We start from the raw sequence: 72,089 nt of genomic DNA on the forward strand, positions 1-72,089 counted from the left end.
AAGATCCCGAGCCTGGATTTGAACCCAGGACTGCAGGACCTTCGTATTGTGAGGCAGACGCACTAACCCCTCTGCTACCATGAAGCCCTTCCTTGCTCCTTAATATTCCAAAGTCAACTGTTGACTTTATTATAAAAAATGGATGAATTTGGGAACAACAGCAACTCAGTCACAGAGTGGTAGGCCACGTAAACTGATAGTGGTCGGCGGATGCAGTGGTGTAAAGCACTTCTCTGGAGTGATGAATCATGCTTTTCCATCTGGCAATCTGATGGACAAGTCTTGGTTTGGAGGTTGCCAGGAGAACGGTACATTTGGTGGAAATTTGGTGGAGTAGGAATTATGGTGTGGGGTTGGTTTCAGGAATTAGGCTTGGACCCTTTAGTTCCAGTGAAATGAACTTTGACTGCTTCAGGATACCAAAACGTTTTTGACAATTCAATGCTCCCAACATTGTGGGAACAGTTTGGAGCGGGCCCCTTCCTCTTGCAACATGACTGGCATGCACAGAGTTCTGACCTTAACCCAAACCTTTCGGATGAATTAGAACGGAGACTGAGAGCCAGGCCTTCTCGACCATCATCAGTGTGTGACCTCACCAATGCGCTTTTGGAAGAATGGCGGAAAATTCCTATAAACACACTCCACAACCTTTGTGAACAGCCTTCCCAGAAGAGTTGAAACTGTAATAGCTGCAAAAGGTAGACCAACATCATATTGAACCCTATTGGTTAGGAATAGGATGGGACTTCAAGTTCACATATGAGTCAAAGCAAGTGGCCAAATACGTTTGGCAATATAGTGTATATAGCTATAAAATAAACCTGTTCTTAATGTATGGTCCCGAAAGGAATGTTGACGGCTGTCTTTCTTGATAAAGAACAACAGAAGGACTGAGATTAATCCATCAAGTCAAAAACTGTTCATTCTTGCACGGAACAAAGACAGGCGAAAAGAGAAGTCAAATAGATTAATGCAGTTGCTCCTCAAGCAAGCTGATGAATGATAAGCGTAGTCAGCAGATTAAACCAGGGCAGCAGAGCCAACTCGCCCTGACACTCGAGATTCACTGATGGACGGGGAAAGCCGCAAAGGTGATCTGGAGTAAAATGTTCAGTTTGTGATGCAGTTACTTAAAGGGTCCCCCTAATGCTGAAAAAAAAAGCCCCTTTTTAGCAGTTATGGACCAAAAATTATGTCTTGAGGTAAAATTCCACTGAAATAGAAATTGTGGGGATGTCAGACTTGTTTTTAACAAGTTTCAGCACATTTTGGAACGCCCACTCTGAGTTAATCAGCATTCTGATGTCACCCACAGAAAATTGGAGGCAATGTCATATTGCGTAGTATGTGTTTTGGGAGCATCTAAATCCTAAATCACAAAATTTTTGCGCAAGATTTGAAATAATTGTCAGATATGTCTGCCAGGTTCATTGTTGCAGTTTGTTGTAATACAACTAAAGAAGTTGTCAACCTGCATTTCCAAATGAGAGCTATAGCAAAAACGGTGGTACAGTACTTTTGTGGTTTGATGATAAAGTGTTTTTCAATTTAACCCAGCTAATTTTTACAGTGCCTGGTAATGAGACCTTTATTGTCTCAAATGTGCATTCACCAATTTTGTAAAGAGACACACGTTTAAGTCCAATATTTTTGCTGGTACTGTTAGGTTGAGCAACTCATCTAGACTTGGTCCACTGTGGTCGTCTTACAATAAAAAGTCCCTGCTTAAGTTGACATCGATATGCATGGTTGTTTAAATACAATTTTTAGATCCATTGTGTTAAACTCTTTGAAAAACTGGCCTGTTTATGTCAACAGATGTAATATTGTCACACTTGACACCATTGCAGCGTTGGTGTTACAAACTTACCTCCGTTTAAAAAATCGGATATCAGTCTTATCCCTGCCCTATAATAATACTAATAATAATAATAATAATAATAATACATTTTATTTGGTATAGCACTTTTCTGAGCACTCAAAGACGCTTTACAGGATTAAAAAAAATTTAAATATAAAACAGTTTGAAGCAATAATTTAAAATACAGGAAATATAAAAGAAGTACATTGTAAAAACATATCCATCCATCCATTTCCTACCGCTTATTCCCTTTTGGGGTCGCGGGGGGCATTACAAGACACAGAACACTAATCACAGGCTAAAAGCAGATCTGAAGAGGTGTGTTTTGAGAAGGCTTTTGAAGGTGGGAAGGTCTGAGCAGTCACAGATGGGTTTGGGAAGAGAGTTCCAGAGGGTGGGAGCAGCGATGGAGAAGGCTCTATCACGCCAGGTCCGGAGCTTGGTTCTGAGTGGTGGGAAGAGGAGGTTGGCATCAGAGGAGCGGAGACTGCGTGAAGGGGCATGGCGGTGAAGCAGGTTGGTGAGGTAGCAGGGGGCCTGGTCGTGGAGGGCTTTGTGGGTGAGGAGGAGGATTTTAAAGTGGATGCGGTGAGGAACGGGGAGCCAGTGGAGTGTCTGGAGGACTGGGGTGATGTGCTCACGGGAGCGGGTGTGGGTGAGCAGGCGGGCGGCAGAGTTTTGAATGTATTGGAGTTTATTGAGAATGTTGCAAGATGAGCCATAGAGGATGCTGTTACAGTTAGTATTTGTCTTATTTTGTATATTCCAAAGAACCAGCGTTATCTACAGTGTATTAGTGTTGTCCCAATACTAATATGATGGTACCAGTACCAAAATGTATTTCGATAGTTTTCGGTAATTTTCTAAATAAAGGGGACCTCAAAAAATTGCATTGGCTTTATTTTAACAAAAAATCCTACGGTACATTAAACATCCATCCACCCATCCATTTCCTACCGCTTATTCCCTTTTGGGGTCGCGGGGAGGCGCTGGCGCCTATCTCAGCTACAATCGGGCGAAGGCGGGGTACACCCTGGACAAGTCGTTACCTCATCGCAGGGCCAACACAGATAGACAGACAACATTCACACTCACATTCACACACTAGGGCCAATTTAGTGTTACCAATCAACCTATCCCCAGGTGCATATCTTTGGAAGTGGGAGGAAGCTGGAGTACCCGGAAGGAACCCACGCATTCACGGGGAGAACATGCAAACTCCACACAGAAAGATTCCGACCCTGGGATTGGACCCAAGACTGCAGGACCTTCGTATTGTGAGGCAGACGCACTAACCCAGCGTTTCTCAAAGTGTGGGGCGGGCCCCACTGGTGGGGAATAGAGACATGACAGGTGGGGCGTGAGGAACGGGAGGACATTTCACTTAAATATATATATATTTTTTTTTTATTATATTCTTAGATTTTTTTTTTACTATGCTTTCATTTTCTATACACACTGTAAATCACTTTGTGATTCTGTCTGTGAAATCCGTTACATAAATAAATGTAAATTACTTATTTTTCCTATAGGCTTTAAATTTGTAGGTAGGAGCGAAAGTTTGACAGACATAGCAACAGTAACTAATGGGGGCGGGGCTAAGCGGAACAATCTTTCACGCGGATGGGTAGCAGGCTAATGTGTAGACCACAGTTACACAAATTTGATAAATTTGTGACTCGCACCTCAAAGGCTGTCGAGCCAGAGCCAGCGCCTGCAGAGAAACAAAAATCTGACAGGCTTAATCAACCAAAAAGCCAACTGAAAAAATATGATGAAGGGTATCTTGCTCTTGGATTCACGGCAACGGTGGTGTGGGCAGAGGAGAGACCCCTGTGTGTTATGTGTCTAAAACCGCTAGCAGCAGACAGCATGAGACCCAACAAATTAAAGAGACACCTTGAGACCACACACCCCAATCATGTCAATAAGCCACTTGATTTCTTTCAAAGAAAACTGGCAGAGTAGTTATTTTATTTATTATTGAACTTGATGCAAGTTATTTTATTTATTATTGAACTTGATGCAAGTTATTTTATTTATTATTGAACTTGATGCAAGTTATACCACAGCTGCACAGTTATTTTATTTATTATTGAACTTGATGTTATATCATGTTATTGAGTTTGAATGTATACAATTTGAATGTTACTTGATGTTCAATAAATGTGAAAATGTTAAGCTTGGCATTAGCGTTCTGTTGGGGCGATGGGGGCAGGTGGGGCTTGAACACTCCCCCTTGTCCAAAGTGGGGGATGACAAAAAAAGTTTGAGAACCACTGCACTAACCCCTCTGCCACCGTGAAGCCTACATTAAACATATGTTTCTTATTTCAAGTTTGTCCTTTAATAAAATAGTGAACATACAAGACAACGAATATTTTAGTAGTAATCAAACATAAAAAGGCTACTAATTTAGATGGTGACATATGCAGTAAAATGTTGTCATTTCTCCTTCTATGATTTTGTCAACATTATGAGGGACAAGTGGTACAAAAATTAATTATTCATTTACTTGTACATTTACTGTTAATATCTACCTACTTTCTCTTTAACGCGTTCTATTTACACTTCTGTTAAAATGTAATAATCACTTGTTCTTCTGTTTGATATTTTACATTAGTCTTGGATGATACCACAAATTGGGGTATCAATGCGATACCAAGTAGTTACAGGTTCATACATTGGTCATAATTTAAGTCGTCATGTGTCTAGTGACATACATACTGAGTTCATAAACATAATATACATTAAAAAAAAAAAAAATCGATGTTTTTGTTAAAAAAAATATTGATGTAAATATAGTATCGGCTAGATACGCTCCTGTACTTTGTATGATTACAGTGGATGTTAGGTGTAGATCCACCAATGGCATTTGTTTTACATTCAGTAACGGCGTCATTAGCGGTGATGATGGTAAACTACGGTGTGTAGTGAAGCATGTTTAGCTACTCATCATTCTGCAGGGATGATACTTGTAAGAAACTTGCTTGTTTGTCGCCATGGAGACAAGGATTAGTGGTTTAGAAGTAGCTACAACACTGCCGACTGCGGGAGATCTTTAGCCACTAGCTAGTTATGTCTTAAAGCACCTCTTCCTGAGGGCGTTTCAGTTTTATAGTTTCACCTTTATCTTTAGTTTTGAAGCCAAAACCTTTTCTGTCTACACACTGTCTGCTTGTAAGTACTGTGATCGTGCACTATGGAACATGCGCCTCTTACCATATACCTTTTTTTTATACCTTTATTTTATTCTATTATTTTATTTTTTTTTTGTATTTTTGGGTTAACTTGTATTTAAACTGCTAAACTGTACACGTTTGTATTTTTATTTTAACTAAGTACCATGTGACTTGTTGAAGAGTGGACTTAATTGCAAAGTAAGATTTTCATTATACGGCAAACTGTCTAACTGCATATGACAATAAACAATCTTGAATCTTGAATTTTGAATCCTCTGCTCGTAAAACCAACAATGTCACAACATGACGACTACGACGGGGGGCCCAGGATGGTCTCCAAAGTTTCTCATTGTATCCCATTGGGTTGAGTTTTTTCTTGCCCTGATGTGGGACCAGAGTCGAGGAGGTCAATGTGGCTTGTCCAACCCTTTGAGACACTTGGGAATAAGGGCTATATAAATGAACTTTGATTGACGACTTATCCAGGGTGTACCCCGCCTTCCACCCGATTGTAGCTGAGATAGGCACCAGGGCCCTCCGCGACCCTAAAGGGAATAAGCGGTAGGAAATGGATGGATGAATGATTGATGAATACTTTTTAGAGGCGGTATAGTACCGAATATGATTCATTGGTATCGTGGTACTATACCATTACCAGTATACCGTACAACCCTACATTGTACAGTTTTTTTTTTTTTATATGGGCATTTCAAAATTGGTCTCTTCAATCCTAATAAGCAAAATACTATTGACTACTTCATAGACTGAATGAATAGCATGAGTTAAATCTCAAAATCATAAGGCCAAGCAGAATTAGAGGACACTGCACTGCACTTACTGAGAATATTTTCACCAATGATTTTGATAATACCACTAGTTGTCTGCTGAAAAGAGTGTTCAGCTACCATTTTTCATAATCTATGATGGAAACTACAGAAAGAGGAACTTGAGTGACAGAAATACATTTTAAAAACTATTTTCACGAAGAAAGGTATGATTGCTTTCAATAATGATCTGAGAAATCAAAGTTGGGAGAATGTATACAGGGAAAATGATGTAGATGCATATGAGTTTTTTTTTAATGCTATCGTGATACTGTATGACAAACATTGTCCATAGAAACTACTTAGTAAGAAGCAAAATTTGAACAATCAACCATGGATTGACCAAGGGATTGAAAAATACTTTTAACAAAAACACATAGTATACAATATTTTTAACACATAGATCCATAGATACATTTAACAAAATTTAAGTACAAAATGAAAATAAAGTTTAACCAGTTTAGTCATCATTTTTGCGCTGAATAAACTTCTCCATAGCGTTAGACCCAGACTTCTTTTGTTTGTTTGATTTTGTCCCTACTGTCACAAGTGGTTGAAAAGTGTATTGCCACTGAGTTTTGGTTTTGGGTCCATGTGACCCAAAACCAAGATACAAACAACTATGGTTAAGAAACACTTGTCTAGTGCATACAACTCATGGACAACATAATAATCAAAGTTGCATTTCCAGTTTGCACAGCAACATTTAGCAAACATAAACCGTTCGCAACTTTTGAAATCCTCCAGACCTGACTGGAAACCACGAACAGGTGAGCTCAGATTGCCAATCAGTGACAGGTGAGGGAAACAACGCTCAGGCCAGAGTGGTGTAACCAGACAACAATATAACAGAAATAAGAAAATAAAGAAACACAAGAATATGTCAGACCTGAAACCACAGGTCATGACAGTACATATTTACAGTATTAGATCTTAATTGTTTATTTTAACTCCCAGCATTTAGTGGATTTTGATTATGAAACATTATGACCAAGAAAGTAATGCACCTGAATGTCAAATAAAAGGGTCAAACGTATGTGTTTTGCTGGTACAGCATTTTATTCTTATTTCACTCGAATGGTTATGAAAAAAAAGAACAATGCAGAAGTGTGACATGAATTGTCGACCTCTTTCTCAAATGATTTCTCGCTTGAACACGATTGACAATGCCATCTATTTTGTGAGGGGGCAATTTTGACTTGGGGGAAGAAATGAGTCATTTTGGAAAATGATCAACGGCCGGTGGAATGACTGTTTTACCATCATCGACGGGGACACTGGTCATAAAGTCTGGATGATGAAAGGGTTTGCTCAGGCAGTCGGCAACGCACTTTCTCTCCTTTCAACTTATGACAGACGCAGTGGTGAGTGACTCGGACTCATACGACAACTCGATGGGAATTGAACTTTGACAAGTTTCTCACCAGAAGGACAATAGTGTCGACAAGACAAAGAGGTAGTTCGAAGGGCACTGAGCCTTCAAAAGGAATTCTTAGTTATCTTCTACACTAAGCCGGCTAAGGTTATCCAGGGTAAATCCAGCCTAACTTTATCCTTGTTCTCATATCCGTCCGCCAGCGCAAGGCAACCTAGTACACATCCGCGGAAAATGCGCACGTCATAGTCTCCTCCAGTGTTGCTTTATGTGCAAGTTCTTACCTTAAATTTAACTTATCTGAACAATATCCGGTGGTGTGGTGTTTACATAAAATGGAATCCAGCCCAATTGTAATGAATCACACCTGAGACATCATAAATTAACCAAATAGTTATAAACATGTGAAAGTAAACAATATGATAAAGAACATTTTACATCAATCAATCTAGGGATCTGGATATCTGGTCAGGACACTCCTCACTCTTTTGCATTCACCATCATTGTCCATTGGTTTTTGGGGAATTTATATACTCTGGACCTAGACATTGAGTCCGCGACATACATGGCGTACAATAACTGATTGTCTGCTTTGCCAGTCCAAATGCATTTGATGTTTCCCGTAGTTTTCACTCGACGGCCGGGTAATACGAAAAACCCCCTTCATTTTTTTCTATCATATCCATGTGAGCCCACATTCCCGTTGTCTTCCCTTCGACAAATGGCCAAAGTTTTTCGGTAAGTAAAATCACAGCTGACCCGAACATTCGAAGGTTCTCTTGCCGTCTGAGAAGTGTTGTATCCGAAATTGCTGCAATCGCGCGTATCCTTCACTTAAGATATTGATGTGTGATTTCCACAAGCGTCTGTAAATGTGGAAGAATGAGAAACACGGGCGTGTCTGGATGACTTGCCTTCATCAATCCAGTGGTTAGCTCCAGTTGTTATGAAGCTGGCTTTGGCGTGTTCTTTCTGACGTGACTTCCTGTGTAAGGCGCGGTCTTTCTGACTTTACTTTCTCTCCGAACTCAGTTTGTAAACGATCAATGAGTCCATACAAAGCTAAGAGCCGGAAATTGAAGAAATACACGGCGCACTTACCCATGCAAAAAATGATCCAAGGAGGGTTACCTTAAATTATGGTTTAGTGTGGCTGACACGATGCTTAGGATAAATAATTATTCATTTAAAGGCCTACTGAAACCCACTACTACCCACCACGCAGTCGGATAGTTTATATATGAATGATGAAATATTAACATTGCAACACATGCCAATACAGCCTTTTTAGTTTACTAAATTGCAATTTTAAATATCCGGGGAGTTTCTTCTTGAAAACGATGCCTAATGATGACGTGTACGCGTGACGTCACAGACTGTTAGGAAATATGAGCGCTGCACACACACCTTAAAGTCGTCTGCTTTAACGGCATAATTACACAGTATTTTGGAGCTCTGTGTTGCTGAATCTTTTGCAATTTGTTCGATTATTATTGGAGAAGTCAAAGTAGAAAGATGGAGTTGGGAAGCTTTAGGCTTTAGCCACACAAACACACGGTGATTCCTTTATTATGGATCACAGCGGACAAGCGAACATGGATCCCGACCGAATGTCAACCAGCAGGTTTTTGTGAGAAAATTGTGGTAAAAAGTCGCTTCTTACCTGAGATCAGCTGAGCTTGCGTCGTCCATAAAGCTGCCGTCGACTTCCCTGAGACACTGGCGTCAAGACACCCGTGGACACACATGTCCGACTATCAGGTACTGTTAAACTCACTAAAACACTAGCGACACAATAGAAAGATAAGAGATTTCCCAGAATTATCCTAGTAAATGTGTCTAAAAACATTATCACAATTTCAAAAGCAATCGCGTTTTTTTTTTTAACTTTTTTTTTTTTTTTTAAGTCCATCGCTATCAATATCTTCAAACACAAATCTTTCATCCTCGCTCAAATTAATGGGGGAATTGTCATTTTCTCGGTCGGAATAGCTCTTTTTGTTGGAGGCTCCCATTAAAAACAATGTGAGGAGCCATCAACGGGTGACGTCATCATCTGCGACTTCCGGTAGAGGCAGAGCTTTTCTGTTAGCGACCAAAAGTTTCAAACTTTATCGTGGATGTTTTCGACTAAACCCTTTCAGCAAAAATATGTAAATATCGCGAAATGATCAAGTATGACACATAGAATGGACCTGGTATCCTCGTTTAAATAAGAAAATATCATTTCAGTAAGCCTTTAAGGGGTTATCTGGCTTTGTGTCAACATAGCCTTAGCCTTGACTTTGGAATTTTGACTGTTAAAACGTGTTTTTTGAGCCACTGCTGTTTGTTTGTCGCTTTAATGCTAAAGAGCTGTGTTAGGCTATCAAGCTAGGTTAGTCTGTGCACTTTATCCATTATTTACATATACACTGTAATTATTTCAAGTGTACTTGAGGGCATACAGTGCATCACATACCACAATGCAATGTTAGGAAGGACAGAAAAACACAAACATTAGCAACGCTAGAACAGCTATGCCAGCTATGATATCCCATTTTATCTATACAATCCCATTTTATGTATATTAGTTTTACCTTGTGAATATGGTAAATGGTAAATGGGTTGTACTTGTACAACGCTTTTCTACCCTTTTTTAAGGAGCCCAAAGCGCTTTGACAGTATTTCCACATTCGCCCATTCACACACTGACGGCAGGAGCTGCCATGCAAGGCGCTCACCAGGAGCCATCAGGAGCAGGGGTGAAATGTCTTGCCCAAGGACACAACGGACGAGACTAGGATGGTAGAAGGTGGGGATTGAACCAGTAACCCTCAGATTGCTGGCACAGCCACTCTACCAACTTCGCTACGCCGTCCAATATATATTTGTTCATACAAGCAATTACATTGCTTGTATGAACAAACCAGTACATAATATTCATTTTTTGTTTTGTTTGACCTGCATATCAAACAAACATATATCAAGGGGCCTTACTAAGGGGGTAATGAATCAACTTTTTATGAAAAAAAAAGAAAAAACAACAACTCCCTGAAATTTCCCAAATTCATTTTTGTCATTAAGAGTCTACAGACAATATCACATAATGTATTTTTTTTTATTATTATTTTTTTTTTGTTAAAAAAAAAAAAAAAAAAAAATTACATACGTATCCACAGCATTGGCTCAATACTTGGTCGATGCATTTTTGGCAGAAATTGCAGCCTCAAGTATTTTTGAATTCAATGCCACAAGCTCGGCACACCTATCTTTGGGCAGTTTTGCATATTCCTCTTTGCAGCACCTCTCAAGCTCCATCAGACTGAATGGGAAATGTTGGTTTTCAACCAGAATGCATATTCTATACTCTGTCTGTGATTTAAGAATTGAAAAGTTTGTACAATAAAGGGTTCGTAAATCGAAGTTCCACTGAATATCTTATGGGGTGTAACAGTAAAACCGTGATGGATTGAGCCCCAAAAAACTAAACTAAACAGCAATAAAAGGTAGGGCTGGGTTAGAGATGTCCGATGTCGGGCTGCCAATATTATCGGCCGATTAATACTTTAAAATGTAAAATCGGAAATTATCGTTATTTGTTTCAAAAAGTACAATTTATTACTTTTTAAAACGCCACTGTACAGACTGGTACACGGATGTACAGAGCACCAATAAACCTTAGAGGCACTGCCTTGGCGTGCTGGCCCAAACACATAATACCTAAAGTTTTTCACACACACGTGAATGCAATGCATACTTGGTCAACAGGCATACAGGTCACACTGAGGGTGGCCGTATAAACAACTTTATCGCTGTTACAAATATGTGCCACACAGTGAACCCACACCAAACAAAAATGACAAATTCGGGAGAACATCCGCACCGTAACACAACATAAACACAACAGAACAAATACCCAGACTCCCTTGCAGCACTAACTCGTCCGGGACGCTACAATATACACCCCCCCTACCCCAACCCCGCCCACCTCAACCTCCTCATAGTTTCTCTCAGGAAGAGCATGTCCCAAATTCCAACCAACTGTTTTGAGGCATGTTAAAAAAAATAATGTTGGCCTTTTTTCCATAACTTGAGTTGATTTATTTTGGAAAACCTTGTTACATTGTTTAATGGATCCAGCGGGGCATCACAACAAAATTAGGCATCCATCCATCCATTTTTTCTACCGCTTATTCTCTTTGGGGTCGCGGGGCATCATAATGGGTTAATTCCACGACTGTATATATTCGGTATCGGTTGACACCGGAATCGGTAATTAAGAGTTGGACTATATCGGAATATTGAATATCGGCAAAAAAAGCCATTATAGGACATCTCTAGTAAAGACCATGGGGAAGGATTTTTTTCCACTGATGAAAATGAAACTTAAAAAAAAAATAAAGCTTTCCATCCTATACATTTATTGATCATTAGCTGATTTAAATACAAAGTCACAATATTTTGGGGAAGCCATAAAATGACCAAAAAAAAAAAGGAAAACTGACTTCTTGTTTACGTTTCCCACGATGTTATGTACTGTACGTGCACGTTATAAGCCGGTCCTCTTGTTTGTTGCGTCGACCGCAAAGGCGGGGCATTTGCTATCAGGGCTAAAAACTGCTCAGTTCAATACAACAAGAACAATCAGAAATAAATTGGAAGTGAGCTTTAAGGCCAGCAGTGTAAACTTGGCCTAAATTAATGTCACAACTGGGGGATTGGAGGGAAAAGTGTATCTCCTGGGAGATGCAATGGATTGGAAACCAAGAAATATGAGTCCAATGTTATGACTTGGGGCAACATGGGAGTGAAGTTGAATTGGGTCGCCACAGCAAATATACTATAGATTATTGCAGATACACTATAGATCATCGTGACCCAATGTTTGCTGCCTGGCTCTATTTGCTGGAGAGAGGAATGAACCTTAGAAAGTTCCATACCTGTAATTTTATTATTTCATGTGGCATCAGTTTCCCCTTTGCATATATTTTGTTGTCTGTCTTGTCAGCCTCTTGTACCCACAATTTCCCCCTCTTATTTTATTATTTTTTTTAATATGTCCTCTTGCTGCGGTCCTGCTGGACCAAACGTGAAATATATCCATTTTACGGAGTTAAATACAAATAAGGAAACAAGAGAAATATCCCAGATTTCTCTTTTGTAAAGCAATTTTGTACAGCATATATTGGCATCTTCATTTGCCTGGCTGGACAGGACACGTTAAAAACAAAATCAAAATGAGCACCTTAACCAGTACTTGAATTTATTGAATTGCAGGTACTAATCGTGATTTTACAATCGTTTTAATTTAAACACTCTATGCCCGCCAGTTGTACTTAAAGGGAACATTATCACAATTTCAAAAGGGTTAAAAACAATAAAAATCAGTTCCCAGTGGCTTGTTTTATTTTTCGAAGTTTTTTTAAAAATTTTACACCTCCCGGAATATCCCTAAAAAAAGCTTTAAAGTTCTTGATTTTCGCTATTTGCGATGCGACTGTCCATTTCCCTGTGACGTCATACAGTGCTGCCAATACAAACAACATGGCGGTTACAACAGCAAGATATAGCGACATTAGCTCGGATTCAGACTCGGATTTCAGCGGCTTAAGCGATTCAACAGATTACGCATGTACTGAAACAGATGGTTGGACTATGGAGGCAGATAGCGAAAACGAAATTGAAGAAGAAACTGAAGCTATTGAGCGAATAACTATTGACGCTATTCGGCCATAGCACGGGTGTACCTAATGAAGTGGCCCATAGCATGGCTGCCTTATTAGCATCGCCGGTAAAATGTGCGGACCAAACGATCAGGACTTTCGCATCTTGTGAAACTGGAGCAACTTAAATCCGTCGATTGGTAAGTGTTTGTTTTGCATTAAATGTGGGTATCTAGTTTCAAATGTACATACAGCTAGTATAAATAGCATGTTAGCATCTTTTAGCGTAGCATGTTAGCATCGATTAGCTGGCAGTCATGCTGCAACCAAATATGTCTGATTAGCACATAAGTCAACAACATCAACAAAACTCACCTTTGTGATTTCGTTGACTTAATCGTTGCAAATGCATCTGCAGGTTATCCATACATCTCTGTGCCATGTCTGTTTTAGCATCGCCGGTAAAATGTGCAGACACTCTGGCACATTCAATGGGGGTCTGGCGGCAGATTTCTTGCCAGTGGTGCAACTTGAATCCCTCCCTGTTAGTGTTGTTACACCCTCCGACAACACACCGACGAGGCATGATGTCTCCAAGGTTCCAAAAAATAGTCGGAAAAACGGAAAATAACAGAGCTGAGACCCGGTGTTTGTAATGTGAAAATGAAAATGGTGGGTGTTATACCTCGGTGACGCCACGTTCGGATGTCATCGCTACAAGACCGATAAACAGAAAGGCGTTTAATTCGCCAAAATTCACCCATTTAAAGTTCAGAAATATATTAAAAAAATACATGGTCTTTTTTCTGCAACATCAAGGTTTATATTGACGCCTACATAGGTCTGGTGATAATGTTCCCCTTTAAGGTCGGATTATCAAGAATAATGATGTCACGATGACTTGCATTAAACAGGCTGTAGATTTTACAGAGTACAAACTAAAATTCATGGTGTAAAATCGTTATTGTTGCGGCATTGTGACAAGCAGACCAGCCTTGAAGCCACGCTCTTACCCTCTTTAGCTTCCACACGAACAGGAACAGTAGCTTCATGTTACGTTTGTCTGCAAATTTAGTGATAAAGTAAATGTTATGACAATTGTAATCGTAGATAAAATATGGTACAATTATAAACCTGTTTAATGGACAAATTGTTAGGAACTGGTAAAGGGGGTGGCCCCGGGATGCAGAGACGGTAGGCAAGTTTGAATAATAAAAGGAATACATTTAATGAGTCCAAAAGGTGTAACGAAAAGCGATGGGGCAGAAAATGCACGCCGTGAAAACTAAATGAAGCCGGTTCCCCAGTGGTCGGCAGTGGACAAGCCAGGGCGCACTAGTGCGCAGGGAAAAAGTCTCTACTCCCTCAAAGAGGCTAGAAAACAAAATACAACAAGGTTAGGAAATACATCAATAAGGAAAATCAACATACCGGACTGGCGAGGCGAAACAGGTTCATGCACGTAGGAGGTGCAGGATAAAAATTAACCGACAAGACCAGCTGTGGGTGATGGGTTTAAATACTCCTTGGTAGAAAATGGTTGCAGGTGTGTCTTAGTGTCCGCCCCTCGCTGGAGGCTAACGAGCTGAGGAAACAAATCTCAACAAAAGAGAAGGCAAGGAATTAAAAACATAACACAAATAGAAATATTTGTTGTCATGTTTTTTGTTTTTTTTTCACCTGCTGACCCTGATCGCACGTCACTGTAGTACAACTGCAAAATAACCCACCGTGGACAAATAATGTTACAAGTAACAGCACTTTAATCAGGCAGGTAATAAACGTTACTGAATTCAAGAAACAAGATGTAGCAAGCTAAAAAGGTGGCATCCGAGTGTCTCTCCCTTTACCGCCGCCCTCGCAGCTCATCGTGGTGATTTGGTATTTCACGTTGTTTTCCGCATGTAAAACTTCAGTTACCGTATTCTACGGACTACCAGGTGCACTTAAAATCTTTTTTCCCCCTCAAAACTCGACAGTGCGCCTTATAACCTGGTGTGCCTAATGTACAGAATAATGCTGGTTTTACCTACCGACCTCAAAACTATTTTATTTGGTAAATGGTGAAATGATAGGTGTGACCAGTAGATGACAGTCTCACATAAGAGATATGTGTAGACTGCAATATGACTCAAGTAAACAACACCAACCTTAATATGTTCCATTGAAAATATAAGAACATAACACGCAGCACTCAAAAATCGATCAAAATGTTTTAGTACGACTTTGGTAAGCTATGAAGCCGCGTCGCTTAACTGTACTGTGCTTCAACATACGAGTATTATTATGGTGTGTGTATAAGGTAAGACATTATGTGGCGTTTTGTTTCGCAATATAATGCAAACACAACTTTTCTTACGTTCTGGTACCTTCTGATCTGTATTTGGGATCTGCATAAGTCTTAAAAATTTCCGCGCGTCCTTTGTAGTCCGTGCCGACACCATACAGTAGTCGATAAGCTTCTTCTTTTTCTCTATCTTCTTGTTATGGATAGCCACCTCCGCTGTAGCCATTTCTAATATAAAGTAGTTTAAAGTTATTACTTATATATGTCTGTAAACTCGCCATGAAAGCGCTAAAACATACCGGTGTAGTGAGTTTACTTTATTCACCCACGGAACTTTCCACGGACGTTTTTTCACAGCCATGTTGAGATGCTGCTTCGTTATTGATTTAAGTAAAGTCTGAATGTCATTAAAACAGTTAGCCCCGTCTTTTGACAAATCTTCCACATCGGCCTTGCACGCTACACCGCTACAACAAAGATGACGGGGAGAAGACGCTGTCGAAGGTGAGCCACATAAATGAGACCGCCCACAAAACAGTGCATCCTGTAGCGACTGTCAGAAAGTGGCTTGAAGATGATCTGTAAAACATAATCCATGCAACATTTTGACCAAAGAACCACCATTACATGTTATGTAGACCACAAGGAAGTGTTTTCAATTTAAAAAAAAAAAGTATAATACTATGACTCATTTAAGGCGGCCTCTAACCCAGTTAGCCTAGTATATGAAAAAAGATTGAAAATGGACCATTCATCGGCAGTAGGCGTTATAATCCGGTGCGCCCTATGGTACCGAAAATACGATATTCTCGCTAAAAATGTGTTTGAAGTTAAAATATTTGGGTTTCTGGAACAGAAACTTCGTGATATCTTTTGGCAAAAAATTATTTGTTAAGTCCTTGCAATGGAACACTAAAACAATAATATTACTGTAGTACACAAACAATGGCTGAAATTGAATTTCAACAGTGGTGCAGTCAAGCTGATAGTTGCAAACCGGAACTAAAGCTGTGCGAACCACTGTTGTATTAAATGAAAGTTGTTATCATGAATTGATTAACGTGGACCCCGGCTTAAACAAGTTGATAAACTTATTGGGGTGTTACAATTTAGTGGTCAATTGTACGGAATACAATTCTCAATCAATCAAAATCTGTTTATGTAAATAGTATGGCAAGTGGAGGTTATTGTTTTGTTTTGTTTTTACCCTTGACACATTTTTATTAGCCAAGTGTGCCATAGACTTTGTTCTGGAAAGCAGTGGCAGATGTTCTTAGTTGGTGGTCGGTATTAAAAAGGCTACAGTGTCTGACCTGAATAAGCGGCTCATGGCTGTTTATACTCTGGATGCTCCACACAGTAGGTGTGGGCCAACACACCGTGAGTTGGGGTAGCCAATGATGTGAGGCTAACATGTGAGACAGCTGCTCTGGAGCAATCCACTGAGAGCTGATCTAAAAAATCAAAAAAAATCACATAAACCACTGTGTCTACCTTCAGGCGTCCGCTATTACAAATTCATGCTCTCACACCAACATCCCACTGGCCCCATACAGAGAAAAGTCATAAACGCACAGATGTTCGATCACATTGTGTCACTGCATGAAAGATAAACTAACGATGTTGGTTGCTGCAGTGATAACAGGGAACACCAGCCAGGACTTGTTCCTTTTGAGCACTAAAAGAAATGGTTCCATTTCAGCACTCGGTGTTTGGTTACAGTGCAATTTTTTTAGTGTGGACGCAGTAGTGGACCCTTTGAATCTTCGATTTGTTTGAATTTTAGATATGTGGTTATTCAGTTTTTATCATTTAATCAGTCAAAGTTTACTTGATTTGTTTTGAGGAATTATTATTATTATTATTTTTAAACACACAATACTTCCACATATCGTAAAAAGGCTATAGTGTGATGGTAAATACAATATAATATAAATAACAAAATAAATAAGAAAAAAAATCAATTCATAATTGAATTTAAAACACAGGAAATTCACATGTATTTTTAACCGCTGTCATGATGTTAAATAAAAAATTCTAGAGCAGTGGTTCAAACTTTTTTCACCAAATATATCCTCAAAAAAACACTTGGCTCTTTAAGTATAACAATGACCAACATTAAAATACAGTAGCGCGGTAGGCCAAAGCTTTCATTAAAAACAAGGCATATGTTTTATTCAACAAGTATATTTTATATTGTAATTGTTTCCCCCACAGTTCAACCATTAACGCTGTCTTTGAATATAGAAAAATAAAACATTGTACCTTTAATCAAGTGATTATTTGGTTTTCAACTCAATGGAGCCTGTTTGTGCATTTATTTTCTTTCTTTTTTTTTTTTTTTGAGGTGGGGGGGGGGTGGGATTTTATTCAATGAATTAAATTTGCAATCTTTTCCAAAAAAAAAATATTTTTCATGCTGTCATTACGGGGTCTTGTCCGTAGAATTATTTAGAGTTATACAATTTTGGAATAAGTCATAACATAACAAAATATGAAAAACAGGGATGGATGAAGCGCTCAAGATACACTATATCAGAAGTAACATTTTATAACAATGATAAAACAATAATTGATTTTGTTTATATCTTCACATGCTCAATAGTAAACATGATTGCAATCATACGTAATTATTATTAACTATCATACAAAGACAAAAAGAAGCCAAGCAAGTTTTATTTTAAAATTAATTTTAATATGATTTTAGCTTCCTCTTTCAAACCACAACACATGTGTCGCCATTTTCTAGACCCCTAAAATTTTGGAAGAACAATGAAATTGTAGGTACTTGTTCACCTCGATTAGATTTTTTGTCCTGATTTTTTAAAAAGTTTTTAGTTTACAGAATTATGCAAAACTGCTGTTGATAATATTTTGTACCATTTAAGAGGTGGCAGCCTCTGGTCAACTCACGATTCCGTCTGATTCACGTTCTTGAGAATCGATTCTTAGTTCTTACTAATTTTTGCAAAGTATTTTTGTATAATAATTATAATAAAACTCAAACTTTCATAGTTAATATAATTGACTATAAATGTCAATAACGGCACAACTTATTTTAGTAGGTGATTATGTACACGCGTCCTTTTTTGCCCTTAAGCCATGCCGTAGTGGGAGAAACGTGGCTGCAGTTCACTACTTATTGATTAGCCGCAAGCTGGAAAATAGAAGACAGAAATGGACAAAGGAATGGTTCAGGTTCAAAGCCAAGGCAAGTTCTCTCAACAAGAAAAGACAGTTTTTTTTCGTGAGAAGAGGCGACATCACTGCAGCAAATGCCAGCTGCGCGCATCGTTCTGAGGTGGGTGGTGCTTCACTTCCGTGTTTAGATTACAGTTAATGAGCAGTGTTAACATAAAATGTCGATTGTTACTGTTACTGCTTTAGTTAGTAGGTTAACATAAAAGCTCTAGAGAAATGAAAAACGGTAGGCAGAAAGTCATAAGTTATAACATGTTCTGGTCGAGTCCCCAATCACAAGGTTAGCGCATTGAATATTACATTTGATTAATTACTAGAGAAGGTTAAAACATTGTCATTCAGCAATATGAAGACCATTAACTTGTACAACATATAATATCAGAAGCATTTATCCATGTAGAAATATCACAGATTACATTACCAGACTTCTTTGATAATCAAAGCATGATTGTAACAATCAACATATTGTGTTAGTAATATCTGTAACTGGTATCTAAACATGGTGTTGCTCCTCATCTGAATGAAAGTGCTCCTGAAGCAGGAATACAAATTATGTAATCCAACAAAATAGGTAAAACACCAACGCACCGCCGGTATTTTATTTTTTTAATTAAAATTGTATTGTCCTTTTTGTTTTGAGCTGTTTAAAAAGCACAACATTTAAAACACATTTTATTAAAGAAAAATATGTATCCGGGCATGGTGTTAAAACTTGAAAATGATCTGTCTAGGGTTATTAATGTTGAAAAATGATATCTATCTGCGAAAAATTGTTAATAATTGAGTTAACTAAGAACAAAATGCAATTCTTCATGATTATTTATTTTAATCATTTGCCAGCTCTAAATAACACCTTTTCAAAACAGGTTACAGTTTACAAAACCGCCTTTTGGTTGCTGACATACGACGTATAGGCGCAGAGATTAAGTATGAATATGGCCTAAAATGTCTTTAAAAATGTATTCATCCAAAAAATACTTTAAAATAAATATTTTTGAAAATTATGAATCGATATAGAATCATAAGAATCGCAATTTGGATGTGAATCCATTCTTTAGCTCCACTCGTACCACTCATACAATTTAAATTCAATTGTAGCAATATTCAAGGAAATGAAAAAAAAATACATGGCAATATATTTAAATATTTATTATAATCTCATAACTACCACATGTTTAATGTAAAAAATGTGAATTTCAAAATGTAAACATATATACAAATAAATTAACATCAGTCTCAACAAGCAATGATATGCAAATGCCTACATGAATTAATATTAATATCAGTACTATCATGATCTCTCCTCTTTTTAATTCCATTCCAGATTTCCCATTTCTGCTTCCAAAAAACAAAACACATTCATCTTTCAGACTGGCGACAAGATTGTGCTGATTGACAGCCTAAATGGCCAATGAGAGGAAAGCTTTTTAAAACTCTGTCGTTCAAAGTGCCAGCCATTATTTCCTGGCAAATAGAATCCAATTACGAGCCGGTGCAATGGAACTGTCACATTTTTCAAAGTGGGAGACAACCAAGTGTGACAGATCGTTACCCGCTGAGTAAAACACATGCTCTCACACGCACGGCCGTCGGCAGCAGCAGTTCGTGGAATAAGATCTCGTCGACAGCTTTCCAGATTAGTAATGTGTATTTGGCACAAAAATACATTTTCACTATTTGCCACCAAGCTTCGTCGCGCAAATGCAACAAGTGTACTGCTGTAATCATAATTGAGGAAACTTCTCTCAACTACCAAGCTAATATTGACAGTGGATTATTACTTGAAAAACTTTAAGCAACTTTTTTGCTAAAATCATTGTATGCTCAACGAAATTATACTTACCGTATTTTTCGGACTATAAGTCACAGTTTTTTTTCATATAGTTTGGCCGGGGGTGCGATTTATACTCAGGAGCGACTTATGTGTGAAATTATTAACAAATTACCGTAAAATATCAAATAATATTATTTAGCTCATTCAAGTAAGAGACTAGACGTATAAGATTTCATCAGATTTATCGATTAGGAGTGACAGATTGTTTGGTAAACTTAAAGCATGTTCTATATGTTATAGTTATTTGAATGACTCTTCCCATAATATGTTGCCTCAACATACCAGACACCTTCTCAGTTGGTTATTTATGCGTCATATAACGTACACTTATTCAGCCTGTTGTTCACTATTACTTATTTGTTTTAAATTGCCTTTCAAATGTCTATTCTTGGTGTTGAGTTTTATAAAATAAATTTCCCCAAAAAATAGGACTTATACTCCAGTGCGATTTATATGTTTTTCCCTTCTTTATTATGCATTTTTGGCAGGTGCGACTTATACTCCAGAGCGACTTATACTCCGTAAAATACGGTAATGACAATCCAAGACAGTGTGTTAATGTATCGACTTGAAATGACTACGCTACCAGAAGATTAAAAGAGATTAAAAAAAAAAGTTTGACATTTGTAGAAAATGTTGCCCTTTTTGTCAGAATCCAATGCAATGCAAATATGGACTGTAAAATAGGGTAAACATTCTAAAACACGTTAGTATGGGGAACACATGTCCACCATTAACTAGTTGCTTATTAACATGCAAATTAGAAACATATAGGCTCTTTATTAGTCATTATTAAGTACTTATTAATGCCTTATTCTGCATGGCCTTGTTGTACAACCAGTCAATGTCAAATAAAATAAAGCTTGTCAATGTCAATAAAACCAGGAAGCCATTAACTTTTTTTATTTTTTTTATTTATCTCCTTCATTGATGTGCATCTTTGATCGATACTCAATTATACCTCAATTATACAATTTCAAATGTACACACCAAATCCTGAGAAGGAGCAGGATGAAGAAAAATGTTATATTTTCCTGCCCCCTTCAACATAATGCGCAGTCTTACTTCATGGATATCATACAAACCAACAAATACATCCAAATGTAATGAAAACAAACACAACACACACAAGAAAAACACTACAAGTGCAAAACTTCATGAAGTAAAAACCCCAAAATATATATATATATATATATACAAACCCTGTTATCATATGAGTTGGGAAATTGTGTTAGATGTAAATATAAACAGAATACAATGATTTGCAAATCATTTTCAACCCATATTCAGTTGAATATGCTACAAAGACAACATTTGATGTTCAAACTCATAATTTTTTTTTTTGTGCAAATAATCATTAACTTTAGAATTTAATGCCAGCAACATGTGACAAAGAAGTTGGGAAAGTTTGCAATAAATACTGATAAAGTTGAGGACTGCTCATCACTTACTTATCCTACAGGTGTGCAGGCTAATTGGGAACAGGTGGGTGCCAATATTGGGTAGAAAAACAGCTTTCCAAAAAATGCTGAGTCTTTCACAAGCAAGGGTGGGGCGAGGTACACCCCTTTGTCCACAACTGCGTGAGCAAATAGTCAAACAGTTTGAGAACAACATTTCTCAACGGTTTATTGCAAGGAATTTAGGAATTTCACCATCTACGGTCCGTAATACCATCAAAAGGATCAGAGAATCTGGAGAACCCACTGAACATAGGCGATGATATAACAGACTTTCGTTCCCTCAGGCGGTACTGCATCAAAAAGCGACATCAGTGTGTAAAGGATATCACCACATGGGCTCAGGAAACCACTGTCAGTAAATACAGTGTGTCGCTACATCTGTAAGTGCAAATTAAAGCTCTACTATGCAAAGCCAAACCCATTTATCAACAACACCCAGAAACGCCGCCGGCTTCTCTGGGCCCAAGCTCAGCTAAGATGGACTACTGCAAAGTGGAAAAGTTTTCTGTGGTCTGACGAGTCTACATTTAATATTTTTTTGGGAAATGCTGAATGTTGTGTCCTCCGGACCAAAGAGGAAAAGAACCATCAGGACTGTTCTAGGTGCAAACTTGAAAAGCCAGCATCTGTGATGGTATGGGTGTATATTAGTGGCCAAGGCATGGGTAACTTACACATCGGTGAAGGCACCGTTAATGCTGAAAGGTACATACAGGTTTTGGAGCAACATATGCTGCCACCCAAGCAACGTTATCATGGACGCCCCTGTTTATTTCAGCAAGACAATACCAAGTCACTTGTTACAACAGCGTGGCTTCATAGTAAAAGAGTGCGGGTACTACACTGGCCTGCCTGTAGTCCAGACCTGTCTCCCATTGAAAATATGTGGCGCATTATGAAGCCTAAAATACCACAACGGAGACCCCGGACTGTTGAAAAATTGAGTGATACATAAAACAAGAATGGGAAGGAATTCCAACTGAAAAGCTTCAAAAATGTGTCTCCTCAGTTTCCAAAGGTTTATTGAGTGTTGTTAAAAGAAAAGGTGATGTAACAGTGATGAACATGCCCTTTCCCAACTACTTTGGCACGTGTTGCAGCCATGAAATTCTAAGTTAATTATTTTTTTTTTTTTTAAATAAAGTGTATGAGCTTGAACATCTAATATCTTGTCTTTGTAGCATATTCAACTTAATATGGGTTGAAAAGGATTTGCAAATCATTGTATTCCGTTTATATTTACATCTAACACAATTTCCCAACTCATATGAAAACGGGGTTTGTATATAAAACTAAGAGTCTTCCCTCAATAACCTTTGAATTATTGCTTATTAGTAACCCTAACCCTTATATGTTCCCATAGTTTCCAAATAACTTTAAATTAAGTCGTCTTTATTACTTTAGTAAGCAACTAATTAATGGTGAATGTGTTCCCCATAATAAAGTGTTACCAAAATGTTATATGGTCCCTTTTCTGGGTGGATCTTGAGTGAGAGAAAGGTGTTGGTTGATGGTTTGCAATGCAGTCTGCTGAAAATGATGGAAAGTGCCACTCTTGACAGCAACTGACGCTGGGGTCAAACTTTGAATTATCACAAAACACATTTTAAAATATTCAACCATCTACCGTTGTCTGGCAGCTAAAGTGAATAGTGCACTCCTAGAATGTTGTCATGTTCATGTGTCAGGTAAACCGCGACTAATGGGGCTATTTAAACCCCCTTCCCACTGTAAGAATAGATACAAAAATAGTACAATGTACAGTCATCCATCAATCACCACATCATCTTTCAAAGTTTGGGCTTCATTTTAGATTTTTTATAAAGCATAGTATAGGTATTTTGGGGCACATTTTGAAGCGTAAAAATTGCTAAATGAAGTAAAAATAACAATATACGTAGTATTGGCCACTAAATGAGACTAAACCAATTTGAATGCACTTATCAGTATCGTGGCCACTGATTGGTTCAGTTTCAGACAGCATTACTATAAGGGATTAAAAGAGTGTAAAGGTGATTTTATGACTGTTATTTCTGTCTCATGCTCTTATAATGTAATTTTTTTTTTAAAGTATCAGGAAGGTTGTAAAATAATTAAATGCTGTAGCTATGAAAAGATTTGATTTATCATTTCTACCTCACAGAAATTTTAAAAATGGGGGTATGACACAGGGGCCATTAGTTGAGTTGAGTTGAGTTGAGTTTGAGTTTATTTCGAACATGCAAGCATACAACATGATACATCACAATTTCCAGTTTCTCTTTTCAACATGTTCGAAAAGGAGTAGGAAGAAGTAGAGCTTATTTAATCCCACCCCTTTTCTTTTACATAACAGTTGCTAAAACATTTGTTCACTTCCTGTTCTCAATGTATTCACAATATACTCCATATGTAATCACAATAAAAAATAAATAAATACATAAATAATTGGTGAAGTAAGTTTTATTCCATACGATGAGATAAGTAAGATTATTTTGAGAATGAATGGGTGAATAAAATCATAATGTTTATCATGGTTCTTCTTTTATGTACTTTGTAAACACTTCCATTTGTGTCCCGCAGATCATTTTTACTGTCGCCTGGCATATTTGAAAATAACATTTTAACTCATTATCTATTAAATGTATTATTAGATATTACACTATTTTGCTTCGTCACCTAAAACAGTGGTCCCCAACCTTTTTGTATTTGCGGACCGGTCAACGCTTAATAATTTGTCCCGCGGCCCGGGGGGAGATCCATTTTTTTTTTTTTTAATATACATATATTTTTTTTCTTTGTCATAAAAAAGGGACGTTTTTGTCATGAAAAGGGGAGGTTTTTGTGGTTGGTGCACTAATTGTAAGTGTATATTGTGTTTTTTATGTTGATTTAATTAAAAATGAATATAAAATTCTTCTGCGGCCCGGTACCAATCGGGCCACGGCCCGGTACCAAGCCACGGCCCGGTGGTTGGGGACCACTGACCTAAGACACAAACACTAAGATGTTGTATTCCAGTATTTTACCATAATCTGATCCATAATCGATTGGTTTTAATGCATCAAAGGAAGAATGCTGCATTCTTCAGATTTTTTTTGTACGTACTGAAAGAGCAAGATTTTCTGTTAATCTCTACCATTACAAATCTAATACAATTAAAACAGAAAGTTTCAGATGACCCAGCACATTAAGATTCAACTAAACACTAACATTGTGCCCCACAATGATAATACCAAGGTAAAATTGCAACTTTATGCTCTTATTCACACACAACTGGGCCCCTCATGGATCACGGGGACCACAACATCTAAATATGCTACATTTAGAAGTATTCAGACCAGCAAAATAATTGTAAACTGTCAGTTACTGCAGTTTCTGTGGCCATAGGCAAACTACTCATGTAGTTTTGATGGCAATAGCTGCATTTGAAACATACTCAGTGGTCAGCATCGGGCAGCTTTATGGACATATATGTTGCAGCACTCAGCTGTCATCACAGCTTCATCTGCTGTGTGTGGTACGTAAAGCTGATGATGCACTTTTAATCGCAGTATTAACTAGCGCAAATATGCGCATTAAACACATTCAACAGGGGGCTGCTAACCCTGAGCTGACACAGCTAACGCCATTCCCACTCGCTTTATCAAGGCTGAAGTTGTTCTGCGGGTGTTATTCTACGTCTTCATTTAGCATGTCTGAAAAGTACCTGCAAACCGACACGGTTACGCGCACGGCTGTGAGAAAAGAGACGGTCACGCTGCAAAGACAGATAAAGAATAGATAATCTGTCCTACATATGTGCATCAACACATACGGTCGTGGTCATAAATTTACATACACTTGTGAAGAACATAATGTCATTGCTGTCTTAAGTTTCCAATCATTTCTACAACTCTTATTTTTGTGTGATAGCACATACTTGTTGGTCACAAAAGCATTCATGAAGTTTCTTTTATGAATTTATTATCCACGTATATATATACATATGTGGTCCTCTCCAAGGTTCTCATAGTCATCATTGTCACCGACGTCCCACTGGGTGTGAGTTCTCCTTGCCCACTGGGTGTGAGTTTTCCTTGCCCTTATGTGGGTTCTTCCGAGGATGTCGTAGTGGTTTGTGCAGCCCTTTGAGACACTTATGATTTAGGGCTATATAAATAAACATTGATTGATTGATTGATATTATGGGTCTACTGAAAATGTGACCAAATCTGCTGGGTGAAAAGTATACATACAGCAACGTTAATATTTGCTTACTTGTCCCTTGGCAAGTTTCACTGCAATAAGGCGCTTTAGCCATCCAAAAGCTTCTGGCAAGCTTCTGGTTAAGTTTTTGACCACTCCTCTTGTCAAAATTGGTGCAGTTTGGTTTTCTGACATGGACTTGTTTCTTTAGCATTGTCCACACGTTTAAATCAGGACTTTGGGAAGGCCATTCTAAAACCTTAATTCTAGCCTGATTTAGCCATTCCTTTACCGCTTTTGACGTGTTTGGGGTCATTTTCCTGTTGGAACACCCAACTGCGCCCAAGACCCAATCTCTGGACTGATGATTTTAGGTTGTCCTGAAGAATTTGGAGGTAACCCTCATTTTTCATTGTACCATTTACTGTCTGTAAAGCACCAGTTCGATTGGCAGCAAAACAGGCCCAGAGCATAATACTACCACCACCATGCTTGACTGTAGGTGTAATCTTCCTGGGATTAAAGGCCTCACCTTTTTCTCCTCCAAACATACTGCTGGGTATTGTGGCCAAACAGCTCAATTTTTTTTTTTCATCCAGAAGGTCTGATCTTTTGACCGAGCAGATTTGGTCACATTTTCAGTAGACCCATAATCAATTCAAAAAAGAACCAAACTCCATGAATGTTTTTTGTGACAAACAATTATCAATCAATCAAGCATCAATCAATGATTATTCATATAGCCCTAAATCACCAGTGTCTCAAAGGGCTGCACAAACCACAATGTATGTTCTCCAATCACTGTATCACAAAAAAGTAAGAGTTGTAGAACTTATTGGAAACTCGAGACAGCCATGACATTATGTCCTTCACAAGTGTAAAACTTTTGACCACCACTATACATGCTAGACGTATAGTCTAGTCTATTCAGCAATATCATTTCATAAATTTGTAACAGCTGAATGACTTAAGTCAAACAGTTTCTGCTGCAGAAAAGATGTTACAGATTTTAGATGTGTCCAGTTGATTTAAACCCATCGCACACAGGTTGGAAACACAATAACATGAATGTGGAGTAAAATAGTGTTTCCAGGGGCAGATATATCCGGTAGCACACCCAAACAACCTCATTTAAATAGGGCGGTCTCCACCACTTTTCAATTCTACACACAGAGTCTTAGTAGATGACACGCAACACACACCACTAAGAGTACACACTAATTCCTAGTTTGCACACACTGTTTAGCGTGTGGTATTTGGATCTCAGTAGATCAGACCCAAAGTGTTGATAATTCAATTACCATGGTTAGATGAACCCTTTGGAACACGTCAGAAATGATTTGAGTCTAGCGTAAAGATGGCGGACTGATTCATGCTCTGATTCATCCTCATCAGATGATTCAAAGTGACGGAGTCTTCCTCCAACAACACCTTAGTCTGTGGAATAATGCATTAGGCATGTCTGGGGCTGCATGAAGGACTGCGGCGGGCTTTGCAAAGATATGGACTAAGGTCGGATGAAAGATGGAAAAAGGGGAATTTCCAAGTTCACATTAAAATGGAAAATCTTTTTTTTTTTTTTAGACTTACAGGGTTTTTTATTAGTTCGTCTTGAAATTAAAACTGGAAGGCAGGATATGAAATAATCATACACAAGTAGTGTGTCTCGACAATCAGTGTACAATACTAACAACTCTTTATTTTGGTGTGCAGAATAGAAACTAGGCCAGCTGAACTATACTGTAGTACAGTATGTATGTCATGTCTTCGTGATCATGTTTAGTTTGGCTATGTTCTGTTTGGTTTTTGGATTTTGTAATTTCCTATTTTTTCACTCCCTGCTGTTTCCATGACAACCCATTAGTTTTCACCTGTCCTCATGTCACGCACCTGATTCATTTGGACTCATGCACCTGTTGTCAATCACCACATCACTATTTAAGCCTGTAGTTGCCAGGCAGTCAGCCTGGCAACATCACCCTCTACACACCCTTGTTATTCATGCTGATGATCCATGCTGCACTTTTTCATACTATTTTCTCGTTCCAAGTAAGTTTTCTTTATTCATGCCATAGTTTGAAAGTTTTGTTTTATGTCCATAGATCTGCCTTTGTCCTAATTTTTGTTTCATTTGCCAAGATTGTTCCATGCCTTGTGAGCGTCTTTTGTTTTCACTTTTCGATGGATTAATTAAAAGATATCATTACCTTCGCGTCGCGTCCGGTTCAGTCGCTTTGCACTACAGGAAAACAAACCGCACCTAAGCCCAAGTGTTGACAATATGAGCCGTTTATGTTGAAGTCCCTTGAGCTGGATGACTGACGTTGACATAAGCGGTTGTCAACATAACCCACATTGAAACAAGCCATTGGTTGCACGTTTACTTGTGACTTTGTCCAGAGATGTTTTTTTTTTTTTTGTATATGTGCATATTTTATTTAGATTCACCTGTTTTCATAAGATATGTTTGTTCAACCTTATATTTTAACAGAGCTGCTATGGTAACTTTATTGTAGGTCTTGACTGTAATTACCAACAAGCTTTCAAACAACCTAAGAAAAAAAATTGTGTGCATTTTTTTGCTAGTTGCTGTGGTAGAATCCACTTTAATGTTCACATGCTTTCATTTTGAAGCTTTTTTTGCACTGAACTGATGAAGCCTACTCGGTTGAGCGGCGGAATGTTTTCCAAGACAAACCAAGCAAACCAGTTGTGAATGATTGACCGCCCTGAGATGACACCGACCCGGATGAATGAGAACTTCATAGGTATATGTTCACATAAACAGACCTTTTTGTTTTTTGTATGTCTACTTGGTTGACGTATGCGAGTTGTCAGACTTGCAGGACCCATTGCGTCCATATGACTAAAACGTTCTTCTTCCGTAAATTTTGAGCTGGAAAATGTATTTGACAGTCATTTCTCATTGTATAATTTTGAGCGATCGGCCGCAAATTAACTGTCGCCCCCTGTTGGTGTGACATCATCTCCACAACTTAAGCCCATTTCCCCGCATAGACAGTGTGGATAGAGGCATGTTGGAACTATTTTTTTTTTTTAACCTCGGGCTTGTAACCACAGAACTGTTTGTAGGTGGAAACGGTGAAGATATATACTGTTTCAACCGTGTATCCCCACTCAAACAGCGTTTTGGTGGTCTGAAACGAAAGTTTTTGAAAACTGGCTCCAGAGTGGGAAGGTCTGAAAACTGGGATATTGTCATGGGCGAAAGAAGCTGCCGGAGTACAATTACTTTCAAAAGAACGCGTGTTTGTTTGTCTCCTTTCCTACTGTGCACTACTGCTAAAAGCGTGTTTTAGGGTAATATACTGTACCGGTGACGTTTAATAGTGTAACTTTTGTTAAAAGTGTGGAATGACTACGAGTTTGATTGATTGATTTAAACTTTTATTAGTAGATTGCACAGTTCAGTACATATTCCGTACAATTGACCACTAAATGGTAACACCCGAATCAGTTTTTCAACTTGTTTAAGTCGGGGTCCATGTTAATCAATTCATGGTAATGTTGGATGAGACAATGTTGGTTAAAGGTGTGTGATGTAAACAATGACAACTATTTCCTTTGTTTTGTTGGACAAGATTCACATTTTAAAATAGTGCACATACAGTATCAAACAATGAAATACTACATGCATGAATTTATATGAACACAATCCAACATTCTCTTCAAGCCCCTACCGAAAATCTCCTGGGGCAACCATTCTCCCGATTTTTTCTCAATTTACAACCGGACAACAATATTGGGGGCGTGCCTTAATGGCACTGTCTTTTGCTCCTCTACAACCTGTCGTCACATCCACTTTTCCTCCATACACACAGCGTGCCGGCCCAGTCATATAACATATGCGGCTTTTTCACACACATAAGTGAATGCCACGCATACTTGGTTAACAGCTATACAGGTCACACTGAGGGTGCCCGTATAAACAACTTTAACACTGTTACAAATGTGCGCCACACTGTCAACCCATACCAAAAAAGAATAACAAACACATTTCGGGAGAACATCCGCACCGTAACACAACATAAACACAACAGAACAAATACCTATAACCCGATGCAGCACTAACTCCTCCGGGACGCTACAATATACACCCCCATTACACCAAACATCCGCCCACTGCATCTCCCAAATTCGGAGATCTCAAGGTTGGCAAGTATGAAAATCACTACTGTGTCTATTTTAGGAGGAATTATACCTGTAGGCATCATTTTTAGATCCCGAACTATGAAAGTAAGTGTCAAGCATTAGAAGGGTCCTTTAATCGAGTAGCACCAGACTATTGATTCTCAAAGTGCGATACGTGTACCATACAGTAAGTGGTATGCGGGCCTCATCTAGTGCAGGGGTGCCCATTACGTTGATCGCGAGCTACCGGTCGATCACAGAGGGTGTGTCAGTCGATCGCCAGCCAGGCATTGAAAAATATAGACCTAAAAATTTGAGATCATCAATCTTCACCTAGACATCACTTTCGTCACTTAATTAACATTCACGGCACCCAGGGATCTTTTGAAATGACGCTGGCTGCTGCTGTCGTAACGGGGGCTATGGTGTGGTTTGTTTTCCTGGAATGCAAAGGAAGGTGACGGGACATGGCGTGAAGGTAAAGACATATTTTTATTTATTTATAAAAATTAAAAAAAAAGGCAAAGTAAAGGCGCGCACAAGGCGGAGGACAAACTTGGCTAAAAAACAAAAACTACCACAGAGGCAAAACTATGGATATGAAACAAAAAACTCGCTTAACGTGATATGAATAAACAAAACTTACTTGGAAGGAAATGAGCAGAGCGATACATAACCAGAGTGACCAGAGCACGGAGCAACAACAATGACGCCAGGCCGACTGCCTGGCAACGACAGTCTTAAATAATAGTGACATGATTAACACAGGTGTGTCATGGTGACAAAACAATTGAGCGTAAACAGGAACTAAAAAGACTTTTAAAACAAAATAACATAACTTAACAAAATGTGACCACAGAACATGACAGCTGCAAGATCATTATTAAGAAAAAATTACCGACGGGAAAGCAGAAACACTTTTATTTCAACAGACTGTCGCACCGTACCTGCCGTCAAACTCTAAAGACCGACTGCACAGTTCCTGTCTTCACAATAAAAGCCAGGCTTCACCCTGCCTGCGCTAACAAAATAAGAGTCTCGGAAAGCTGGCGTTCACAAGCTCGCAAGCTACGGAGTTTGCCGCCAAAGTATTTCTTATAAAGCGTATAAAAACGAGTATGGAAGCTGGATAAACAAGATACCGAACACTGACCACTTTCATGTGGTGTTGGACAGAAAGTACTTTTTTTTCTCCTCCATTTAAAAAATACTGACTTTATCAGCACTACTGTCTGATTCCAATCAATGCAAGTCATTACAACTAGGTAATACACCAACTTATATTCTTGTCTTCATGAAATAAAGGAATCTATATGTTTTAAACACGCTTGTATTATCATTAAACACCTTTAACTTGTTAACACAAATGTATCTTTCATAAATAAATAAATATAAATTATGTAAAAATGAATGAGGTAGATCTTCTTGGCTTGATCAATTGAAAAGTAGCTCACCTGCAGAAAACATGTGATTTAGTGGAAGGCCAAAAAATCACCAGATGAAAATGGTGTGTATTGTTTTCTTATATTCAAACACAAACACGGTCTGTAAGGTTAGAGTGGCCAAAAATACTTAAATGCCTCTTTTTAATGAATGCTTGGACCTCTATGCTACTGCATTTTACTGTTGGTCATTATGGTGGTACTTGAAGAGCCAAGTTCATTCTGAGGTGGTATTTGGTGAAAAAAGGTTGAGAGCTACCACATAAACGCTCTTCCTTTATCTGTTTGCATTATGCTAGCAAATCATTGAAAATTAATCATGTTTTCCACAAACAAAAGAGGAAATTAATCCCTGGAGGAAGTCTATCCCCACTCTCCAGTGACAAGTTGGCTCAAGTGTGATTGGCAGGTGATTTATTACCAAATCTGAATCTGCATTAGTGAGGTGGTCTCTCTCATCACTTTGAGGGTATTAGAGATGATTAAACTGTGAAAGTGAGAGGCCTGTGACAAGTGTTTGGCCAAACAACTGCAATTGGCACAGGTTACAATTCAATGGAGATCTCCCAAATCCTCCCCCCAAGAACTGTTTTCCGTCCACCCGAGCATCTTCCGCCAGGCCTGATATGGAAGACAGACTGGCTAAACTAAAAATGGCTCTTGGCGCACGACCAAAAAAAACCCCAGAATATATTAGCAGTATATCAAATCCATTTAAGATGTTACCAAGTATAAAGCATCCACATATATGAAATAAACAGAACAAATGAATTAATTCAGTGATTTGTTCTGCATATTGTTGTGATAGTCCATCCACATTGCCAGCATTCGATTAGACGTGCAAATTATTTTTATGTAACTTTTAATCATCAATGTTAGTTAGTGTCGCTTTCCTGTGGAGACAATTTAATGACAGGCGTTCTTAACAAGGAGCCCATTTGACATAATGATGAATCAGGAGGGCGAAGGGAGGGGGGGGCAGTAGTGTTTGTCATCAACTAGGGGTGGGCAATACAGCAAGTTTTGGTTTCAATCCAATACCAAGTAAATTCATGTCCAGTTTTGCAGATAGTGAAACTGATACCAATACTTTTTAAAATGTCAAATTAGTTTTTAGTTTGTTGCTTATGATTATATTTGGATAAAAACACAGGAGGAAAAGCGCTATTAACAAATGTGTTTGAAAAAGTTTCAATACAAACTCAGTAATACAATTACTGTATTTTTCGGATTATAAGTCGCTCCGTAGTATATGTCGCACCGTCCGAAAATGCATAATAAAGAAGGAAAAAAACATATGGAGTATAAGTCGCATTTTGGGGGGAAATTTATTTGATAAAATCCAACACCAAGATTAGACATTTGAAAGGCAATTTAAAATAAATAAATAATAGTGAACAACAGGCTGAATAAGTGTACGTTATATGACGCATAAATAACCAACGGAGAAGGTGCCTGGTATGTTAACGTAACATATTATGGTAAGAGTCATTCAAATAACTATAACATATAGAACATGTTATACGTTTACCAAACAATCTGTCACTCCGAATTGATAAATCCAATGAAATCTTCTTCCTCGGTGTTGCTTCTAAACAACTCTGCCAACTCCAAAGGTATGCTCCGCTTCCTCTTGTCGTTTTCTGCTGCATATTTCACTACTTCCAGCTTGTAATCGGCAGTACATGATCTCCTTGTCGGTGCCATTTTTGTTCAGCCCTTCTCAGTTTTTATAAGTTACCGCCAACGATGAAATGCCATCCATCCATTTTCTACCGCTTATTCCCTTTTGGGGTTGCGGGGGGCGCTGGCGCCTATCTCAGCTACAATCAGGCAGAAGGCGGGGTACACCCTGGACAAGTCGCCACCTCATCGCAGGGCCCAACGATGAAAAGATAAATTTTAATAGCTATGGCACTAGCATATAGCAGTTAGCATTCCATGACCCACAATGCACTTCTGCCATGACCCTCCCCCGCCGAATTCTTATTGGTTGACGTGTATGTGACGATTGCTGACATTTTCTTCGTCTCTTCCGCCAATGAGATAAATAATATTGTTTGTGTTGCGATCTGCTGCTCAGATCTTCAAATGTTTGTTTTTTCCATCTTTGCTTTATTCTCAGTCCGACCCGTTTATTTCCTGTTTTGTCCATCACTATGGTTACTCATTAGTTCACCTGCTACACTCGTACCGCACACCTGCTTCAGCTAATCACCCTCCTTTATAAGCCAGCCTTTTCTGTTCAGTCTTCCTCGGATCCTAATTTGCCCACGCGCAACAAGTGACGACTCTCATCCTTCGTATGTATTTTCTCGCTAGCTCTTACGCTAAGCCACTTTATATTCCAGCTTTCATGCTGAATGTTTTTGTTTACTCTTTTGTGTCCTCGTACCAAGTTTTAGTTTTCCTTGTGTTTATCCTAGCTTTCACGCTAGCCCCTTTTGTTTACCTTTTCTCTTTACACCAGTGTTTTTGTTCCTAGCCTTTTTATTATTTTATAAAAACCTTTATATCTTACCTTTGCTGTGTTCTGCTTCAACGCATCCTCGGAAAAACAAAACCAGCATTACCATGCCGAAGAAGAGTCTTCACAGTGGGATCCGAGCATCAAAATGTTTTTCCGCGTCGAAACCACGGGAGGAACCCTTCGACTTGGGTTTGTGGTTGGAGCTCATGGCTTGGGAGCAGGAAAGACTTGACTGTGGGCCTGAAGTCCCCTCCGAAGCCGTTCGCACTGCCCTGAAGAGGCGGGGGGTCCAGTGGAGAGGTCCCCCGCACGGCAGTAATTATCCAGCACCACTTCATCCTTCCTACGAACACAGCAAACTTCACCCCGACCAGGATTCACCTTCCACTACCGGTAATCCAGCTTGTTTTTTTTCCCCTGACTCTAGCAGTGACGACATTTGGGGTATGCCCACCGGTGACGCAACACCGCCCCCTGTTGTCAATATTTTTGATGAAGATTTTTATATTGTAGACTCTCATTCTCCACCAGTTTCTATTAAAAATAACAATTTTGATAAAATACAGAATTACGAGAACATTTTTTCTTTTTATTCTAATCAGCCTTGTACGTTTGTTTATTCAACTCCATTTTCTAAACCTCATTCCCCGCCCAAGTATAGTGTTTTCTCGCCTTCTAATAATAATTTTGTACAAGTTAAAGGGGAGGAGTCTGCCCGCCTCCAGACCTCCCACCACCCTCCCTTAAGGTCAGTCCCTGACCACAGGGAACGGGTCTGGGATCCCCGTCTGGAGGGGGAGGCTATGGCCTATAGCTGTGCTACGGAGGCAGCACAAATGCGACCTATCAAACTGCAACCTCCTATGAGGCCCCCTTTACCTGTTTTTCGGCCCGCTAAACGCTTACCTCCTGCTAGTAGACCTCCTCCACCTGTGTTTCCCCCGGCCAAGTCTCAACGGCCTTGTAGACCTCCTCCACCTGTTTTTCCCCCGGCCAAGTCTCAACGGCCTTGAAGACTTCCTCCACCTGTGTTTCCCCCGGTCAAATCCCAACGACCATGTAGACCTCCTCCACCGGTGTTCAGACTCACAAGGTCATTACCTCCAGCACGTCCTCCACCACCGGTGTTCTGCACTTCTCCCATCCTGGTTCTCAAACCAGCACATGACACTAACCTGGTTTTCACGCCAGAATTCGACTCTCGCCTGGTTTACACACCAGCTTTTTCGGGCCTGGTTCTCACACCAGTTTTGAACTCTAGTCTGGTTCTTGCACCAGAAACTGATGTTAGCCTGGTTCTCAAGCCAGCACTAGACTCTTACCTGGTTCTCACACCAGCCTCCGACCCAGAACTGGTTATCATACCAGTTACAGACTTTAGCCTGGATCTCACTCCAGCAACAGCTCAAAAGCTGGAGTCCACTCCAGTAACAGCTCCAGAGCTGGAGCCCACACCAGCGTCGTCGACGACGGGGCTGGAGCCCACACCAGCGTCGTCGACGACGGGGCTGGAGCCCACACCTGCGTCGACGACGGGGCTGGAGCCTACACCTGTGTCGACAGGGCTGGAGCCCACTGCAGTACCAGCTCCACGCCGCCAAGCCCCGCCGACGACTAATACGCCTGCCTCTACGACGTCGCCGTTTGCTTCAACGCTGATGACGACTGCGGCTTCCACGCCTCCGACGACTCCTTCCGCGGCTTCCACGCGTCCGACGACACCTTCTGCGGCTTCCACGCATCAGACGACGCCTTCTTTGGCTTCCACGCCGCCAATGACGCCTTCTTCGGCTTCCACACCGCCAATGACGCCTTCTTTGGCTGCAGCACCCGCATCATCCTCGCCAGCTGCACTCAGGCCTGCTTTGGTTGCAGTCCCCGCACCCTCGTCTGCTGCTTCCAAGCCTGCCATGTCTTCGGTGCTGAAGCGTCATCCTCCACGTCTGCCACGGGTGTGGCCTCTGCGAGGTCGTCCGCCTCGCCGGGCACCTCATCCTGCAAGGCGGCCACTGATGTGGCCTTTTCGAGGTCGTCCGCCAAAACTCTTTCGGCAGCGACGTTCCATCCGCCGCCGCCACATTGCCTGTCCTCGGTGGATTCGGGGACATGCGACCTGGCGACCCTCCACCGTGGCCTCCCTACGCCCTCCCTTCGTTTGTGGACTTTCTGGTTTTGGGGAGGGGGTTCAAGTTTTTGTTTGTGTTTTTGAGACATCTGGTATCTGTCTTGGGCTTCACGGTGAAAGAGGGGTTAGTGCGTCTGCCTCACAATACGAAGTTCCTGCAGTCCTGGGTTCAAATCCAGGCTCGGGATCTTTCTGTGTGGAGTTTGCATGTCCTCCCATGAATGCGTGGGTTCCCTCTGGGTACTCCGGCTTCCTCCCACTTCCAAAGACATGCACCTGGGGATAGGTTGATTGGCAACACTAAATTGGCCCTAGCGTGTGAATGTGAGTGTGAATGTTGTCTGTCTATCTGTGTTGGCCCTGCGATGAGGTGGCGACTTGTCCAGGATGTACCCCGCCTTCCGCCCGATTGTAGCAGAGATAGGCGCCAGCGCCCCCCGCGACCGCAAAAGGGAATAAGCGGTAGAAAATGGATGGATGGATGGATGGTATTTGTCTTTTGTTGGGGGGGAATACATGTTTGTTTTTTCCATCTTTGTTTTATTCTCAGTCCGACCCGTTTATTTCCTGGTTTGTCCATCACTATGGTTACTCATTAGTTCACCTGCTACACTCGTACCGCACACCTGCTTCAGCTAATCACCATCCTTTATAAGTTGTTTTCTGTTCAGTCTTCCTCGGATCCTAATTTGCCCACGCGCAACAAGTGACGACTCTCATCCTTCGTATGTATTTTCTCGCTAGCTCTTACGCTAAGCCACTTTATATTCCAGCTTTCATGCTGAATGTTTTTGTTTACTCTTTTGTGTCCTCGTACCAAGTTTTAGTTTTCCTTGTGTTTATCCTAGCTTTCACGCTAGCGTCTTTTGTTTACCTTTTCTCTTTACACCAGTGTTTTTGTTCCTAGCCTTTTTATTATTTAATAAATACCTTATATCTTACCTTTGCTGTGTTCCACTTCGACGCATCCGCGGGAAAACAACACGGGCATTGCCATGCCGAAGAAGAGTCTTCACAATTTGATATTTTACGGTAATCTGTTAATAATTTCACACAAGTCGCTCCGGAGTATTCGTCGCACCCCCGGCCAAACTATGAAAAAAAACTGCGACTTATAGTCCGAAAAATACGGTATTCATGTTTTGTTTTTGTTTTTTATGTTGGCGCAAAATAAACTTAGTTTACTTGTGTTTCCTGAGGTTGCACTATCATTTTTCTTCTGAGGGCCACATATAGAAAAATGTATTGTTATTCCCACTTTGATATTCTTTGTATTTTAATTAATCAAACACCCTAAAATGTAGGTTTATGCAGTATGAACGGGATTCATATGTGCCCATTTGTCGCGGTTTACTTGACATGTGAAATGTGACGAATTAGGGGCTGCACTATCCACTTCAGCCGCCAGTCAGCAGTAGAGTTTTAAATGTATTAAAATGTGTTTTGTGGCGATGCCAATTTTGACAACATTGTCAGTTGCTATGCAGAGTGGCGCTTCCCATCATTTTCAGCAGGCTGCATTGCAAAAGTTGAACAACCCTCTTGAAGTGGATTGTTTAACTTCTTTGCTTAATCCTTCCATAATTTAATGCCACATACTGATATGCTAAAAAGTTTTTAGTGTCGTACGAGCATACAAATGTTTTAAATTGTTTTTTTTTCTAAGGTTATATTCCTCCTCTTTTGCTTATATTTCAGCTCTACTATGTTATAGCACTAAACTATGGTGTGGAGGTTTCCCTCCTCAGGGTTCCTCGGACCACCAAACATCTTCACACGAACCCGGCTCATGATTAGAACACTGTTTTATTTTTTCAATAATAGTGTCTCTTTTGTGTCTCTATTTCTGTCTCGTTCTCGCTCGTGATCCAACTCCTCTCTCCTCTCCGGCTGCTGCCTTTTAACAGAGCAACAGGAGATTAGATAATCAGGCCCAGGTGGGCCATCTACGCACCGGTCGCTGATCTCGAAGCCGGTCCTGGCACACCCCGTTTTGTTGCAGGTCCGCAGGCCACGTCCCCTCCACATATGGATACGGCCAAACATGCGAAAACATGTCCCCACAGTCTTATAGTTCCATCAACTAAATTACCTTATCATAAATCAAAGTTTGTAAACATTATAAAAAGAATTCTCCCCTTGTTGAAGTCAGTCCCTCTTTACAGTAAGCGCACAAATGCAGAAAATCCTTTAATGTCAGAGTTACGTCGAGGTTTTGCACAATCATGTCACGATGAGTGACGACGGTCTGAGTGTACAAGTTTTGCATGATCTTAGAAGCATGTTTTGTGGAAAGATATTTTGATGGATATGAAAATGCAACAACTAATCAATGCAATCAGCACCTTACAGAAGACACTATCAATATATCTCTCTTTTTGGAAGTCTGAGGAAGGGAAGGGATTTGGAGCAGTCCAAGTCTTGGTCTGGATGCATACTAGAATGTTCTAATTTGTGTAGAGTAAGCAGCAAATTAAAATCGATCTGTAGACCACAAACACGCACTTTGGGTGCCTCTGATCTACATAACGCACTTGCATTTCATGGTTGCCAATATGCATAGTTCGTCCGTAGAAATTGGCCAGTCTGTATGAGGTCCTACACATGTGTGGAGTGACTCTAAAGTGCGGCTGTAGAAATGAACAGTTTCCACTGTCTCGGTGCGCCCTGACTGGACAGTCATGTTATCAGAATAGATGATGTCGATTAGTCTGTTTTGATATTTTTAGGGCAGTCAACTGCTGAGCTCAGCCTGGGTTTTCCACATGTACCCAAAATAGTTTATATGGATTTTCGTTATAAAGTACAACCAGAGACGGCTGGAGGTTTAATACTCTCACAGCTTCACTTTATTGGCTACATGCTCAAAAGACTGAACACAAGAGTCTTGGAAAAAATGTGCCTTTACACCAAGGCTAGCTACTGATAACGAAAATAAGGGGGACATTTTTTGTTATTCTTAATGTGTGTTAGCTACTTCCTACTGCCATATTGAGCAACAGCTGTTAATGACCTTGTTCCAGACACTCTGAGATTGAAACGAGGCCTTAATTGGATAGTCTGCAGTAATTATGTTTCAAATGCAACTTGAGATCTCTGTAATATGTCGTAACCTGTCTTTTGTGTAGTGTAACTATTGAGTTCTGTTACATTATAGATTATGTGTCATTAAGAAACAAACCTGTTTTGCCCTAAAATTTAGGAAACTTGATTTTGACCTCTTTCATCCCTTTGCTAAATTATGGAGACATGCTTTTTATGAATGTACCCGACACTTATTTAGGGAAAAAAAGTAGATACTGCATATCACTGTGCTGTACGTTTTATTACTGGTTGTTGCAACTTTAGCCACCATTGCACTTTGTATGCATCGGTAAACTGTCCGTCTTTGTCTGTTCGCAGATTTTCTGGAAGGATGATTTTTATATCTTAACTACTTCTTGGGCTGGTTCTCCACTATTTGTCTTCTTATATGTATAGAGATTTTAGTTGTTACAGCTTGCAGTCGCAAAATATTACTAGCATGTTCATTCCTAGACCCAACTCAAAGCCTGGGGGGAAAAAAAGCCTTCGGATTTGCTGCTCCCTGGTCATGGAAGGACTTGCAAAAGAGTCTGAGGTTACCTAAACTGATTGATCTCTTTGGGGGAATTGCAGTCAATGTTAAAGGATCGAAAGACCAGTTGTATAGGCCATTTTACTTGTTTTTATTTAATTTTTTTGACTGAAACAGTTACTATTTGTTTAGACAAGCGCATGTTTTTATGTTAATCTTGTAAGTAATTTGTATTTTTAACTGGAGTTTGTGCTGTTTTTGTTGTTATATGTATTTCTGCCAATTAGTTTTGCTGTCCTTTTGGCCAGATCAATTTAAGAAAAGAGATTTTAATCTCAATAAGTCTTACCTGGTTAAATAAAGGGTATTGATTGATTGATATACTTAATATTGTGTAATTATTTAATGAATTGGTCTAGCAACTGTTGGATTATCACCATACTAGAATTTCAGCAGTTGATACCGATGCCTGCAAATTCCCACTTACTAACAATAAAAATACAATAATTGGACCCATGCACTTCTACATGCACTATTTTATAGAACCCTGTTTCAAACTGTAGCATTTAAGATCACAGAGCTTCAATTTTTTTTTTAACTTTTGCACAGAATTGAGTTTGCAGTAGCAGCTGCAAAGAGGTGATTATACATTCAAAAAAAGAAAAGCAGTTGCCTTTAGTTTCCCAGTTTTTCAAAACAAGCAATACTGTGTTTATAAATATGCACAAAATAAAAAAATTTTTAACTTTTTTTGGATTGATGTCATCTTGTAATTTTATAAGCCAATAAAAAGGCAGAAACATATTATTACAGACACATTTTTGTTTTTATTAGTGAAGTTAAAGTATCTATGATTGTCAAACACACTAGGTATGGTGAGATTATCCTCTGCATTTGGCCCCTCACCCCCTGGGAGGTGAGGAGAGCAGTGAGCAGCAGCAGTGGCCGCGTCCGGGAATCATTTTTGGTGATACAACTCCCAATTCCATGTCTTGATGCTGAGTGCCAAGCAGGGAGGTAATGGGTCCCATTTTTATAGTCTTTGGTATGACTCGGCCGGGGTTTGAACTCACAACCTACCGATCTCAGGGCGGACTCTCTTACCACTAGGCCACTGAGCGTAGTATCAACATTTCAGGTTTTTTCTCATTTCATTCCATTTTTATTTTACTAATTTCTTCATTCATTTATTGTTACAGTAATTTAGTTTTACCATTGGTTTACTTATTTCACCAAAGTGTTGGTAAATGACAAACAATCGTCTCTAAGCTGTGTCCTCTTTGCACTTATGGAATTGATAAAGGTTGTCACAAAAAGTTTGCGCAAGTTTTCTGCAGGCATTGCAAGCGGTAGTAACACTCCCTGCCGGGCTTGTGGAGGCCGACCTCCACTCTCACTTGTGCAGGGAATACTTTGCCTTTTTTGACCACTTGTACTTGATTACCAAATAAATACATGACGCAAGACACTTTTCTTTCACTTCCCCTTTTCATTTTTAATGCCTTACCCCCACGGATCCCTTCTAGTTTGTCTTTTATTTGCTGGCAAATCAGGTGCTGTGTTGTGACCCATAGTTATGATGCATAGTGCCAGAGTTCCGTTATAATTTGTTTATGAGCAAGGGAGAAACGGAAGCACCAAATCCAAGCTGAAACAAATAAATAGACATATTGAAAACACTGGGGTCAATTTTTAAGACAACAGGCTTTCTTTTCGAAAAATACTGGAAAAGTACAATGCAAAAAAGAGCTGTCAAAATACAAGATGAAAATACTACATTTTAGGATAAGATGTCCTAAATTAAGATTTGTATATCTAGAAATGACCAGAACTTTCAAGCTTAAAATACGTTTTTTTTTTCTGAAAACGATCATTATTCAATTTCTATTTCTCACATTTATCATCCTTAGGATGTTGCAGGTTGCGATGAGGTGGCGACTTGTCCAGGGTGTACGCCGCCTTCTGCCCGATTGTAGCTGTGGTAGGCGCCAGCGCCCCCCGCGACCCCAAAAGGGAATAAGCGGTAGTAAATGGATGGATGGTGTCACGATCCGCTACTCGGATCGTTTATTGTTTCACCGTTTATATGTTGTTGATCATGTTTAGTTCTAGACTCGGCCGATTCCTGTGTTTGTGCACTTCCTGTTGTATCTTGTTTCCATGGTTTCTTATTAGTCCCAGCTGCTATACCTTTGTCGCACACCTGATGGCAATTATTATTTGTGTATTTAGGCCCACCTAATTCCTTGGATCGTCCTCGGTCCATTGTTTGCTAACGGCAACAGTTACGTATGTATTCTCTGCTTATCTCTGCTTTAGTTGTGCTAAGTTCCGTCTTAGCTTCGCGTGCGTTCGGCACGTCACCGTTTTGGACCCTTTTGTATCCTGCTAAGTTTAGCGTTAGCTTCCGTGCGTAGGCACGCGCTTTATTTTGTCCTTTTGTACCAGTGTTATTTTATTTTTGTATTAAAAACCAAGTTCTTACCTGCAATCCTGCCTGTTTGGTGGAAGTGCATCCTTGAGGTGGCAACTCTGCGCATCAAGTGCACTCTAATGCGTGACAGATGGAAGGATGTTGCAGGATCTTTAAACAAGATTTTCTATGTGGGGGGGAAACCAAAATATATTATTCAAATAGTTATTTTTTCAATTCTAACATTTTTAAACTAGAGGAGGAAAAGACATGCATGATACAATTTAAATTAGTCAATGACTAAAAAAATAAGTAAAACGCTCTTAATATTAGGGACATTTCTGAAAATAAAATTATAAATCTCAACAAATGGCAAATAATTTGCAGTGTAAGTATCTGTATTTTTTTTTACTGCTGTGGTATGGACTTGGTATTGAATTATTGATACTTTTGACAACCGCAATCCACTAAATGCCAGCGACGATGGTGACAGGCAGAATAAATAAATAGTATTTCTGTGTATCGACCTGTTGCCATTTATACAACAGAAGACGTCATTTCACACATGGTGTTGTGCGGTGAGATATATCTAAAAATAAATAGAACTGCTTTGGACAATGTTTCCCCGAGCACCATCCCCACGTTGTACGCTAAATCCACCGCTCCACCATGTGTGATGACTCAGACTTTATACAGCACTTAACCATATCTCTGCTGTCACATTTTTCTTACCTTTAAAGCCCACTGAGAATCCAGACGGGTGAAAACATTGTGACAACATCAAGACATGAATAGTGTACATGTTAAAAGCGCTAAGGTCTCACAGTGTTTGGTCTGAAGGCCCCATGTAGTATGAATCTCTCCCAGCTATCACACGGAGGACGCGAAACAACTGAGAAATGTTCAATCTTCTCCTCCTGCTGTCGGATGCACTTAAAGCCGCCTCACAGGCTCTAATCTGTCATGTTGATACTCCCTTGGTGATCCTCACTGTAGACGCATGGCCAGGCCTCCCAGCCTGGAAGAAGTAAGCAAACAGTAAATGGCCACATTGCATCAGTCCCAAGTGTGCGTCTGGAAATAAACTGAAGTGTCCCGACCGTTATATGAACACTGACTGCACCACATGCACAGGGATATTCTCTTCTTGTGCAATGTACATGTGCAGGATGCTGTAGTTTTGTAAAGTGCATCTATCCTTTAGCATGGAAATGCTGTGCGGAAAAATTTTAATGACTGAATGTGTTTTTGTTTTTTTTAGTAGAAGGAAATTTGTTAGCCTGATCCAAGCTGGAAGGGTTTAACAAATGTTTTGGTGTTGGGATGGTTTGAATCAGTTGAGAAAAGTGGAAGTACTAAGGAACCAATCAATGAGAATGTATTTTAAAGGGAAACAACACCTTTTTTTGGAATGTTACCTATCATTTACAATCAATATGACGGACAAGAATTAGCACCTCCAGGTCCGAGTCCATGGTTCTCGGCCGGAAAAGGGTGGAGTGCCATCTCCAGGTTGGGGAGGAGACCCTGCCCCATGTGGGGGATTGTATCACTAAGCCTCATCATATTATTAGTAAAAACTATTTCAAACCGTTCAATGATTTAGTTGATCAATATAATGTAACCAGAAATCATTTTTTAAATTGTATCTCTTTAAAACACGCTGTAAATAAATGCCTATCCTCTGAAATAGCCATGAACTGGAAGATGCACTTTTTAATCAAAATACATTTCAGACATTAATTAAACTATTTTATGGAATAATAAATGAACACCACACTAGAAATGCAAATGATGCATGTGTTCAGAAATGGAGGATGGACTTAAACATTTTAGATGAAAGAGACATATCATGGAATGATATTTGGGAAAATGCCCATAAGCCCTTTAGAAACATTAAAGATAAGCTGACTCAATTTAAGATATTGAATAGATTGTATTTTACATCTTCTCAGCTGTTTAAAATTGGTGTAGTAGATAGCAAGTTATGTACAAAGTGTCAGGCAGCTGAGGGAACTCTTGTTCATTTATAGTGTGAATGTCAGAGAATAAAAGAGCTATGGTTGAAAACAACAAAAGAAGCAATCACATTCCTTAATATAAACATCCCAACGACACTGCAAACTTGTATTCTTGGAGATCTCCATCAATTTAGTAACGTGTCATCAAAGAATAAAAATGCATTTCTTTCAATGTGCATAATAAAAAAAAGGGTAATATTAAAAAAATTGATAAATGTTGATAGTCCAACTCATACTGACTGGTATACACAAGCTATGGAGATTATATCAGTAGAAAAAACTGCATTTAGTTTAGATAAAAATGAGGCATATATTGGAATATGGAATCCATTATTTAAATTTGTTTTAAGTATAAATGAAACAAAATATGACTTATTTCATCTTTGTGAAAATATTGGACACAGTGTGTTGTCAAGCTTATGAGATGCCATGCAAGTGTAAGCCACCGTGACACTATTGTTCAATTTTTGTATTTTTTTTCTAATGATAATATCAATGTGGGAAATGTAATCACTGCTATTTTGAAATTGTTACTAATATTGATAATATAACTTTTTGAATCACTACTTTTAGATTGTACCGTGTCATGTTTGTGTGTCCTCAATTGCTCTGTTTATTGCTATTCTGAATGTTGCTGGGTTGGGTTTGGTTTTGGAATTGATTGCATTGTTATGGTATTGTTTTGTTGGATTGATTAATAAATTAATTATTAAAAAAAGAGTCTTGTTCACGAGTGAAGGAGGAGTGGATCGTGAGATCGACATGCGGATCGGTGCAGCGTCTTCAGTAATGCGGACCTTGTATTGATCCGTTGTGGTGAAGAAAGAGCTGAGCCAGAAGGGAAAGATCTCAATTTACCGGTCTATCTACGTTCCTGTCCTCACCTATGGTCATGAGCTTTGGGTTATGACTGAAAGGACAAGATCACGAGTACAAGCGGCCGAAATGAGTTTCCTCCGTCAGGTGGCGGGGCTCTCACTTAGAGATAGGGTGAGAAGCTCTGCCATAGGGGAGGAGCTCAAAGTAAAGCCGCTGCTCCTCCACATGCAGAGGAGCCAGATGAGGTGATTCGGGCATCTGGTCAGGATGCCACCCGAATGCCTCTCTAGGGAGGTGTTAAAGGCACGTCCGACCGGTAGGAGGCCACAGGGAAGACCCAGGACACGTTGGGAAGACTATGTCTCCAGGCTGGCCTGGGAATGCCTCAGGATCCCCCAGGAGGAGCTCGATCAAGTGGCTGGGGAGAGGGAAGTCTGGGCCTCCCTGCTTAGGCTGTTGCCCCCGCGAACCGACCCTGGATAGGCAGAAGTGGATGGATGGATGAGAGACAAGAACAGCCATTTTTGTTTCTTCTGGATTCTAAAGATAAACAAAATGCTTGCAACATGCGGCATGTCCGGTTCTGTCGGTCTTGAAGTTAAAGTACCAACGATTGTCACACACAAACTAAGTGTGATGAAATGAGTCCTCTGCATTTTACCCATCCCCTTGTTCATCCCTGGGAGGTGACGGGAGCAGTGGGCAGCAGCGGGGCCACGCCCGGTAATAATTTTTGGTGATTTAACCCTCAATTCCAACCCTTGATGCTGAGTGCCAAGCAGGGAGGCAATGGGTACCATTTTTTGTAGTCTTTGGTATGACTCGCAAGAAGAACCCCAAGATGCAGAGATGGTAGGCATATCATAGGTAAACATGACTTTAATGTCAAAAAGAACACGTGCAACTGGTAAGTGCACATGCAGGGAGCCAACATTTGGAAAGAGGAAACAATCATCGAGCCATGTGTGCAGAGCAGGCCAGTTTATAAGGAAGTCTAATTGGTATACACCACCAGGTGTGGCCAGGCTGCCAATCAGCGGCAGGTGAGGGGAAAGGGCTCTCTGGGAGACATGTGTCAGGACTTGGACTATGGGATAGTTTGCTTTTCCAACGCAAAGGGAAATTGGCACGAGCCAGACGTGAATGTGAGTACATTTTTATTTATTACTACAAACCAAGGAAGAAAACAAAAGGCACGCACGAGGGCGAAGAACAAACTTGACTACAAAACAAAAGACTAACACACAGGCTAGAAACATTAAACATGAAACAAAACACTTGCACTGTGGCATAAAGAAAACCAAAAACTTACTGTGACATGAGCATGAGGGAAACAGCATGACTTGGCAAGAAGGGGTTGAGGAATACGGAAAGTTGCCAGGCCGACTACCTGGTAACTGTGGCTTAAATAATAGCTATGGTAATTAACAACAGGTTTGAGGGCTGAGGACAGGGGTGTGACATGAGGAGAAACTAATGAGTTGCTATGGTGATGAAACAAACAAGAAAGTGCAAACATAGGAACCGATTGTCCAAAAAACAAAACCAAACATGACCAAAACAAAACCTGATCTCATGGACATGACAGAGCCCACCCCGTCTAGGACAGATCCCAGGTGTCCAAAAAAACAAAACTATGGTCAAGAGTCATGGGAGGGCGGAAGGAGGACATGGCGGTGGGTCGTCAGACCTTGTGTCCCCGTATCCACTGGGGCAGAGTTAGGTGGCGGCGACGCGTAGGAAATTTTGCAAAATGTAGAATTCTGGGAAAAGTGAACATTTTGAGAGCTAAAAAAATGTATTACAACAATTGGATTAGGTAAACAATAGGAATGTAAGAAAAAATATATATATTTTTGGAACTTTGTATCATGAAAAATTTGAAGTAAAGAAAAATATTTTTTTAAATGTGTGAATAGGGTGACTATTGAGGTTAGGGGCATGCAGTCAGAGTAGGAAGGTAAGGCAGAGCCCACTAAAAGTTTATTGATGAAGAATAAAAAATTAAAAAAAATACAATATCACAATTTTTTCATTAAACTGCGTAATAACTTCCTGTTCATGAGAAAGGACGCAAAAGAAAAAGGCTCCGCTTTTGCTACCGGAGTTTTTGTTTATTCTGAAGATTTTGACCACTTATTTGCGACCACAGCCACAGGGGAGTAACCTGGCATCCTTGACCTCATTTTGGTCAGTTGCGAGGCACTGATACGCTGAAATAAGGCAAGTTAGATGAGTCGTTTGCCTCAAGCCATCGGCGCCTTACCGCAGCTCAAAGCGGTTGCCTAGCAACCAAAAACTACGGCGAGTTTACAGCTGTTTTAAAGTGCTTCCAACGTCGCAGTGTTTTAAGTTGACAGACTAACACCTCAAATTGATCTGTGAACAACACAAGGTACTCATTGTTGGAACAACCAAGTTAAACCTGCTGCAAGTGGCTAAAGTAACAGCCGTTTAATACACAAGAGGCACTGACGTCATCGATCTGCCGCTATGCCAAAAGCTAAAGGGAAGACTGAAAGCCCGAAACCTTCGGTGTCAGCCAACACAGGACACAACTGGGACCAAGATTTGAGACTGGATACAGGACATGATGGGGAACAAGGAGTACTACTAAAAATACTCCTTGAAATGAAAGAAGAAATTAAAGAAATAAAAAAAGATCAGAAAAAAGCAATGGAAGAACACAAACAAGATGTGAAAAGTCTGCAGCAAAATATTGAAAGTCTGCAAACTCAAATCATCACCAGAAAAAATGAAGTCTCTGATGTGTGCCAACATTTGAAGACCTTTCAAGAAGAAATGCGCCAACAAATGAAGACCTTTCAAGAAGAAATGCGCCAACAAATGAAAACCTTTCAAGAAGAAATGTGCCAACAAATGAAGACCCTTCAAGAAGAAAACTACACGCTGTGGAATATCATAGATGAAATGGAGCAGGATAAACGAATGAATGAAATCATTGTGACAGGGCACCGAATTAAACCAAGATCCTATGCGAAAGCTGTGAATAATGAAGGTGAACCAGATGAAATGGATCTTGTCTCGGCAGAACAGCAAGTAGTCAACTTCCTGCAAACAAAGGAAATTGAAATCGATATTAATACCATCGAAACATGCATCCCACTGAACAGAAGAGACAACAACGCCACTCCAGTTGTGCTTGTGAAATTTGTAAACAGAAAATCTAAAATGGCATTGCTGAGACAGGGAAAGAAGCTGAAGGGAACAAATGTGTACATGAATGAGCATCTCACTAAACGTAATGCTGGAATCGCCAAGAAAGCACGCGACTTGAGAAAGCAGGGAAAAATCCAGGGAACTTGGAGCGCCAACTGTAAAATCTACATCAAGCTTAATGGAGGTCCAGAAGCAAGAGTAATTGTTGTCAATGACATCAAAGACCTGGACAAATTTTAAGTTTACACAGCTTCCACAATAACGATGATAATGGACTCTGACAGAAAACAAGCACCTAAATTCAACATCAACACTACTATACTGCAAGGGACGACTAAAAAAGAAGACTCAGATTCAGGACTGCATCCATCTACACTTATAGAAATTATTGAAACGACATCAAAGATTGTTGAGCAAGGAAATATGGAACTACAAAACTTCTGCAACAAAGAGCACAAAAACCAGGATTTGGAAAACGATATAGATCCAGATACAAATTTTTTTTCCCACATTAGTAATAATTGTTTTTATTACACAGATGAGCAATATAATAGCAACATTAAAAGTGACAACAAATTGTCAATTATTCATTTTAATAGCAGAAGCTTGTATGCAAACTACAACAACATTAAGAACTTTTTGGAACACATCAACGAACCCTTCAAAGTGATCGCCATCACAGAAACATGGATTGATGATAAAAAAGGAATAGATTTTGATCTGGAAGGATATGAACTAAACTATATTAACAGAACCAACAAAAATGGAGGAGGAGTAGCTGTGTATGTGATGAAGAACCTGAACTACAAAGTGGTAAAAAACATGTCATTTGCTATAGATAACATCTTAGAATGTATTACCATTGAAATATGTCAGGAAAATAGCAAAAACATAGTAATTAGTTGTATATACAGATCACCTAAGTCAAGTATAGAAACATTTGAAGAATGGATCAAGGCAACTTACTTGGACAATGGTAAAAAAATAATTTTCTTATGCGGTGACTTTAATATTGACTTATTGAACCCTAACAAGCAAAAGTTTATTGATGACTTCATTGATACAATGTACAGCATCAGTTTATATCCTAAAATCACAAAGCCAAGCAGAATCACAGGACACTGTGCCACGCTTATTGATAATATTTTTACTAATGATTTTGATAATAACACTACAAGTGGTTTACTTATAACCGACGTTAGTGATCATCTGCCAGTTTTTACAATATATGATGGAAACTGTAAAAAGAACACGGAAGACAAAAGGACATTTCAAAGACTGTGCACAGAGAAGAGGATGATTGCTTTCAAAATGGAGCTACAAAAGCAAGATTGGGACAATGTGTACAATGAAGAAGAGGTTGATGAAGCATATGAATATTTCTTAAACAAGTTCATAATACTTTATGACAAACATTGTCCATGGAGACAATTCAGTAGTAAACAGAGAAAGAATAATCAACCATGGATGACAAAAGGATTAAAAAATGCTTGTAAGAAGAAGAATACGCTATATAGAAAATTTATAGTACAAAGAACTACTGAGGCAGAAGTTAAGTACAAAAAGTATAAAAACAAGTTAACAAACATACTACGATCATGTAGAAAAGAATATTACAGTGAATTATTGGACAGGAACAAAAATAATATGAGAGCAACATGGGGCATTCTCAATAGCATTATTAAAAATGGCACTAAGAGGGATTACCCCCATTACTTCTTAGACAGAAATAAACATAATGACAACATAAAGGAAGTAGTTGAAAGCTTTAATAACTACTTTGTAAATATTGGACCAAAATTGGAAGAAAGGATTCCAGACCCAGTTTCAATTGAGGACTATTATGATACCATAGAGCGAAATCCCAACTCCATGTTCCTCAGTAATGTGACACAGGAGGAAATAGTTAAAATTGTGAAAAAATGTAAATCAAAGACTTCAACTGATTGTAATGGAATTGATATGGATACGATAAAAAAGGTGATTGATGAGATCTCAGGACCATTAATGTATATTAGTAACCTATCATTTCAAACAGGTACATTTCCAAACAAAATGAAAATAGCTAAAGTTGCACCAATTTATAAGACTGGTGATAAACATCTATTTACAAATTATAGACCTGTTTCTTTACTTCCACAATTTTCTAAAATCATTGAAAAACTGTTCAATAACAGATTAGAGAGTTTCATAAATAAATATAGAATACTCGAAGAGAACCAATATGGATACAGAGCTAATGTTTCAACTTCAATGGCTTTAATTGAAATCACAGAAGAAATTACCAATGCAATAGATAATAAAAAATGTGCGGCAGCAGTGTTTATGGATCTAACTAAAGCATTTGACACAATTAATCACAATATTTTAATAAAAAAACTGGAACGATATGGCATCAGAGGGTTAGTCTTAAATTGGATAAGAAGTTATCTAACGAACAGGAAACAATACGTGAAGCTAGGCGAACATACTTCTACAATGCTAAATATTTCCTGTGGTGTACCTCAGGGATCAATACTGGGACCTAAATTATTCAATCTCTATATAAATGACATTTGTAAAGTTACAAGAGATTTAAAGTTAGTATTATTTGCGGATGATACAACAGCCTTTTGTTCAGGAGAGAACACACAGTGGATAATACAAATAATAACAGAAGAAATGAACAAATTAAAAAAATGGTTTGACAAAAACAGACTATCATTGAATCTCAGTAAAACTAAAATAATGCTATTTGGTAACAGTAGAAAAGAAAGTCAAACACAAATACAAATAGACGGAATAGAAATTGAAAGAGTAAATGAAACCAAATTTCTAGGTATAATGATTGATGATAAATTGAACTGGAAATCTCATGTAAAAAATATACAACATAAAGTTGCAAGAAATACATCAATAATGAATAAAGCCAAATATTTTCTAGACCAAAAATCACTTTATATTCTCTACTGCTCACTAGTGTTACCATATCTGAGTTACTGTGTAGAAATATGGGGAAATAATTACAAAAGTACACTTCATTCACTAACAGTGTTACAAAAAAGATCAGTTAGAATAATACATAATGTTGGATATAGAGAACATACAAACCCTTTATTTATTGAATCAAAGATACTGAAATTCCACGACATAGTGGAATTGCAAACAGCTAAGATTATACACAAAGCAAACTATAACCTGCTTCCCAAGAATATACAAAAATTCTTCTCAACAAAAGAAGAGAAATATAATCTTAGAGAAAAATGTAATTTAAAACATTTGTATGCACGTACAACACTTAAAACCTTCAGTATATCAGTATGTGGAATTAAATTATGGAATGGATTAAGCAAAGCAATCAAACAATGTACTAATATGATCCATTTCAAGAAACTCTTCAAACTGGAAGTGTTAACAAAGTACAAAAATGAAGAACCATGATAAACATTCTGATTTTACTCACACATTAATTTTCAAAGTAATCTGATTTATCTCATCGTATGGATTAAAATTTAAGCAATTATTTATTTATTTATTTATTTGTATTGTGATTACTTATTACTTATGGAGTATACATTGTGAATACATTGAGAACAGGAAGTGAACAAAAGTTTTAGCAACTGTTATGTAAAGAAAAGGGGTAGGAGTAAATAAGCTCTGCTTCTTCCTCCTCCTTTTCGAACATGTTGGAAAGAGAAACTGGAAATTGTGATGTATCATGTTGTATGCTTGCATGTTCGAAATAAACTCAAACTCAAACTCAAACTCAAACTCAAACTCAAATGTGTTTTGTGTATGACTAAATTAGTTTTTAACACTTTCTTAGGTATACATGTCTTAATTTGCACATTTCCTCATCATGTAGAGTCCAGGAAGCTGATATGAGGCTCCCTATTTGGACATTGCTTAGTGCGCATGCAAACTTACCTGATTTTTTTGCAGTGCGCTATGTCCTGAGTGCACTGCATGAATAAATCATAGGAACCAGACGAGGCAGTGCCTTGTATTCCTTCTCTCATTTAGTGCCTAAGCAAGTCTTTTTACTGCACGCTATTTCTGTTCGTCAGCAACATCGCCAACATAAGGTTTGCAGGAACCTTTTTACACTGTAAAACTGTAGAACTCATAGTCGCCACCCACAGTGAGTCAGTATGAATAGCGGTGGCGTACCTGAGCTAGCAGGCGCTTGTTGCTTCCACACTATTGATTTTACAGAAAAGCCAGCGGATTGTGTTAAAACAAAATACTTTATTTACACAAAGCAAATACATATACCTGATGAGGTGGAGACTTGTCCAGGGTGTACCCGCCTTCCGCCCGAATGAAGCTGAGATAGACTCCAGCACCCCCTACCACCCTGAAAGGGACAAGCTGTAGCAAATGGATGGATGGAAATACATATACATGTATACTCATATGCTCTCTCAAATGAATGAATGTGACTACCAAGATGTAAAATTGTATATTTGAGTATCCAAATTATCCAAACTAAACTAGACTTTTACAATCAAAATACTGTGCATGTATGAGAGCATGCACATCACATACAAATAAAAAGTAAATAAATGTTCTTAAATGTTATCTTTTATAATTGTGACTTAGAAGTATTTGATAAAAACATTATGAGAGTGAGTTATTCTAGGATGACAGGGGATGCAAAACATTAACATGGCAGTACGTTTTCATAACATGGTCACTACTGCCTACTTTGTCTTGTTATATTCTTATTTTACTGTTATATTGTTATTCCATTGTTTTTATTCTTTTTGTAATATTTCTCTATTTTGTTTCCTTTTAAACCCCCATTATTTACTTTTTATTTTTATTTATTTTTTTTAAAAATTGATATCAACTCTGTACACTGCTGCTGGAATTTTAATTTTCCTGAAGGAACTCTCCTGAAGGAATCAATAAAGTACTATCTATCTATCTTATACTATTGTTTTATCCTAATGAGCAGTCTGATGAGATCATATGATGTTGAAATTGTCTTATCTTCCTTAAACTCACCTCACGTCACTGAAGTGTATTGTTTTCCAATAACTTGTTGAGGCACATGTAAAAAGACAATATCATCTGATCAAATACACACAGTACAGCAATACTGAAGCTTGACCCACACTTATGAGATCAAAACACAATTTCAAGTACCGTATTTTTCAGACTATAAGTCGCAGTTATTTTCAGAGTTTGACCAGGGGTACGACTTATACTCAGGAGCGACTTATGTGTGAAATTAGTAACACATTACCGTAAAATATCAAATAATATTATTTAACTCGGGTGAAAGAGGGTTTAGTCCGTCTGCCTCACAATACGAAGGTCCTGAGTAGTCTGGGGTTCAATCCCAGGCTCGTTTTTTTTCTGTGTGGAGTTTGCATGTTCTTCCCGTGAATGTGTGGGTTCCCTCCGGGTACTCCGCCTTCCTCCCACTTCCAAAGACATGCACCTGGGGATAGGTTTATTGGCAACACTGAATTGGCCCTAGTGTGTGATTGTGAGTGTGAATGTTGTCTGTCTATCTGTGTTGGCCCTGCGATGAGGTGGGGACTTGTCCAGGGTGTGCACTGCCTTCCGCCCGATTCTAGCTGAGATAAGCACCAGCGCCCCCCGCGGCCCCAAAGGGAATAAGGGGTAGAAAATGGATGGTGGATGGATGGGATTTAGCGATTAGTAGTGACAGATTGTTTGGTAAACATGTTCTATATTTTATACTTATTTGAATGATTCTTACCATAATATGTTACGTTAACATGCCAGGCACGTTCTCCGTTGGTTATTTATGCGTCATATAACGTCCACTTATTTAGCCTGTTGTTCACTATTCTTTATTTATTTTAAATTGCCTTTCAAATGTCTATTCTTGGAGTTGGGTTTTATCAAATAAATTTCCCCCAAAAATGCGACTTCTACTCCAGTGCGACTTATATATCTTTTTTCCTTCTTTATTATGCATTTTTGGCCGGTGCGACTTACACTCCGGAGCGACTTATACTCCGAAAAATACGGTACTAAATATAGCATACTTGGGGGCATATGGTGACTAGGAAGTGACAGCAGTGTCATAAATAACAACCTATGTCACATTATCTTGACAAGTGAAACATGCCAAGGTGGAAAGGTGACATGGCCAAGGAAACATGAAAGAGATGATGCATTGGCTTTGCTGCACACTGTCATCCAAAATTCTCTCTCATGGTTTCCACACAGAATTGAATATACAGTACAAGTCAAAAGTTTAGACACACCTTCTCCTAATGCAATATGTTTTCTTTATTTTCATCACTATTTACGTTGTAGATTGTCACTGAAGGCATCCGAACTATAAATGAATACACGTGGAGTTATGTACATAACAAGAAAAGGTGAAATAACTGAAAACATGTTTTATATTCTAGTTTCTTCAAAATAGCCACCCTTCACTCTGATTACTACTTTGCACACTCTTGTATTCTCTCGATGAGCTTCAAGCACACTAGTGAAGTGAAAACCATTTCACACACTGATGGCGGGAGCTGCCATGCACAGCGCAAAACAAGACCCATCAGGAGCAAGGGTAAGGTGTCTTGCTCAAGGACACAACGGATGTGACTAGGATAGTAGAAGGTGGGGATTGAACCAGTAATCCTCAGATTGCTGGCACGGCCACTCTCCCGCCCAACTTTGCCACGCCATCCCCACATGTGACTCCATATGTGTTCATTCATAGTTTTGATGCCTTCATTGACAATCTACATTGTAAATAGTCATGAAAATAAAGAAAACGCATTGAATGAGAAGGTGTGTCCAAAATGTTGGCCTGTCCTGTATGTGGATATATATATATATATATACATACATAGCTTATTACAGTCTACCGGTTATAAGCTACAATGCTCGATTGGCGTAGAGCATAGCGCCAGGGGTTGCTTCCGATGGTGGGAGAGATCGTTGAATTTCATTGGACAGCTACTGCCCGCCTTAAGCTGGGCAGCCCCCAGCCAATTAGGTGCTGTCCCGCCACAGTCTGCCTTCCTCATTGGGTGCATGGGGATTAGGTAAAACCGACAAGCAGACTGTAAGACCTGCACCAAGCAAGAAACAAAGTATGAAAAACAGGTGCCCAGTCCTAAAACTGGGAAGCTGGAATGTCCGGACTATGACACCCGGACACTCAAATGATCTCCAAGACATCAGTGATGCAAGAAAAACGGCTGTCATTAACAATGAGCTACTGAGACTCCAGGTAGACATAGCTGCATTGCAAGAGACCCGCTTAGCCGACTCGGGAACCCTCAAAGAGAAAGACTTTACCTTCTTCTGGCAAGGAAAGAGTGCCGGAGACCGCAGAGAGCATGGAGTTGGATTCACTGTCAGGAACACCTTGTTAAAGATGGTTGAACCAGGAGACAAAGGATCCGAACGCCTGATGACACTCCATCTCCACACCTCTGATGTCCCAGTGACCCTAGTCTGTGCGTATTCCCCCACTCTAACGTCAACAGCAGAAGTTAAGGATACATTTTATGCCAACTTGAATGACGTCATCAAGAACATCCCCCCGAAGGAACATCTCATCATCCTCGGTGATTTCAATGCGAGAGTGGGAGCTGACCATGACTCATGGCCTTCCTGTCTTGGACACTTCGGAGTTGGCAAAGTCAATGAGAACGGGCAACGGCTACTGGAGTTGTGTTCCTACCTTAACCTTTGCGTGACCAACTCCTACTTTCAGATGAAACCACAGCACAAGGTGACATGGCACCATCCCCGCTCAAAGCATTGGCATCAGCTAGACATAATCCTGATCCGAAAAGCCAACCTCAAGTTTGTGCTCGTTACTCGTAGTTACCACAGCGCAGACTGCGACACCGACCATTCACTTGTCTGTTGCAAGATCAAGCTACAACCAAAAATGTTTCAAAACTCCAAACAGAAAGGCAAGCCCCGCATTGATTCCACCAGCATGCATCTTCCAGAGAAAGTAGAAGAGTTTGCCAAGTCCCTCAACAACATCCTGTCTGAAGAACACCAGCACTACTCCTCCTCCGAGAAATGGGGCCACCTCAGGGAGGCTATTCAGAAAACAGCCCTTGCAACATTTGGGAGGAAGATCTTCAAAAACAACGACCGGTTTGTTGCCAAGTCCAGTGAGATGACCCCTGTCATTGAAGCAAAGCGTGCTGCCCTTACTGAATACAAACGCTCCCCAAATTAAAAGTCCCTGCAAGCACTGAGAATTACAAGAAGCAAAGTGCAACAGACTGCAAGACATTGTGCCAATGAATACTGGCAACAACTCAGTGAATCCATCCAGTCTGCAGCTACCTCAGGTAACATCAGAGGGATGTACGAGGGCATCAAGGCTGCTCTGGGCCCAACACAGAGCAAAACAGCCCCCCTAAAGACCACAAGCGGGGAAGTTATCACTGACAAGGGCAAGCAGTTGGACGGATGGGAAGAGCACTATTCAGAACTCTACTCCAGTGAGAACACTGTAGTCGCCTCAGCCCTTGATGCCATTCAACAGCTGCCCATCATTGAGGAATTAGATGCTGAACCAACACTTGCTGAACTTCACAAAGCGATCGACAACTTAGCGATTGGCAACGCACCTGGTACTGATGGCATCCCCCCAGATCTCATCAAGCGCTGTAAAGACACCCTCCTGCAGCCTTTGCATGATGTCCTCTTCCAGTGCTGGAAAGAGGGGAGCCGTGCCGCAGGATATGAGAGATGCCAAGATTGTCACCCTTTACAAAAATAAGGGCGACAGGAGCGACTGTAACAATTACAGGGGCATCTCCCTCTTGAATATAGTAGGAAAACTCTATGCCCGTGTCGTGCTTGTGCGCCTTAAGACTCTTGCTGAGCGCGTTTACCTGGAATCTCAATGCGGCTTTCGCGCCAAGCGCTCTGCAGTGGACATGATATTCTCCCCACGCCAACTTCAGGAGAAATGCAGGGAACAACAGAAGCCCCTGTACATATCCTTCATTGACCTGACCAAGGCTTTTGACCTGGTTAGCAGAGAAGGCTTCTTCAGCATCCTACCCAAGATTGGATGCCCTCCAAAGCTCCATAGTCTCATTAGATCTTTCCATGACGACATGAAGGCAACCATCCAGTATGAGGGTAGCATATTCAACCCATTTCACATTAAGAAAGCAGTCAAGCAAGGTTGCGTCCTTGCTCCTACCCTTTTCGGTATCTTCTTTGCCCTGCTCATCAAACATGCTTTTAGGACTGCAACAGAAGGGGTATATCTACGTACAAGATCTGACGGCCGACTTTTAAACCTAGCCCGTCTTAAAGCAAGGACCAAAGTCCGTGAGACAACCATCCGGGACATGCTCTTTGCTGATGATGCCGCCGTCATTTCGCACACTGAACTAGAACTCCAGTGCCTTATGGACAGATTCTCCCAGGCCTGCAAAGACTTTGGGCTTTCCATCAGCCTAAACAAGACCAATGTGCTGAGTCAGGAAGTGGACACTCCACCAGCCATCACAATCGATAAGCATCAACTCGAAATGGTACACCAATTTACTTACTTGGGATCCACCATCAGTGACAATCTGTCCCTTGATGTTGAGATCAACAAATGTATCGGCAAAGCTGCCACAACCCTAGGGCGCCTCATAACCTGCGTCTGGGAGAACCGGAAGCTGACAACTCCTACCAAGATGGCAGTGTACAACGCCTGCATTGTCAGCAGTCTTCTCTACGGCAGCGAAACATGGACAACATACTCCAAACAGGAGCGCAAACTGAACACCTTCTACATGCGCTGCCTTCGCCGCATCCTCTGCATCCATTGGAGTGACAAGGTGACGAATGCCCAAGTCCTCCAACACGCTGGTCTTCCTACCATGTTCACGCTGCTCAGACAACGCAGGCTGCGTTGGCTCGGCCACGTGTGCCGTATGGAGGATGGACGTATCCCAAAAGACATCCTGTATGGCGAACTTGCCTCTGGCAAGAGATCTGTTGGCCGGCTGAAACTGCGCTTCAAAGATATCTGCAAGCGGGACATGAAAGCCCTGGACATAAACACTGAACATTGGGAAGATGTAGCGGCTGACCGCAGCAAATGGCGCAGTGTCCTTCACAAACAGCTGAAGACTGGCGAGGAAAAGATCCATGCCACAGCCTATGAAAAAAGAACCAAGCGGAAAACAACCACTCCTGCAGTTGCGCCTTCCAGCTACATCTGCAGTAAATGCGGCCGTGTTTGCCCCTCCCACATCGAACTCATCAGCCACAGCAGGCGTTGTCGCTGAGTTTAAACTTGACCTCTGGACTGGCGCAGTTACGACTGCGGAGGCCTTTGATATACATATACCTGATGAGGTGGTGACTTGTCCAGGGTGTACCCCTCCTTCCGCCCAAAGGCAGCTGAGATGGGCTCCAGCATCCCCCGCGACCCCAAAAGGGGCAAGCGGTAAAAAATGGATGGATGGATGGTTTTGTACTGGATATTTTCCGACTAATTAAACTAAGTTTAATTTGCAGATCTGTACTGTCTGACCTAGTTTGCTATCTAATGGCAAGAAATGACTCTTTCAACAGTTCTGTGTTGTCACAAAAACACATCCTTTTATGAAAGCATAACCTTTTTAGTTTTTTAGTCTGTCCATATGGATAAAAACTGTTTGCTCACAGTGATGGCACTTCATTAAAAATGCATGATTAACTACAGACACGATGACAAACTATGGTTACATTAAAGTATTACATTTTTGTGACATAGTTCCGAGCAGTAGTACACAACGTACCACAACCCTAAATCAATGTAGAAAAAAAAAAAAAAGGTGTAATTCTTCAAGTTGGATGGGCGCTTGATCAGAATGACTAATACCGGTTTTCCAGACACAGCATCTCTGCAGCACCTCCATAGTATTCTTCAGGGCACCATGCCCACGGCTGAGGGCTGCTGCAGTCCACACAAGTGTTGGCTCTGCGTGGGGAAGACTGCAGTGGAGCAAGTGATTTATTCCACCTGTCAGCACAGCAGATGCGCCAGACGGATGCTCCAGTGTTTTTCAGCTCCAGCAGATGCCTCCTTTCATATATGGTGGCTTTCACACAACAGCCAAAAGCCCAAATTAAATCAAACTGATACAAACGCCAATTCAAACCAGCTCTTGAGAAGGAAATGCCTACTTTTACATCTGAGTGCACTCTTGTTTGCTTTCCGCACATGCCTGCATTGCATGTTAGACACTTCTAATGGACTGTTAGGAATATATATCACATCACAGCTCGGACACGTTGCAGTCTGTCTCCTCTTTGTTCTTGTCTGGATCACAGTGATAAAGCACAGCGTAGGTTATTTTGGACTCATAACAGATCCCATCTTTCACGCATGGAAATCATGTGTATTCAAGCCCAACTCCAGAAGGACTTCTACATTAGAGAGACGAAACAACCCCGACACAAAAACATGGCGCAACACTAATTATACTTTTGTGGTCTTACAGATACTCTCAAAGTCAGTGGCGGGCCATGTGTTTCCCACCTAGGCCTTCAGTGATGTCCGACTTCAAAGATTACCTCTCAAAATGCCATCACCACATGACCATTGCTGGAGAAATACTATACAGCAACACATTTACTCTCTACTGGACATTGGATTACATCAACAGTGTACAAAACAGGTTATTTTCTGGCACATTTAAACATTTATTAAAACGCATCAGCATCTAAACAAATCTTATGTGGTACTGTCCAAATTTAATTAGCAAAAATCATATTGAAAGTGAAAAAATAAAATATTTCAACACTGTTAGTAGGACCAGTTTGACGCCGCATAAGCAAATGGTACCCCTCATCATCGTCTTATTCGAGTGGAAATGGCGAGTATTATCCTCATTTCATCGCCAGAACAGCTGAGCTAGCTTCCGGGGTTGGCCGACATCATATCACAAGATGTAGTTTCTCTTTAGATATCCTTCTTGAAAATGGTTTTGCAAATATATATCTGCCATTTAATCAACATTGTGTTCTCCTTCTCTGCTATCTCAGTCTGGCTACGCCGCAACACTTCCCGCTTCCTGCTAAATTGAAACTTGTGAATGGATACTCACTTTGGAATAATAAGTGAGTATCCAATCAAAGTTTTGTTGACATCAAGCTACTTGGATAGGCTACTGTCAACAACTTGGGATCTGGTTGGCTATAGCAACTGTCTCTCAACTCTGTCCTCAAATTCATCCGCTAACGGTTCCGGTGAGTATCCAATCACAGGACGTGTAAATGTCACGTTCAACATGAGGCCATCTATCTAGAAGGCCTTACTGACAATAAATCTGATTGGCTATTGCAACTGTCTATCAACTGTATGTGCCCGTTCACATACAGTGCACAGACGCCTGCAATGTTGATTCTGGAGGACTCGGGCAGATTTTGTACATCATAACAACGTAAGCTAGCTTAATTCTGATTGGAAACAAACTAAAACTAAAAACAACAGCAATGGAAGGAGCACAATATGACATGAAGAGAATATGAATACTTTTAGATATTTAGGGAAAGAACATTTAAATATGATTTTATCTTCAATTATGATCATGATTTCTGGTTATGTTAGGCCAGGAGAAAAGGCCTTGCTGGCCCTGACGGCACACCACTGCTCAAAATTCAATATAGTGCGGTACCATATAACACGACTTTCTGTATAACGCGATAGTGCCCGAATTTTCACCATTTTTTTCCACTAGCGCCATCCACATTACTTTTCAGAAAACATATAGCGTATTTAGAAACGTACACTGTAAATCTTTATGTAAGTCTCCAAAAAGAAAGATTTAAAAAAAGCACAACAAAAAATGTTCAAGCCAGTGATGGCCAAACTGTCATGCCGCATGCGCAATCCCTCATACCATCTACAACAAGTGCCGCTGGCAGCTCCATTAGGAGCGCCCCCGGACACGCCCCTGCTCGCTCTTCCCGGCTGCAGGTAATCGACAATCAGCATATCCGATGATCCAGAGCCGGAACGTAGTTCACTCTCCGTAGTAAGCATCCAGTCTCTGGCTTCCCTCCTCGTACTTGCTCTGTGTGCTCTCGCTTGCCCACAAACTTCTTTCTTGCCTTGCCCCTCTGGACTTGTGGACTATTCCTCCAACACGCACGTACAACACCCTCTGGTAACATTTACATTGTTAATTATTCATATCGTCACCATGCACCATACCATACACTCTTAGTAGCATACACATACCAGTGCATCATCAAGTTCAATAAACCTGTTGAACTGATTCCTGCCGTTGTGTCGTCTTTCCCACGCGGTACGTAACACAAACTCTCTGGTGGATAGCGCCCGCCCTATTCTTTGATGTGGGAGCACAATCCACCATTCACATCACGCCATAGGGGGCAATATCCAGGTTTTGGCAGCCGAGATCCGTGCATAACTTTTTCGAATATTAAAGGTTAAAAAATAAGGATTTCTATATAACGCGATGTTAGGAATAACATGATCTGTATTTTATGGACCCCAACAACTGTGATTCATCAAACTTTGAGTGTATCATTTAAATACAAAATAATCTATGTTGTTCTTAGTATTGACCCCTGGGGTACACCATAAACATCATATATACATTTTTTTTTTTTTTTGGTCAAAACAACAGTACAGTGAAAAGGGAGCCACTGGTGAAGTCCCACCTCTAATACAGCTAACAATAACTGGCGGCCACCTCATTCCATGCTCAGATTACAAACTGTGCAACCTTTGGGAGAGTCTGTGTGAAAGGTTGTACCGTATTGATTGTTTTCTTCTTCTCAATGGGCCTTTTTCTGAGAAGCAAAATCATCAATACCAGCCTCTGTATAGTTTTTCACGAGTCAGTATCAGAACAGGGAAACCATTAAAAGAGACCCAATATGAAGTTCCTGTCATGTATAAACACCATTCAACAAAACAGCTTCATAAATATGCTTGTGCAATTCCTTTGGGTAGCAAATGTACAATAAAAGCATGGACCTATCCACTACCAGGATTCATTGGAACATAATCAAGTGAGTTTGAACAGAACAAATAGTCATTAACAATTTGAATGTGCTTTTGCAGGAGATAGTTACAAGACCATAAGCCATTTGAGCAACCATCCAACAGAAGTTTTTTGCAAAATGGCTCGATAGTGCCTTCTTGATGGCCTATTCGCTTGTACGACAAATGCCGTATATAAAAAAAGTGTCCCCCTTTATGTGTGGCGTGTATATCTCCTTTTTTACTGCCATTTGCATGACAGCTGACATCCATCTTTGCTGAGGAAGATTTGGAGCCGCCTAAAATGACGAATGGAATCGTAGTAGAAAGCCATCTTCTCTCTTTCACCCATGATCAATACTTGTAATAGGAGCTTTAACACCTCCTTACCTTTTCTGTACAGTCTTGCCCATATCCATGATGATCATTTCTAAAATATGTAAGGGCTGCCACTCTAAGCACATTTCCCCCCCAAGGTTTGATGTGTATTATAAATAGAAAAATGCGATGGAAAAAACTTTTGCAGATTAACAAAATGGAATTGATGTTTTAATCATTTTATACTGCGAAAGGTAAACCCTAGATAGCAGTGAAAGCACATACACAGAGCTCATCATCAAATTATTGTACTGTTTTAATCAAATACAACTAATGATTAATTAGATTTCAAAATAGTAATACCACCCAATACTTTTTTTTCTATGTTCTAAACACATTTACTCAATGACACATTGGGGCGGTTTAGCTCGGTTGGTAGAGTGGCCGTGCCAGCAACTTGAGGCAGGTTCGATTCCCGCTTCCGCCATCCTAGTCAATGCCGTTGTGTCCTTGGGCAAGACACTTTACCCACTTGCTTCCAGTGCCACCCACACTGGTTTGAATGTAACTTAGATATTGGATTTCACTATGTAAAGCGCTTTGAGTCACTAGAGAAAAAGCGCTATATAAACATAATTCACTTCACTAATTCACTACTCCCACACATTAAGAGCATTTGTGAGCTGCTGAGAGCATTTTTTAGCAGTATTTTATTTGGTAAAAGAGAGAAGATGAGGGATTATCATCACACTTCAACATCTCTAACATGTAAATCCTGCCTCTTTGCTAGGCCGGCATCACAAAGGAAAATGTGTTGTTAATTTGATGAATAACGGTTAAATAAACTAGGAAATAAATGTTTATATACAAAATTACTCAGAAGTATTAGCGCTGTAGACTGGAGCTGGAAGTACAAACCCCAAAACCAGTACAGTTGGCACGTTGTGTGTATTGTAAATAAAAACAAAATACAATGATTTGCAAATCCTTTTCAACCTATATTCAGTTGAATAGACTGCAAAGACAAGATAATTAATGTTCAAACTGAGAAACATGCTTTTTTTGCAAATAAAAGTTAACTTAGAATGTGAAAGTGAAGTGAAGTGAAATTATGTTTAGATAGCGCTTTTTCCTCAAGTGACTCAAAGCGCTTTACATAGTGAAACCCAATATCTAAGTTACATTTAAACCAGTGTGGGGGGCAGGTGGGTAAAGTGTCTTGCCCAAGGACACAACGGCATTGACTAGAATGGCGGAAGAGGGGATCGAGGCTGCAACCCTCAAGTTGCTGGCACGGCCGCTCTACCAACCGAGCTATACCGCAGCAAAAACATTGCCACTGTGTTACTTGGCCTTTCCTTTTAACAATACTTGGTAAACGTTTGGGATTACAGTTGGTACAAAATGCGGCTGCTAGACTTTTGACAAGAACAAGAAAGTTTGATCACATTACGCCTATACTGGCTCACCTGCACTGGCTTCCTGTGCACTTAAGATGTGACTTTAAGGTTTTACTACTTACGTATAAAATACTACACGGTCTAGCTCCAGCCTATCTTGCTGATTGTATTGTACCATATGTCCCGGCAAGAAATCTGCGTTCAAAGGACTCCAGCCTATTAGTGATTCCTAAAGCCCAAAATAAGTCTGCGGGCTATAGAGCGTTTTCCATTTGGGCTCCAGTACTCTGGAATGCCCTCCCGGTAACAGTTCGAGATGCTACCTCAGTAGAAGCATTTAAGTCTCACCTTAAAACTCATTTGTATACTCTAGCCTTTAAATAGACCTCCTTTTTAGACGACTTGATCTGCCGCTTCTTTTCTTTTTCTCCTCTGTCCCCCCCTCCCTTGTGGAGGGGGCCCGGTCCGATGACCATGGATGAAGTACTGGCTGTCCAGAGTCGAGACCCAGGATGGACCGCTCGCCTGTGTATCGGTTGTGGACATCTCTACGCTGCTGATCCGCCTACGCTTGGGATGGTTTCCTGTGGATGGGACTCTCGCTGCTGTCTTTGATCCGCTTTGAACTGAACTCTCGCGGCTGTGTTGGAGCCACTATGGATTGAACTTTCACAGTATCATGTTAGACCCGCTCGACATCCATTGCTTTCGGTCCCCTAGAGGGGGGGGTTGCCCACATTTGAGGTCCTCTCCAAGGTTTCTCATAGTCAGCATTGTCACTGGCGTCCCACGGGGTGTGAATTCTCCCTGCCCACTGGGTGTGAGTTTTCCTTGCCCTTATGTGGGTTCTTCCGAGGATGTCGTAGTTGTAATGGTTTGTACAGTCCTTTGAGACATTTGTGATTTAGGCTATATAAATAAACATTGATTGATTGATTGAAATGAGGAGACCAATTTTTGAAGCTTTTCAGGTGTAATTATTTCCCATTCTTGCTTAATGTACAGCTTAAGTTGTTCAACAGTCTGGGGTCTCTGTCGTATTTTACGCGCGCCACACATTTCCAATAGGGGACAGGTCTGGTCTACAGGCGGGCCAGTCTAATACCCGCACTCTTTTACTATGAAGCAACGCTGTTGTAAAACGTGCAGAATGTGGCTTTTCATTGTCTTGCTGAAATAAGCAGAAAGTCATTGCTTGGATGGCCACATATGTTGCTCCAAAACCTGTATGTACCTTTCAGCATTGATGGTGTCTTCACAGATGTGTAAGTTACCCATACCTTGGGCACTAATGCACCTCCATATCATTACAGATGCTGGCTTTTGAACTTTACACCTATAACAATCCTGATGGTTCATTTCCTCTTTGGTCCAGAGGACACGACGTCCACAGTTTCCAAAAACAAATTTGAAATGTGGACTCGTCAGACCACAGAACACTTTTCCACTTTGCATGTTGTATCACGCACACACGCTGTGCTTCCTGCTGCTGCAAGTGCACGCAGAAGATCCACTGCAAACACCAGAGACTCCCACACACTCATCAAGCGGACCACGCCCACTCTCCGCTGCAGCCGACGGCAGGCCACACCTGATGCTAATGAAGGAGGGCAGTATAAAGATGGCCGACGCTGACTCCTCGATGTCGGAACGTAAACTACCTTCGTAAGCTGCGTGTCTCCGACTTCCTCCTGATCTTCCTAGTGACTACTTCCTTGTGTTTTTCCTGATCCTGTTTCTCCTGCTCTTCCACAGTGTTCGTGTCACCACCGCTGCTTCCCTTCTGGCCCCCCTTTGTCTTCCTGGATCCCTTGACCTTGTTTATGGACTTTGGACTCGCTCTCCTGCCTCGGGCCCCTAGCTTGGATTTTGGACTCCCTCTGGCTTGTTCCCTCTCGGATTTTGACACCCTTTTCAACCAACACGCACCTCAACAAACCTTACGGTATCTACATATGATAAATTCCACACATAGTCTTCCATGCAAACACATAGTAGCATACACACTCCACGTAATCATCAAGTCTTCAAATAAACCTGTTGAACTTGACATTCCTTCGCTGTGCCGTCTCCTTCCCCAGTAGCAAACATAACATTGCATCAGTCCATCTTAGATGAGTTTGGGCCAAGTAAAGCGGTTGGCATTTCTGGGTGTTGTTGATAAATTGCTTTCGCTTTGCAAAGTAGAATGTTAACTTGCACTGACGGAAGTAGCGACAAACTGTAGTTACTGACAGTGGTTTTCTGTTTTCTGAAGTGTTCCTGAGCCCATGTGGTGATATCCTTTAGACACTGGTGTCGCTTTTTGATGTAGTACTGCCTGAGGGTTCAAAGGTCACGGGCATTGCCGCTTACGTGCAGTGATTTTTACAGATAATTTGAACCTTTTGATGATATTGCGGACCGTAAATGGTGAAATCCCTAAATTCCTTGCAATAGCTCGTCGAGAAATGTTGCTCTTAAAGTGTTGGACGATTTTCTCACGCATGTGTTGACAAAGTGGTGACCCTCGCCCCATCCTTGTTTGTGAATGACTGAGCATTTCATGGAAGTTGCTTGTAAGCCCAATCATGGCACCTATCTGTTCGTAATTAGCCTGGTCACCTGTGGGATGCTTCAAATAAGTGTTTGATGAGCATTCCTTAACATTCTTAGTCTGTTTTGCTATCTGTGTCAGCTTTTTTGAAACATGTTATGGGCATCTTATTCCAAATCAGCTAATATTTCCAAAAAAAATAAAGTTTTCCAGTTCAAACGTTGAATATCTTGTCTTTGCAGTCTATTCAATTGAATATAGGTTTAAAAGGATTTGCAAATCATTGTCTTTTGTTTTAATTTATAATTTGCACAATGTGCCAACTTCACTGGTTTTGGGATGAAGGTTTTGAGTAATAAACTGTTAATATATTAACACAAGAAACAAACCCGAGTTTTTATTAAACAGTGGATGTGCGCATTTTAGCACTACTCAGAGACAGATTTGATTGCCGAATATATGCGGGGAAGTTGCAGGCATTGAACAAAGTTGCAAGGCAGCACATAGTTTGCTGGTATTGATTGAATTTGGCGAATGTGAATTCATGGAAGGACTGTGTTATACCCTCAAAAGACTTCCACTCTTGGAGAGAGCATTAGACAAACCAGTTTACATGGCCTAAAATACTGTTCATGTCAAAACTAGTCCCCTCTTGACGAAAACATGAACCGTCCATATTTTTTTACGATAGAATTGCTGTAACAATGAGAGACATAATATATAAAAAAAGCCCCAGAAAAACATATTGTTAAATGTATATATTTTTAAAACACAATACACAAATTACATAAAATGTGCATTGTTGAATACATGAAGTGTTGTTTCCCATTATTGTATTATCGTTATCATTATTGATTGTCACACATTATAGGGAAAAATGTGCTTGTTTTCAGAAAACTTCTTGCAGAGTGTCATTTTTTATCACACTTGAGTTTTATCTTCTGTTATTGTGAAAAATCGAGTCAAAGTAAGAGCCGCTGTAGGTGAGCATAAAATCCAATTTTCTGTGGAGATTTACTATTCAAGCACTGAACACTATTAAGATCCACCGTTCATGCTTTGATTACCTGTAGAGCACATAAATCCCTTTTTTTTTTGTTTAAGTAATTGCTATTTTCATCATTTAGCAATAAATTTCACAATAAAGACTTAAAGCCTTCCTTGTGCATTCTTGCAGTGATGATACAAGCCTCCAGTCTGGCAAATAAGATAGCTGCCTTTTCTGACTTCTAAAGGGGCCTCATGCTACATGTGAAACTTTTCAGACTTATGTATGTGCAAAATGTTGTTCTACATGGTATATTTATGCACATACCATAAAGTTGGCATGTTAGCTTAGTTATATTTGGTTTGGTTACGGTTGTTTGTGGCATTGAAACAAAAGATGCAAAGACATCAGGCATAGTGAAGTGAAGTGAATTATATTTATATAGCGCTTTTCTCTAGTGACTCAAAGCGCTTTACATCGTGAAACCCAATATCTAAGTTACATTTAAACCAGTGTGGGTGGCACTGGGAGCAGGTGGGTAAAGTGTCTTGCCCAAGGACACAACGGCAGTGACCAGGATGGCGGAAGCGGGAATCGAACCTGCAACCCTCAAGTTGCTGGCACGGCCGCTCTACCAACCGAGCTATGCCGCCCCACAAGTAAACATAGTGCAAGTAAAGGCATAGTGCAAGTAAACATATGTTCGATGTAGGGTTGTACGGTATACTGGTATTATACCGCAATACTAATGAATCATATTCGGTACCATACCACCTGTAAAAAGTACCGGAGCACAAAATCTTCTTTTGTTTGTTTAAAATGTATATTATGTTTATAAACTCAGGAAATGCATCCCTGGACACATGACAACTTAAATTATGACCAATGTATGATCCTGTATGATACCTCAATTTGTGGTATCATCCAAAACTAATGTAAAGCATCCAAACAATAGAAGAATAAGTGCTTATAACATTTTAACAGAAGTGTAGATAGAACATGTTAAAAGAGAAAGTAAGCGGATATTAACAGTAAATAACAAGTAGATTAATAACTCATTTTCTACCACATGTCCCTCGTAATTTTCACAAAATAATAGAATGATAAATGACACAATTTGTTACTGACTATGTCAACAGCTAAATTAAAAGCCTCTGTTTGTTTACTTACTACTAAAAGAAAAGTTATCTTGTATGTTCACTATTTTATTTAAGGACAAACTTGCAATAAGAAACATATGTTTAATGTACAGTCAGATTTTGTTAAAATTGTTCATGTTCCCCTTTATTTAGAAAAGTACCGAAAATTATTTAAATGCATTTTAGTACTGGTACCAAAAGATTTGGTTTCGGGACAACACTAATTCAATCTTAAAACAAAACAAAAACAAAAGTGCAGCAGGGAAGTGCACAAAGAGCAAATATGTGTAAAGCACAAAGCAAACAAAAGCAAATGATGTAGTATAAAAAAGCATCCTGATTGGCCACCAGAGACAGGTGTGTCATGAGCAAGCATTTAGACAGGAGAAGTGGTTGAGGTAAACAGGAGGTAGAAAACAAAAAAATGACCGCTCGATAGGAAACAAATACAGAAACTAAGAAAACGAATGATTTAGTCTAACCTGCCATGCGAGATCACGGCAGGTTTCTTTCTATTTGGTTTTAGGTCAGGCATTGGGTATTCTTAGGTTGTGGTTAAGAAGTATGTTTTGTTTTCTTGGGAGCTAAAAACCTTCCTTACAGTTACTTCTCCTCTGCTCTCGTCACTTCACTCACAGCATTTTCTTCAGCCAACATTATACAATGCCGGATTTTACAATATTCTTCCAATTACAGTATATCTAATATCCTTTTTTTTTTTCCGTCCAAAGCCGCATAAGTAGTTGTGGGTGGCGTGTGTCTATGCAGCTGAAGTCAACCCTCAACCCCTGACCAATTGCAACAGACTAAATAAAGATGATAGAGTGCTACACTTGCATCCAATGGGATTTTAAAAGCCTCTTAATGAGCAGGATTGGGCCCCTTTAACATGTTTAGGTAAAGGGAACACGTAGTATGCCCGCTTTGTGGCTTTAATTATGCAGTGTTTACATGTTCATGTTGTAAAAAGATCTATATTATTATTTAAAATCATTATCTGATGTGTATTCTCTTTCAGACTGCAGAAAAAATGTCACACCAGGGTCTCATATTGCTGTGTGGATCGTTCTCCCAGGATGCAGACGGAAACTACGGAGGCAAGGTGCAGGTAACAAGACGATTTATTTTCATAAATCAGGCAGGAATGCTAAACAATCAAAACAAACGTGCCAATAGCATGGGAGCTCTGGCGTAGATTAGTACATGAAAAGGTAAACCAATGTAACTTGTTGCATAGAAGCAAATAAAGTCAGATTGAGCTTGGCGAAAAACTGGAATATGGGTGAGCGTCCTGGACACTAATCATAGGCAGGTGAAACTAGTCGGCACCCATGGTACCCAAAACACACAAAGGGTGCTCAAAACAGAAACTGAAGGACTCAAAAACTAAACAAAACATTATCCGGGCAACGGATCATGACAAAGGTTCCTTATAAGTCTCATAGGGCATCATATAAAGGGAATTGATTTGCTGGAACTAGAGGCATCACATTATCAGGATTCATTCTTTTTCGGAGCTGAGTCAGGTTTTGAAGGATTTGTGTGTATGGCTAAGAAAATAGTCGATTTTTACTGACTTAAATTCTCAATTTTTCAGTTATGATACACAATGCCAGGTAGTTTTAACTGAATTTGACCAAAGAATATTCCAAAAATAGCTAAGCCAAGCAAAAAATGGCAAACCCGAACACAAGCAACGATGGCAAAAATGTTTCACGTGCAAAGGTGACAGAAACAGCAACGGACAGCACTCTTACGCCTGCTAATAACTCAGAACGTTGCATTGGCTACATTGTTTCGGATCACAACGTAATCTCTTAATATATTATTAATAGTGAAATTAATATTAGGCCTACAGGCAACAAAGCACACCTGCATTGCCACAACATGAAATGCAAACAGCTCGGTTTACAAATGATTGCTCAAAAGCAGGGGTCTCAAACTCAATTTACCTGGGGGCCACTGGATGCAGAGTCTGGGTGAGGCTGGGCCGCAAGAAAAGATTTCTTAATTTTTAAGTTTTTTTCTCTGTACAAATAAGACCCGTGCCCCTGTGCTCAACAAAGAAATATTGCATCTTCCACTTTTCCTGGAATTGTCTTTGCTCATCACTAACCTTTCTCTTCACTGCAAACTTTGAAAAAGATGTGTTTGGTGTTTTGCAATATATTTGTATTTAGCCGATCCATGGAGAATGTTATTTCCGCAATGTGTCATTCCGCTTTTCCCCCCTACAGCAACACGGTGGTCGGTGAAAAATAGCCGGGAAAGTAACGGGATAGCAAGGGCAAAAAAGTGACGTCCCCCGGAGTGTTATATAGAGATATATGAAGCGTTCATCGTGTGAGGCAATGTCAATTAAACAATAAAAAAACTAATAACGGTTTGATTTTGTCCAGGTTATCCGGGACTGTTATTACTGACGGACAGGTGTCGCTGTGCGACTGCACCCAGGCACATAAGAAAACCCTCGTCTCCATGGCAACGTCTCTGTCGCTTTCACTCATTTGCCGCTTTTCCACTAACGCAGGGGTAGGCAACCCAGAACGTTGAAAGAGCCATTTTGGAGCCAAATAACACAACACTGTCAAGCGCCGTTCATATAAAACTTGCGGGCCGCACTAACATTAAACTTTCACATAAAGGTGGGGGCCGCAAAATAACTGCTTGTCTGAGACCCCAGCTCTAAAGGAACGAGTCAAAAAAGTTTGCTGGGTAATAAAAGGGACGGCGTGGCGCAGTCGAAGAGTGGCCGTGCATAACCCGAGGGTCCCTAGTTCAATCCCCACCTAGTACCAACCTCGTCACGTCCGTTGTGTCCTGAGCAAGACACTTCACCCTTGCTCCTGATGGGTGCTGGTTAGCGCCTTGCATGGCAGCTCCCTCCATCAGTGTGTGAATGTGTGTGTGAATGGGTAAATGTGGAAGTAGTGTCAAAGCGCTTTGAGTACCTTGAAGGTAGAAAAGCGCTATACAAGTGCAACCCATTTATCATTTATCATTTAAAAAGATGGAACTGGGCGCGTTTGGACAGATTTGCCCGTTTGCGTGATTACCCAGAGAAAAATAGAATCAGCCCGGTGATAGGTTCAGCAATGATGGACTCGCTGAGACGAATAGCTGCCACAACGCTTTCCGTTTTGTGGGAAGTTTATTGTCCATTTCTACCATACATGGTTAATCTGCTTATGTCACCGGTGGGACGTCAGTGGGATGAATTCCAAACAGCTACTTTGGAGGAAGTATGAAGGAAGGCAAGATTGTTGGATAAATACCAACAGGTTCCCTCCATATGTAGACTTAGACTTCCTTTTTATTTTGTCATTCAAATTTTAACTTTACAGCACGGATAAGAACGAAATTTCGTTACATATGCTCATGGTAGTGCAGGATAAAAAAAGCAATAAGGTGCATATATAATTAAATAAATACATATAAATAATATATAAATATATATACATAAAATAAATACATATAAATAAATAAATAGATTACTGTACAGACAAATATATTGCAAATATATTTTTCACATGCGTCCACATTATGGATGTGTGTTATAATGTATTTTTTATTTCAGCGAGTTAATACATTTTGGGGGGAGTTGGAGGGATAAATTAATTATGATGCGTTCAAGAGTCTTACGGCCTGAGGGAAGAGGCTGTTACAGAACCTGGAGGTTCTGCTTCGGAGGCTGCGGAACCTCTTTCTAGAGTCCAGCAGTGAAAACAGTCCTT

This window comes from Nerophis ophidion, linkage group LG10 (assembly GCF_033978795.1).
Source record: "Nerophis ophidion isolate RoL-2023_Sa linkage group LG10, RoL_Noph_v1.0, whole genome shotgun sequence".
Taxonomy (NCBI): Eukaryota; Metazoa; Chordata; class Actinopteri; order Syngnathiformes; family Syngnathidae; genus Nerophis; species Nerophis ophidion.